Source organism: Lathyrus oleraceus, chromosome 4, assembly GCF_024323335.1.
Source record: "Lathyrus oleraceus cultivar Zhongwan6 chromosome 4, CAAS_Psat_ZW6_1.0, whole genome shotgun sequence".
Classification (NCBI taxonomy): Eukaryota; Viridiplantae; Streptophyta; class Magnoliopsida; order Fabales; family Fabaceae; genus Lathyrus; species Lathyrus oleraceus.
In genome coordinates, this window is record NC_066582.1 from 561,102 (window position 1) to 633,190 (window position 72,089).

The 72,089-nt window shown below is 36.3% G+C and overlaps 4 protein-coding genes and 1 non-coding gene across 5 annotated transcripts; 2 read left to right on the plus strand and 3 right to left on the minus strand.

Moving 5' to 3' along the window:
• Nucleotides 1-13,830: 13,830 nt before the first annotated feature.
• On the plus strand, nt 13,831-17,446 carry LOC127138241 (uncharacterized). Its single transcript, XM_051064646.1, has 7 exons — nt 13,831-14,658; nt 14,742-14,808; nt 15,018-15,068; nt 15,559-15,611; nt 15,719-15,929; nt 16,884-17,054; nt 17,202-17,446. The coding sequence occupies exons 1-7, from the start codon at nt 13,886-13,888 to the stop codon at nt 17,259-17,261; spliced, it is 1,386 nt and encodes a 461-aa protein (XP_050920603.1). The 5' UTR covers nt 13,831-13,885; the 3' UTR covers nt 17,262-17,446.
• Nucleotides 17,447-17,664: 218 nt separating this feature from the next.
• LOC127138242 (NADPH-dependent pterin aldehyde reductase) lies at nt 17,665-18,791 on the minus strand. Its single transcript, XM_051064647.1, has 2 exons — nt 18,021-18,791; nt 17,665-17,931 (listed from the first exon to the last, which is right to left on the minus strand). Exons 1-2 carry the CDS (start codon nt 18,716-18,718, stop codon nt 17,862-17,864), a joined length of 768 nt encoding a protein of 255 aa, XP_050920604.1. The 5' UTR covers nt 18,719-18,791; the 3' UTR covers nt 17,665-17,861.
• A 23,342-nt stretch (nt 18,792-42,133) lies between these two features.
• On the minus strand, nt 42,134-42,207 carry TRNAV-AAC (transfer RNA valine (anticodon AAC)). The gene has a single exon. It is a non-coding gene; the product is annotated as a tRNA-Val (tRNA).
• A 60-nt stretch (nt 42,208-42,267) lies between these two features.
• Nucleotides 42,268-51,426, plus strand: LOC127138243 (mitotic spindle checkpoint protein MAD1). Its single transcript, XM_051064648.1, has 16 exons — nt 42,268-42,527; nt 42,620-42,719; nt 42,787-42,947; nt 43,081-43,278; nt 43,370-43,462; nt 43,687-43,803; nt 44,750-44,997; nt 45,472-45,643; nt 47,215-47,313; nt 47,398-47,601; nt 48,045-48,207; nt 49,223-49,313; nt 49,402-49,471; nt 49,983-50,111; nt 50,357-50,395; nt 51,089-51,426. The coding sequence occupies exons 1-16, from the start codon at nt 42,354-42,356 to the stop codon at nt 51,176-51,178; spliced, it is 2,148 nt and encodes a 715-aa protein (XP_050920605.1). The 5' UTR covers nt 42,268-42,353; the 3' UTR covers nt 51,179-51,426.
• A 1,208-nt stretch (nt 51,427-52,634) lies between these two features.
• On the minus strand, nt 52,635-56,013 carry LOC127138244 (uncharacterized). The gene is made up of 8 exons (XM_051064649.1): nt 55,808-56,013; nt 55,642-55,710; nt 55,023-55,124; nt 54,567-54,649; nt 54,388-54,463; nt 53,383-53,568; nt 53,014-53,142; nt 52,635-52,932 (listed from the first exon to the last, which is right to left on the minus strand). Exons 1-8 carry the CDS (start codon nt 55,880-55,882, stop codon nt 52,771-52,773), a joined length of 882 nt encoding a protein of 293 aa, XP_050920606.1. The 5' UTR covers nt 55,883-56,013; the 3' UTR covers nt 52,635-52,770.
• Nucleotides 56,014-72,089: the final 16,076 nt, after the last annotated feature.

The following is a 72,089-nucleotide window of genomic DNA, read 5'->3' on the forward strand; positions in this document are numbered from 1 at the left end:
GGGAAAAAACCGGTTGAGTTAATGAAACCATTAGAGTTACCACACTTATAAATTGGAACCGTTTCTCCAACCGCTCTTTTCAAATTCAAAAGACACAGTCTCTAAAAAAATGTCTGAAAAACCAACTTTAGAGACAAATCTGAAAGACCTAGAATCAATGTTGGATGATGCAATACTACGTGGTCTCGAAAGTCATTCACATGAAGACATTCAAGAGAAATTTACATGTATAGGAAACCTTGTATCTGCAGATCCAACACAGGCACAAGAACATTTGCATAAGTTGGAATCATTGAGAAAGTCTTTTAATGAAAGGGACACCAGTTTTACAATATTTTCTAATCCATTATTTGAAAAAGATTGTATTTCCAATTCTTGTAGGAATGATAATGAAGGAGGACGAGAAGAGAAGAAGGGTATGGTTAAGGAAAAGGATTCTTGTTTAAAAGTGAAAAGTGGAATTGGGAAGAATTGTTGTGTATTGGGTATAGGGATTGGAATTGGTATGATTTTGATGGGGTTTATTATGGTCAATACTTCTGGTTGCTTTCAATATGTGGAACAAACCAATTTTGCAATTCCAACATAGAAATGGTAAACTTTGAATCCTAATAGTATCTGCTGTAATCTTTTATTTAGTTACGTGATATGATAGGATGATTTGTAGTTTGAATTTAGATATCACTATGGATGTAATATTTTGATACGTTTTTCTTCTTCTCAAACAAATACTAACATGGATTAGATAATGGAAGAATATTTTACTGTACACTATATTTTACTTTTAAACAAGAATCCTTTTCCTTAAAATATTCTTCCATTTAATTGAAAAGGATATGAGATAATACTCAAATTAAAAAATATGCACGAGTGAATTTAAAATGGAAAATTTATCAAATAAAAACCTCAAACTTTTCGAATTTCTTTGTTGAAGGCCTTGTTATATATTTCATTCAAATAAGAAAGATGTGTATTTAATTAGAATTGTTGCATTAGACTCCATAAATGTTAAAATAGTTATTGCATGAGTGGCGAATATGTTATGTTTGTGTGCAACAGTGCAAGTGAGATGAGTATTTTGCTGCTTCTTAACTTGTCTATACATTCAAGGGAGTCGTTTTTCTTTTTGTAATAATATCTTTTTGTTATCATTTCTCTTTAAAAAAATATTAATAAAACACGACACTTAATTTAATTAATAGTTTTGTTGTTGGAAGTAGGATGTTTATTGAAGGGGAACAAGGGAATATATTAAATTATACTATTATTAAATATATATAATATGGAAGACGGACTGTAGTATAGAACCTTGTCATAATTTATGGCCTTATAAAATATTTATTACGGTTAAAAAATGATTAGATAGAGATTCTACTTGTTTTCTCATTATTAAACTCCAACTAATTGACGGCTCTAATCAAGACATGAATACATATGTTGTTCAAGGCAATAAAGGGAAAAAAACGGTTGAGTTAATGAAACCATTAGAGTTACCACACTTATAAATTGGAACCGTTTCTCCAACCACTCTTTTCAAATTCAAAAGACACAGTCTCTAAAAAAATATCTGAAAAACCAACTTTAGAGACAAATCTGAAAGACCTAGAATCAATGTTGGATGATGCAATACTACGTGGTCTCGAAAGTCATTCACATGAAGACATTCAAGAGAAATTTACATGTATAGGAAACCTTGTATCTGCAGATCCAACACAGGCACAAGAACATTTGCATAAGTTGGAATCATTGAGAAAGTCGTTTAATGAAAGGGACACCAGTTTTACAATATATTCTAATCCATTATTTGAAAAAGATTCTATTTCCAATTCTTGTAGGAATGATAATGAAGGAGGACGAGAAGAGAAGAAGGGTATGGTTAAGGAAAATGATTATTGTTTAAAAGTGAAAAGTGGAATTGGGAAGAATTGTTGTGTATTGGGTATAGGGATTGGAATTGGTATGATTTTGATGGGGTTTATTATGGTCAATACTTCTGGTTTCTTTCAATATGTGGAACAAACAAATTTTGCAATTCCAACATAGAAATGGTAAACCTTGAATCCTAATAATATCTATTGTAATCTTCTATTTAGTTGCATGATTTTCTGCATTACTTAATATGATAGGATGATTTGTAATTTGAATTTAGATATCATTATGGATGGAATATTTTGATACGTTTTTCTTCTTCTCAAACAAATACTAAGATGGATTGGATAATGATGATTATTACAAAAAGAAAACGAAACTCCCTTGAATACTCATCTCACTTGCACTGTTGTACACAAACATAACATATTCGCCACTCATGCAATAACTATTTTAACATTTATGGAGTCTAATGCAACAATTATGGGGTTATGCTTTCTCATTAAATACACATCTTTCTTGTTTGAATGAAATATATAACAAGGCCTTCAACAAAGAAATTCAAAAACTTTGAGGTTTTTATTTCATAAATTTTTCATTTAAAATTGCCTTTGACTCAGTACATTTATTCATGATATCTTTTTTAATTAAATGGAAGAATATTTTACTATATACTATATTCAAATTTTAAATTAAAAGATATATTTTTAGATAGATTAATAAATATAAAAAAAAATTATTGATTATGATACTTTGTGAGATTCACCGTGTATTATTTTTATTAATCTTTGTATGAATTCAATTTTATGTTTCATCAGTTTTTTTTATTCAATAAATTAATTTTTTTAAATTTAAAATAATGTTTAAATATATAAGAATGTATAGGAGATATATAATTAATTATGACGTGCCTAAATGTGGTTTCGGTCTTTGTGTATTATATATTTTATTTTGACCATAATTTTATTAAAAGTTTTAAAACGATGAAGACAATTATAAACGGCATAAGTTGAACTTACGTCAATGCAACAAATGAGCTTATCCACTTGTCATCAAGCCAAATCAACTTTAACATTTATTCATGAATGTTATTTGTATTTCACATTTTAAATAAAGAATGAAACTTTCACAAAAAAATTATGTTCTTTTTATCTAGAGATCTAACTTTAAGACTGGAACATGTTAAAATTATATATACAGTGTTATATTTGGATTTTTAGTTATTAGAAAATCAATAAGAATATATAAATTTATACATTAATGAAGTGTTTTTAAGAGAAACATTAACGATGAGTCGTCGACAAGTCAACATCAAAAGCTCGACCGTGCCATTGACACAACGATATACGATTTGAAGGACTCTTAAGAATAAATCTATAAAAATTCATATTTTTGAGAAATATGTCCAAAATCTCAAAAAGGACAGTCGACAAAACCATATCCAGAATCTCGAGAAGGACAATCGATAAGAACCCTCATTCCACCAAAAAGAATCAGTCAACTAAACAACATGGATAAAAGACTTAGTAATTTCATAAGTCTTAGAGCATCGATAGACATCGTCAACAGTATGTTGGAGCAGTTATCGTTAAAAGATCGTGAAGAAGTGGAAAAGTAGTTACCACTCAATGTGGGTTATAAGCAGATATTGTCTTGGAGGACACATAAGCGCACTAGTGGGAACCTGAAGGACTGAATATGAAGCAAATGCAACAAATCCCCTAGTGGTCATAACTGTCATCGACGGTTACCTTGTAAATAGAATAAATAACATACTCATAATAGAATCATGGGTCGCAAAATTTCATACATACTATCCATACCACTGGAGTACCTGAGTCAAAGAGCGAAACAGTTGAGCGAGAAACATGCATGTGTTTGCGTCCACCCTTTTTTCAGTCTTTTTGTCTCCTTAAACATAACATGTACTTTTTCCTTTGCTTTATTTAATGTTATTTACTACATTTTACCTTATCATTTATCACAACTTAATTTCATTTAAAGTCTTTTGTTATAGTGCATCCAATTCACACGCATGTTTATTCACACAAGTTATTTGCACAAATTGTTTTGGAGATTTTTCGAGTTAATATCATAGACTTTCAAACTCATGATTGTTTACCAAAAACACCGGTAAACAAATTGGCACGCCCGGTGAGACCTGTTTATGCGAATACTTTTGTAGAGAAGTAGTGTCTTACGCTTTGTTTTTGTGTCTTCGGTTTTTGTGGTCTTCTGCGGTGTATGCACTTAAGGAGTGGTAAGCGTATTTTCGATATGTCTCGAAAAAACCAAACCTTTCCAAAGTAATACTCTAAATCCAGGAGGACAACTAGTGGTAGCTAGTGTCGACGGTCCAGTGGCTCTAACCTCAGTCAAGGAAATGCCTATAGTCATAAGCCAAGAAGTGGTGTATTCTATAACGCCAGATGTGGGGATTTCATCACCACAGGTGTCAACCATACCAATTGTCGTTAGGGAATTACAAAATCCAGGAGACCAAAGGCCTCCTTATTTAGGCTTCTCGTTGCCTCAAAAGGAACAGTTGTATGGCATGCTGACTGCAATTATGGAAAGCATGCACCCTAATACGTCAATATATTCAGAGAGCGTGATGGCAACATCATCTCCCTTTAACCCATATTTGGCTTCAACGTCCACAACGGACAACTTTGGCCAACTAGTACAACCACCAAGAGGAATAGGGAATTTTCCTCTACGGGGTGCTTTGTCTTTAACTAATAACTCTCTTCAAGTCATGAGATAGTTAATGGATGAAAGCAACCACGATATGGTTCACACTATTGCAAACATATAAGCAACGTGTTTACCCCACTTCGAGAAAACACAATCAGGAGTTATCAACAATTAACCCACCAAATGGGTAGGATTGCTGCTTTTGTGGGGCACCACCAGCTCTCATGCCTAACATTCCCCAGGGGGTCAACCCTCCAGAAAACAGGAATTTCAAAAACGACCAAAGGCCGAAAGGCCTCGACATGATCGCAGTGCAGCGAAACTAAGATGTCGACCAAGTCTTGAGACAAGCCTGAAAGAACAATATAGGGGTACAGGATACCATCAGCAATGTTGTCGAACGTGTTTTGGTCCATAATGGTCTCAACGTAGGCCTCCATAGGCAAAATTATATATCCATGGTGTCAGATCATGTAAGACAAGCCGAATTGCCTAGTGGCTGGAAAGTCCCAAAATTCACCATGTTCGTCGGTGACACTAGTGAGTCCGTCGTCAAACACGTTTTCCGATATCAATCTAAGGCTGGTGATTTAGCCAACAATGAGAATTTGAATATCACGTATTTTCTAAACTCATTGACAAAGAGTGATTTCACATGGTTCACCACCCTTCCCCCAAATTCCATCTTTACTTGGGCCCAACTAGAAAGAGCCTTTCACGAGCAGTTTTACATAGGGCAATGTAAGATTAGCCTCAAAGAATTAGCCAATGTAAAGAGAAAGGTGGTTGAAAGCATTGACGATTACCTCAATAAGTTCAGAACCTTGAAAGCGAGATTTTTTACATAAGTTTCAGAACATGAGTTAGTCGAACTGGCAGCAGAGGGTCTCGACTACTCCATTAGGAAGAAGTTAGACACCCAATACTTGAGAGACATGACCCAGTTGGCCAATAGAGTTCGACAAGTCGAACAATTGAAAGCCGAAAAAGTTAGAACTTCGAAGTTCATTAAAAATAAAGTAGCTTATGTCGAAGTCAACAACATAGGAAACTCATCCGACTCAGAGTACGAGTATGTAAAGGAAAACAAAGTCAATATGGTTAAACTAAATTCGGGGCCTCCCTATACATGCAAGATGCTAAAACCCTCAAAAGGGAATAATCTCGTAGAGCCTAAAATGAAATTTTGGTTGCTAGATCGTATACCCTTGACGTTACTAAGTGTGACAAAATCTTTGACTTGTTGGTTGTTGAGGGACAAATTGTTGTCCCAAAAGGGAATAAAGTCTCTCCATTAGGACAGAGAAAGAAAAAAGGTTTTTATAAATTCCATAATTTTTTGGGTCATAATACTTCTCAATGTATGCTTTTCAGGGACCTGGTACAAAATTCTCTCAAGGATGGCAGACTCAAGATTGCTGACAAGCAGAAACCACGCCCAGAGGAGGAAAATGAAACAAAAACTTGATACTTTCTTTGTCGAATCAGTTTACATCATGGTCATCGATACGGTCATTAGTGTTGGGGTTGAGTATAACAAACCAAACGAAGAAGATCAAACAACACAAGCATATCCTAAAGCTGAAGAAGAGCTGGTCGATTTTCTGAATAGGTGCAAGTTGAAAGATTCAGAGGTAATGTTGTGCCCTAGATGCAACTTTGTGTTTGATATGGAAGTTGTTAAATATCTGGAAAGGACCAATCCCTACCAAGCCACTCTCCCCTATCATCAGCTGTAAGTGCCTCATATGTCTTTCAAAAAAATTATATATATTTTTAATCATCTATTGTATGCTTTGTGTAACAAGTCTATTCGACAGGCAGTTAAACAACAATATTTTCAATTAGAATGAAGGTACATGTGTGGAATACGGAATGCAGGATCCCCCAACCTTAAAGGATGAAGAAAGCATGGTTGTCAAGATCGCGCTTTAACTCCCAAAAGCCTACGATCTTACGCTCCCAAAAGGACCACCGCTTTAATTGGAAAAAAGATCGTGAAAATGGAAGGGGCGCTGAAAGCGTGGGATCGTAAGATCCCAACGATTTATTTTAGGGCCTGTTTTGGAACCTTTTGACCCATTCCGGATCCGTTTTGGCCCGGCCTAAAAACTGACCCATTTTACCCTAACTGCTGCGCTCTTTTTTTAGGGTTTTAGGACTTGGAATATTTTAAATACACTTTTTGAGAACAGAAAAACAATTATCGTGAGAACTGCCTAGCCTCCAAAACCATTGGAACTCCAATACCTCTTCATCTAATTCTTCTATAGCGATTAATCATATGATGATTGGGTTTCTTCTCTTCATCTATTTCCTCTATAAATTCAAATCAACTCATTCTTTTCTTCACATCTTCCTTACAAACAGAGCTTTTCAAAAAACAAATTCACCATTTCTTTATCAATTCTGGTTGTTGGGGTCTCATCATCTGCACCTCCCAGAGTTCAAAGAATTTAAATGACTTACATTCACAAACATTGACTTGTGTATCAGCCAAATGATGTTTCAACCTATAAACTCCTCCAATAAGTAATTTTGCACAGTAATTGCATCTTATTTTTCTTGTTCCTCCATCAATAGAAACTCCATGCTTCCATGTTATATCAGTTAGGGGACATGATTGTCGTTGGCGGTTACCTTGTAAATAGAATAAATAGCATACTCATACATGGGATCAGGGGTCGCAAAATTCCATACATACTCTACATACCACTGGAGTATCCGAGTCAAAGAGTGAAACAATTGAGTGAGAAACGTGTATGCATCTGTGTCTATCCCTTTTTTCATAGTCTTTTTGTCTCTTTAAACATAACATGTACTTTTTTCTTTGCTTTATTTTATGTTATTTACTGCATTTTACCTTATCATTTATCGCAACTTGACTTCATTTAAAGTCTTCTGTTACGCTGCATTCAATTCACACGCATGTGTGTTCACACAAGTTATTTGCACAAATTCCTTTGGAGATTTTTCGAGTTAATCTCGTAGATTTTCAAACTCGTGATTGTTTACCAAAAGCACTGGTAAACAAATTGGTACACTCTGTGGGACCCTTTTGTGCTAATACTTTTGCAGAAAAGTAGTGTCTTACACTTTATTTTTGTATCTTCCATTTTTGTGGTCTTCTACGTTGTATGCACTTGAGGAGTGGTAAGTGTCTTTCCGGTATGTCTAAAAAAAACCAAACCCCTCCCAAAGTAATACTCCAAATATAGAAGGACAACTGATGGTAGCTAGTGTTGGCAGTTTTATGGCTCTAACCTTAGTTGAGGAGATGCTTGCGGTCATAAGCCAAGAAGTCGCGTATTCTATACTGCCAAATATGTGGATTTCATCACCATAGTTGTCAACCACACTAACAGTCATTAGGAAATTACGGAATCCAGAAGACTAAAGGCCTCCTTATTTAGGCTTCTTGTTGTCTCAAAAGGAATAACTATATGGCATGTCGACTACAATGATGGCATGCATGCACCCTTATACGTCAATATATTCAGAGAACGTGATGGCAACATCATCGCCCTTTAACCCGTATTTGGCTTCAGAGTTCACAATGGGAAATTTTGGCCAACTGGTACAACCTCCATGAGGAATAAGGTATTTTCATCGACAAGGTGATTCATCTTTAGCTAATAACTCTCTCCAAGTCATGAGACAGTTAATGGATGAAATCAACCACAATATGGTTCAAACTATTACACAACATATAGGCAACATGTTTACCCCACTTATAGAAAACATAACCAAAAGTTATCAACAATTAACCCACCAAATGTGTAGAATTGCTGGGGTTTTTAGGCACCACTAGCCACCAACTCCAGTGTCTAACATTCCCCAGGGGGTTAACCTCCGGAAAATAGGATTGTCGAAAACGATCAAAGGTCGGAAGGCCTCGACATGGTCCTAGTGCAGCACAATTAAGAAGTTGACCAAGTCCCGAGACAAGCCCGACAAAACAACATAGGGGTACATGATAATATCACCAATTTCGTCAAACGTATTTTGGTCCAGAATGAACTCAACGTAGGCCTCCATAGGTCAAACTATATATCCCCGTTGTCGGAGTATGTAAGGCAAGTCAAACACGAGCATAAAAGACTTGGAGCACTTAAATTAAGGCAGTGTGTTTAGTGAAAACCAAGTAATTCAAGTGTTGTAACCGGATAATTCATGGGTGTAACCGGTTACAGCTGGAAGAGAATCACTTTTGGACAAAAGAAAAAACGGTTTTTGAGTTGTGTTAACCGGTTAACCAAATGAGTTAATCGATTACACCTGATTGTATATATTTTAGTGTTATCAGTTATAACAGGTTAACAATTTGTGTTAACTGGTTACCATCCCGAGTTTTTGCTTTTTCTTGTATTTTATTGATGTGTTTTAGGTCCCAATCATTTGGTAACACTTGTATAAATGTACAATATGCATTATCATCCTAGGAAAAGGCAATAATCACTTCTCACCCTCAATAATCTCTCTCTCTCTCTCTCTCTCTCTCTCTCTCTCTCTCTCTCTCTCTCTCTCTCTCTCTCTCTCTCTCTCTCTCTCTCTCTCTCTCTCAATTTTCCTCTTTCACTCTCCACATTCCAATTCTCTCTACCATTGTTCACCTATCTTATGGTTCAAAGTTCCAACAGAACAATCACTAATAAACTAAGGTTATATATATACAATACTACTTAGACGTAGAAACCTAATAAGGTCTAGAAATCTAAATGATTCTTCTGGTCAAGACTTGTTCACTTGTTTGTGAATTTAGTTAAGCATGAAGAACTATGGAAATGGAGAAACATTGTGGTTTATCGATCTGAGCAGGATGAGAGTGACACCTTCAAACACTTTGTCGCCCAAGTAAATAATTATTGAATGTGAGACGTATGTAGGTCAACAAATTATGTGTACCTTGATTTGATTTATGTGACCCTTTATATAGAGGTTTTTCTATAGTTTTGGGAGGTCTAGAATATTTTAATGAAAAATCAATCGTTGTTCAGATAGATAGATGTCAAAGTATAATTTTGTTTGTCATCTAACGATCTTCTTTAATCATTTTCTCGTATCACATGCTCTCTTAGGACAGCTCATCGCTTGTTCTCGAGTTCCTAGAATATTTCTTTGGTTTACATTTGTATGTACGACCTTTTGTCTCCTGACGTCACTGTGGTAGAACAACAAAGTATTCTATTGTTTTATTGGGCTTTGCACCTTTGATATTTATATGCCTTTCAGTCGTGACAAGGTAGGAACAATCCATCCTTGAGCCTAGTCCAGTGTAGTCGGGGTTAGGATTGCGATCTTGTGTCATATTTACTTACACTATTTCAGCCTTTATATTTTTGACTTTGTCGGGATTTGAGTTCTTAAGACTATTCTTTTATTTCGTCATGTTATGGTGTGTAGACTCTGCCAAAAAAAGTTTTGTTGATTTATGAGTTATTTATTGATCTTGGTTAAGCATTCATTAGCATAAAATCGTGACGGATAGAGCCTTTATGGGAGGCGAGGGTCAATTGGGTTATTCTCTTTTTCCAGTTTTGTTGCTAAGTATAACATAATGTACTTTCATCATTCTCCTAGGGCTCATAAGTAGGGGTGTCTTTTATCCTATATGGTGAGTGTAATCACTGCGACATGGGGAAACAAAGCTACCTAAGCTTGCTTATGACAGGTATTGATGGGTGTTTGTCTCCTAAATTACAATAGCCAAGTTAATATTCATAAAGATCATTAAAATTATAATAATAAATATTTGATTAGTGGGTCAATGGTTTTTTGGATTTGGATCGGGTTGACCCGAAACCCGATTTTTTAATGGATTTTTTAGTTTTTAAACTCATATCCACCAAATTACCTGATCCAACCCATTTTTTTGGATGGATTTGACCGGGTTTTATGGGTTAACTCAACCCATGTACCCCCTATATAACACTCTCTCCACTCGTATGAACCTTTTGCTTTCTTAGCTTTCTTGGAATTTCAACATTCTCAATTGTTCTTGCTACTTCAACTTCCTTACTCCATTTTCTATGGTGAATTTTTTCAATAAGTTTATTTACTTTTTTTTCTAGGATTTCTTTGATTTCTTGGACTTTCCTCATATTTTACCCAATATGTCGATGATTTTTTTCTTGCTTTCTTATTTTGAAAAGTTTTCGCAAGGACTGGAAATTTTATGGCGTATGAGTAATGTTTTGCTAGGTACTACAATCTGTGAGATTTGAACATAGGATTCTGATTTTAGGAAACTCTGAATTTGTAGGGTTTGAACATATGGTTGGCTGGAAGCTCTGGATTTTTTTGTTTGATTCAAATCATTAAGGAAATTTGATTTTAATCAATCTGGAAAGTATCAAAAAGAGATACTTATTAAAGCAAATGATTCAAATCATTTTTTTCACTAGATTCAAATTAAATATGGTTTTGATTCTAATCATGTTCAATTTTTGATCTGAATTAATTGATCTAGAATGTAATTCCATTTTTCAATAGGTGAGTGATTCAAATCAAATATAACACATGATTCGATTCAAATGCCAATGATCAAAATTCAAATATTCTAACTTGTGATTCAAGCTACTCATGTGGAAATGACAAAATAGTAACTTTCATAAACTCAAAAAGAAATAGCTAACAGGGATCAAATGAATATATTTGATGAAATGTAAAAGGTTCTTAGTGGTACAATTAAGTAGTCGAAGTGATTACAATCAAAGGGAAAGAATATTACAATCACACAAATGAATTGAAATAACATACAAATTACAAATACACAATGAAACAATAATCAAATTATAAAATATCAAAACACAATAGATACTTAAAGCATGTAAATGATACCAAATTATAATATGTGCTTTCAGAGCTTCGGTACTCTATTGGGTTACAAATTCATCAATCATATAAAGGGTTCCTTAAACAAACTCACCTAAAGAATGTTAGAAGAAATCTAAAGCTCTATAGCAATAAATATGAAAAACGAATGATTTGCAGTTTTGAAGGATTTTTCTTTTCAAATTCAATGCTTTTGTGTAAAGTATGCGAGTATACAAGATAAATTTATTTCCTAGTGGAATTTGATCATGATAGCCTTGATCGAGTCGAGGGTGTTTTCCAACGACTTTGATAATCTTGATGATCATTGAAACTCTTAGAAGGTTGAGGTGATAAATATGTAATGGAATTATCAACCATGTATTTAGACCAAATATCATATCAAAAGATTCGTAGATAAATAAAATTGGTGGTGGTTTGTCGTTCCCTCGAAGGAGAAGTTTTTCTCAATTTATCTTGAGGTTTTGAGGTAGTACAATTAATAGAGGTTGAAAGATCAAAACTCTTATTGGCTCTCTAGTAAATGGTTTATTAACTACTTAGTCAATTAAATTTAGTTTTACTAATCTTTGGTTGAGTTTTAAGTGTTCTTAGAGCAAAGGGGTGTCAAATGCAGTATGCCTAGAGTCTAATATCAGTCCAGAGCCCAAGAGGCTGAAAAGAGGTTGTCCAAAGATTTTTTGAGGGGAAATGATTATCTCTTGGAGAAAATCTCAACAAGAAAGAAGTAGATTCTAGAATCGTCTCTCGGTTTATAAAATTTCAAAGACATTTGAGTTCCGTTCGAGAAATAATTAAGGGGAATAAGTCATTCAAAGCTTACTTAATGTTTGATCTCAAGGTAGGAAGAATTGATCCCAGAGCCTAGTCTAGTGTAGTCAATGAGGCTTGTGATCTTGTGTCATATTTACTTACACCATCTCGTCCTTATATGTTTTAACTTTGTCGGGATTTAAGTTATTATGATTAGTCTTTTATTTTGTCATGTTATGGTGAGTAGACTCTGCTCAATACAATTTATTTGTTGTGCTTTAGTTTTGGATCATGAGGCAGATATATATATATATGTGTTAATTTACGATTTATTTATTGCTCTTGGTTAAGCATGGTTTAGTATTCATTAGCGGAAAACCGTGACGGATAAAGCCTTTATGGGAGGCGAAGGTCAATTTGGGTTATTTTCTTTTTCTGATTTTATCGCTAAGTCTAACATAATGTACTTTGATCATTCTCCTAGGGTTCGTAAGTAAGGGGTGCCCTTTATCCTATGTGATGAGTGTAATCATTGCGACATGGGGAAATGAAGCTACTTAGGCCAGCTTATGCCAAATGTTGATAGGTGATTGTCTCATATCGCCTTGGGATCTTATATTTTAGCGTCTTGGGATCTTGTATATGTAAAAAAAAAAATCACTCATTCTGAACCTCTAACTTTCTTAACTTTCAAAGCATTTTGTAACATATATAACATTACTTCAAATAATATATTTATGAAATTATTTAATTAATTATTAAAACATTTTATTTAATTTTATTTATTGATTAGTGTGCATTGATGCATGTATGAACTTATCATCATTTTCTATGAATTGGTGGATTGGAGTTCGAATGAGGGTATATAACGAATGATTATAAATTATAGAAACAAACCATTTTGAGAGGTATAACCCAAACCTATAATAATGGTTTTCACATGGTTGAGATTCTATAGTATAAAATGTGTTATTGAATTATATTCTATAATTCATCTGTTTTACTTGTTCCGGCTAGATTATCTCACATTTTACGTGCATGAAATTAGTATAAAATGATGTGTTTGGTTCAATTGAATTCACATAAAAAATAACTTTTCTTAGTCGGACTCCGCTAGAACGATCTCTAATATAATTATAGTTTACTATAACATACAATAAAGGTCGATGTCAATATTAGATCGTTTGATTTGAAGAATCAATTGGACAAAATAAATCGACCTCTAAACTACCGCAACATAAGAATGATACTCACTAGTATTTTCATCCATTATTTGACAATGATTAATAGGTTATTTTCACCAATATATAACTTTAAAATAATAATAATGTGAGAATCGGTTCTCAATATTTAATTAGTATAATACTAAAAAATTGATCGAATTATAAGTTATCTTTCAATTAAATTCATTTTTGTTATTTATTTAAATACGATTTGTCTCAAGATATTTTACGTGACTGTGATGTGTGTCTGTGGTTGATTTTACAGTAGAAGAGTAAGTAATCTGTGTGATTTATGAAGTTATTTCTATTAAACTCTTTAATTAATGTTATTAAAAACTTATTGTTGTTGTTAAGCATGTAAATATGTGGTTGAATTTGATATCATAATTTTGTAGTGTTTTGTTCATTTTTCAAAATTAAAAATATGAAAGTAGGGTGTCCACAACCCAATCCAATCTATAAATAGATTTGCAACGTGGCATAGAAATGAGTGTCCCGGACAATTGGGGATGGCAGCAGCAGCAGCAACGGCAGTTGTAGGAGGAGTAAGGTGCTGCCCACCCAAATTCAAATCATCATCTTCTCACAAAACAACAATCAATGCTTCCTTCTTTTGGGAACCTAACCCCAAACGCAACACCTATTCATCATCATCATCACACCACCAACAATTCACTTTCCCTCTCACCACTCAATCATCATCATCATCCCCTCTCACCACCAACACCATTACTATCTCTTTTGTATCTTCAATCTCACAAATCTCATCCACTCAATGGGACGCTTGTGCCCTCGACGCTACCGGCCACCACAACTACAATCCATTCCTCTCCCACGCTTTCCTATCCACCTTAGAACATTCCCATTCCGCCGTCAAAGAAAAAGGATGGACCCCACACCACATCATTGCTCAAGATCAATCCAATCAAATCCTCGCCGTTGTTCCTCTTTATCTCAAAACTCATTCCTATGGTGAATTCGTTTTCGATCATTCTTGGGCTAATGCTTATTACAATTATGGTTCCTCTTATTACCCTAAGTTACAATCGTGCGTTCCTTTTACTCCAGTCACTGGTCCAAGGATCCTACTTCGTGATACTTCTATTAAGAATCATGTTTTTGATTTTATTCTATCTGCAATCAAGGATCTTACTGCCATGTCTCACCTTTCATCGTTTCATGTTACTTTTCCCTCTGAAAATGAGTGGCACAAGTTCACTCAGAAAGGCTTTCTCCCCAGGATTGGTATGCAGTATCACTGGACCAACCGCAACTACAAAAAGTAAGTCGCAAAACAATTCCTAGTACATTAGATGGTCACTTGCCTAGCAGTTTTTGTTTACTTGGGTTACTTCATGCTGACAGTTTTGATGAATTCTTGATGGACTTGAAGCATAATAAAAGAAAAAAGATACGTCAAGAGCGCAAGAAGGTTAGTAAAATTCATTTAAATTAATTAATATGTATCTATAGGTTTTTTCAGCTGGCAATAGGGTGACTTATAATCATAATGTAATACAAAAAGGCTTCTCATTTTCCAGTATTTTCACCATATGCAAATGATACTGGGTTTTCAGTGCTATGAGTGTAGGCAACTCGATAGTTTTAGACACGCAAATCAAATGATATATTTATCTGCAGGTTGCAGCGCAAAACTTGGTTATGAAACGGCTCCGGGGTTATGAAATTAAGGTATTTTGGATTATGTTTACCTGCGTAGTCTGTGCTTTGTGCAAATTGATATTTGACTATATAAATTGTGCTTTTATGTCTATTAGGCATGAGTAAGCTTCTGTTGAACTGGCTGATGCCAATTTACCATGTCTTCTGGCAGTCTTATTGTAGGATGGGAAATTTGTATGAAACATCAAATAATTAGTGGCAAATTACCAAAGTTTCTCTATATAATAACTATCTTCTTGATTTTTACCCAACTGACAACATTTCTTAGTCCTTTAAAACTCTACTATGAATTATTTTATTGCTAAAACTTTAGGGCATGTTTGGTTTGTGAAAACGACTTTTGATTTCATTTCTTGTTTTTACTTCTAATTATAAAAATACTATATTGTTTTCACTTTGTTTCCTATTTTTAGAGATATGCATAGCAAATGATGAAAAAAAAAACCAAAGAGGCCCTTAGGTTTCGATGTTTTCTAATTACTTACATTTGTATTGAAAGGCAAAGCACTGGGATTCCTTCTACACCTTTTACAGGAACACAACTGATAACAAGTATGTTATGCTAACTGAAAATCACTATATTGTGATATGAAATTTATTTGATGATATGGGAAGGGTCGCGGTATTAATATATAGTATGGTTTCTGGTATATTGACAGATGGGGTACCCCTTTCCTGACAAGGGAATTCTTTCACGAGATGGGATCAAAAATGGGAGATCAGGTACTACTTATTGTTGCTGAAGATGGGGGTGAACTAGTTGGGGGTGCCCTAAACCTTATCGGAGGAGATACTTTGTTTGGGCGTCTATGGGGGTGTCAGCCGGAAACTTACTATCCATTTTTGCATTTTGAAGCCTGCTATTATCAGGTTCACACTTCCTGTTATCTTTCCCCTCATGTATTGTTGTACGATTATTTACATTTTTGCTAGATTTGGGTTTTATGGCTGGAGAATAGTGGTATTCTCATCTAAATTATTTATGAAATGGACTTTTCCTTCCGGCCAGGGACGGAGCTACACTAAGGGTTGTGTAGGCTCAAACCCCCACTTGGTTTTCAAGCAAAAAGATACTATATATACACCATAGTAAATGACTAAAGAGAAAATGAACTTTTGATATATAGAAAAGTCTATTAATTGAGTTTGGTAATTTTTATTTGCAATATATAATACACATAATCTTAATCTATATATATATATATATATATATATATATATATATATATATATATATATATATATATATTGCCCCCACTTATAAAATATTCTGGCTCCGTCCCTGCTTCCGGCTTAGTTGTGGGTGTCAGCTTATAGGAAGTGTTTGGCACATGGACATATCAAAACAAAGCTGATATTTGTTCTATTATCTTTGGTTCCACTAGGAGGAACTAAAATCAACCAAATTTTTACCTTAAGTCCCATTTTGTTCTATTTTTAAGAGGAGATAACAGGAAACCAAAAAAACTTGTTTCTTTCCTTAAAAGTGTTTTACTATAAACCTAAACCCATGATTTCTGTCAAAGGCTTATTTAATCCTGCGTACTGATTTTGTCCAAAACAAATAGCAAAGCTCTTTTTAGTATATGTACCAAATACAAGACAGACCCATATGTTATACTTTATCTTATTTTATTGAACTTTGTCTACCAAACACTAGAACACAACTATAATGTCTAATTTTTAAGGTGGTGGAGGGTGCAACCCTGCAAGGACACACCTTGAATCTGCCTTTCTTTATCTTGTTAATACAATTTTATCCTAATAAAATAATATTAGTGAAACCACTAACTATTTTATTTACGTTTTGTTTTGACATGACAGGCAATTGAAGCAGCAATTGAACTGAATCTTAAAACAGTAGAAGCAGGAGCTCAGGGTGAACATAAGATTGAGCGTGGGTATCTTCCTGTGACAACATATAGCTGCCATTACCTTATTGATCAAGAATTTAGCAAAGCTATACAAGATTTTTTAGTTCGTGAAACTTCTCAGGTATGTAGTATGATGCACCAAAGATTCTACACTTGTTCAGTCTCCAATGATTTATATAATAAGGCATTTTGCTGTATTGTCTTATTATTATTATTATTATATTAATGTGATTATAAAGTAATTAATGGGTTATTGTTGCCTATGCAGGTGAAGATGGTTATGAAACTCTTGCATGATTCTGGTCCTTTCAAGGAAGGTGTCTTTTAGAAAATATTCATCGGCATTGATAACTACATTTGTAAATACACATTTGGTTAATTTTGTTAGAAATGTATGTACAGTTGAATCATTGGCCATTAATTAATATTCGATGTCTTAGGAATGTATGTACAGTTGAATCAGCTGCCATTCATTTATGTTTAAATAATTTGGATATGAATTTCATGCTGTAATGCAGAGGTTGACTTATTGCGTGAGATCAAATTTAATAATTGAACCGTGTGACTTCAAATCAACAGCTGAAATCTTTTATTACCTAAATAATATATAGCAGAGAATCCGAATCTTTATTCTAATAATTTGGTGATAGACGATTGTTTCTATTTTTAATTGAGCAGGGACCAACCAGAAATTGAATTATATTTTTAATTGAGCAGGGACCAACCAGAAATTGAACATAAGTATAAGTAAAAATAGAAAATCGAAACTACGCCGAATCTTACAATGTCAATGATAGATTGATAGTAGTTTGAATTATACAGTCATATCATATGATTCTGAACTTGATGATTGGCCTCATTTGTTCTGTCTCTATGTTACAAAAAAAACAAAATATATTGCAAATGAAGTTGATATACATTCATTCATTCAAACGGAGAGAGAAGCCCCATTGTCCGCAGGAGTAAGATTGAGTATCATGGTGGCTGCCTTCAAAGCCCTGATTCATTCATTCATTTTGAACTCATTATTATTAGTTAACAAGTTGAAGAAAGAAAAAAAAAAAACTAGAATGAATGAATAACTAACCATAACTCTGGAGATTGATACATAGATGCAGAAACACCAAAGCAAGAAGCAAGCATTTCAGTGTTAATCACTCCCGGATTAAGCGCCACGACTGCCATTCCTTGAGACAACTCTTTCGCCACCGACCTCGTCAGTCCTTCGATCGCCCATTTAGATGCACAGTAAGGTGCTACAAGTGCCGCACCTGATCTCCCCCAACCAGAAGACATATTCACTATTATCCCTTCCCCTTCATTCTTCCTCAACATCAAAGGGATAAAATGCCTCAACACATTCGCACTGCCTTTCAGATTCGTATCCATTACAAGATCGAATTCTTCCGCCGGAACCTCCCACATCTTGTTGTTCTTATTGATCGTTCCTGCGCTGTTCACTATGATATCCGGCGGACCGCCCTTTTTCTCCATTACAATTCTTGCCATCTCTGCAACACTGTTGTTGCAACTCACGTCGGTGTTCAGGAAGAGATGATGATTGCTGTTGGTGGTAAGTAGAGATTGAAGAGAATCCAGCTTTTCCTGAGTTCGGGAACAGCCGATAATCGTGTGGCCGCGATTCGCCAATTCGATCGCAAGAGCCCTACCGATGCCTTTGCTAACACCGGTTATCAGCACGGTTCGATTTCCACCGCTCCGCCCAATTCCGATTCCCATACCGATTCCTTTCACGGCGCCTCTTCCACTCCCACTACCACCCATTCTTGTTTTTCAATTACACAGCTCAAAAGCCCCTCTTTCTTATAAACCCTTCGCTTTTCTTCTCCGTTTTTGTTTTACTCTTAGTGTTTTTTAATTTTACTTATAAAAAAATCATACAATCAAATTTTTTAAATTTAAATTTTTTATTTTTAATTAATTTTGGGGTGAACAAAGCTCTACATATATATTACAAATAAAATATACTTTTTAACATGATGTTTTTTTAATATTCATGAATATCTAGAAATGTTTGTGGATGTATCAAAAACTCATTAAGTATTCATTTCTAAATATCTACACGGATATAAGACAAACATAAATATCATTTTTATATAATTGGTGATAATAGATTTTGTCTAGTTTACAATGTGTGCATCTTGTTAAATCTCTCCGGTATCTTATTCCTTTTAATTTTATTTATAAATAAAAGTTTTTAATTATTCTTTTTCTTCTTAAATGTAAATTAATGTCAACAAATCTAATTGCATTTAATATCTTTATCCTAAAATTATTTATGCATTAATTATTTTATGTTATTATGGATGATAATTTAAGTAATGGTATGTTAGTAATTGTGTTAATGTCTTTTATATGAAATCAAAAAAATTAAATGCACTTAACTATCATTTTTAATAATCATAGAAATTAGCTTTGTATTATCCAAAAAGTACATGGTGTGTGTGTTCCCCCAGCAAGGGCAGGGAGACTCTAATGCCGTAGTAGGTATATTACATGAATGGAGTGAAGGATAGCTCACGGTGGCGAGTAGTCTTGAACGACGATTTTTGAGATTGTTTAAGAGATCAACTCATATGAGGTGAGAGACCCTGTTGGTGGCTGACACTTCTAGGTTGCAGGCATGCAGTTAAATTATCGGTGTTAGGGCTACTAGGATTGAAGTCTTCTCTGAGTAGTATTATATGAATATGACTTGATTCCTTTTCCCTTCGAGGGGCAATCTATTTATAGGGATTCTCTAGGGTTAGGGTTTATGGGTTCCTCGACGTGGTATCGTTCGTTTCCCCTTTTTTATGGTGGTTGTTGATCAACTATATCTCCGAAGTCAACAATGACTTTTTCTTACTTAACGTATATGTTGAACGGACCGCGTGGGCGGCTCTACTGGACTGCGTCCAGGCGACTCATTTGTTAGGCGATAAGCACCTTGATATATGACTTTGCCAATAGAACAATATATAGTCCCTCATGCACGAGGGATTCCCCCGTTAAAGGGCAAAGTGTTTTGAAACCAGTATTCTTCTCTAAGGCGCCCCTCGTCCTACTGGCGGTTCTTCTGACACGAGTGTTTTGAACCATTATATATCTCTGAATATCTTTTCTCTCTTCTCTTATATCCTTATTTTTTCAGAATTTATTAATATTTTTATTGCATTAGTGCATTATATCATCGTTTGTATATCATTTAGGTTAAAATGTGCTTATAAAGATTTAATGTGTATGTTTAGGTATGTGATGCATCAATCTTAGTGGATCATCATAAGTTCAATAATGTCTTGAATGAACATCTATGTAAAGTGTTTTTAAATCGCCCTGTTTAAAGCTACGTTGGTTACCTTATATTTGACTTGCATCATAAGTAGTTAAGTCCTTAGTGGTATCTTGTAATAATTAAGTTGATTCAATTTATTGAGATGCTTATAAGCTTTCTTAGTATTGTGTTTTGCTTCCACGCATCTTAAAATCTATGATTTCTTTTATGGGGTTTAAAATGTTTTTGATATTGTCTTTTGGGGGATAAGTTTATTCAATCCCCCTTCTATACCTATTCGTGTCCATATTCTCACCCAATATTATGACCAAGGCAAAGATATTATTCGAAATCCCTCATATCTTCTCGTTGTCGTAGAATCTAAAGATTTGCCTCTCTTGCCCCCTTGGTTGAAGTTGTTTCGTCCTTCTTGCTGATGACCATCAACTTGATAATCTTCCTCTTCATCGTGCCCCTTAATGAGTTTATTGCCCTTTAGGCACCATTAGTGGTGGAAGCGATGTAATGGTATTTCTATTGGTGTAAGCCCTAGAGGTAAATACTTTTAGTACTAGTATCGAATTATATATTAATAATAAAAGATTTTTTCTTTATTATGTTTGTTTAATAAAGTCCCTAGAATAGTTAGCCTGTTTAATGTATCAAGTGTGACTTAATCATGAGATCCCATTAAACATAAGGATATTGTTCTTAAAGTATTGTTAGATGCCCAAAAGTGCTTATTTGAGCTATCATATGTGGGCATCTTTCACTCTTTTTCCTTGCTAAAATTGTCAAAACCACATTTGTTTTACATGGAATGCATTACATTGATAAACAAGCTTGGTGCCTTTGATTTGTGTGTTATTGTGCAGGAAAGACATGAACTAATTGAAAATGAAGACACAAGAAAATTGGCAAAGGAACCAAAGAATACAAGCATTTCATCAGCCTGCTCGCTAGGCGAGGCTGTGGCGAAGCATTGGTTCGCTAGGCGAGTTCCAGGCGAAAAGCTCCAGTAAATTGTCAAATTAATTCGCTAGGCGAGCTGAAGGCGAAGGTGGTAGCGAGTTCGTTCTGTTTTGGTGAAAAACGCAGCCAGCACTCACTCGCTAGGCGAAGCTCTAGCGAGTCCCCAGCGAGCATTCCAGTAGCAAAACCTCTCAACCTCGCTGGGGCGAAGGTTGAAGCGTGTCCTTCGCTAGGCGAAGGTATGTTCGCTAGGCGAACATGACAGTTCAGCAGGCCCTGTTTTCTCTGGGCGCAGGGGCCTTATGTGCCCATTTTAGACCCTCGCTAGGCGAGCCATTCTGCTCGCCTAGCGAACATGACAGCCCAGCAGTGGTCTATAAGTAGCAGGTGCCACTTTTGAGCACCATACCTCATTTTTACCAACTTTTTCCACTTTTGTACTTTGAAGAGATATTTTACAACATTGTTCTAGGGGATCTTTTATGCCCTAATTTTCATTTCTTTTCATCTAGCAACCATCTTCCACAAAAAGAAGGTGGATTCCCATCCAACTTCGATTATCCGACTTGGATGTTGATCAACCTTCTTTCCTTACTTGCCGACCAAGCTACCATGAAAATGAGTAGCTAAGTCATCCATTTGTCAAGGTTAGATGTAGGTGATTACTAGCTTTGTGTGTAAATGTAAGGATCCTCATATGTAAACTCTTTAATGGTAAATATATGATGAAAACTTTGTTTCTATTTAAAAACTCTTTGTGTTGGTTTATGATCGAGAGATGTTTACCGACTCTTGACCTAGGTTTTCATCCAAACTTGTTTGTTAGCTAGAGATAGTAATGAATGATTTTGTTCACCATAAGGTTGAACCAAAAAGTTGTCATTTTGATAGATTGTGTTCGAGAGAAACAATGGATCAAAATGGCAAAACTCACAATGTGTGTTCGAGAGAAACATATTGAGAGGACTTTGTGAAATTATTTATCATCTAAAGGAGTTTATAAGATTGTTGACCGAGCAAATACATGCAAAGTGATCATTGAAACCTAAACCTAACTTTGACAATATTTCTCATTTAATCAAACCATAACTTTTACCGCAATTTATTACTTTTTATGCAAGATAACTTGATTTAAACCAAAACCCTATTATTACATTGAGCTACGATTAATACAACCATCGAACGGCGGTGATATCTTACAATCCCTGTGGATACGATAACAAAAACCCGACACGAAATATACATTTCAACAAAATGGCGCCGTTGCCGGGGATTGTAAATTGATATTGCGAGCATCGCAATGGTTGTTTAAGTTTTAGCTTGTGAATTTTTGACTTGTGCTTGTAATTTGTTTGGTTTAGTGTGCAACTTGTAACACCCCGATAATAATATGATAATTATTTAAATTAAGTTAATAATATATTTATTAATTTAATTAGATAATTGGATTATTATTATTATTATTTTTGGAATTATTGAATTATTATTATTATTGGGATAATAATATAAATTGGAAAATATATAAGTGTGAAATAAGGAAGAAGAATCCCATTTGGTAAAAAGAGTTTTACGTGAAACAGAGAAGCGGCTGAAAAGTGGAAAGTGGAGAAAAGGGCAAAGAGGAAGAGCAAGGGCAAAGGTTGGAGAAGAGAAAAGCTTGGAGCTCAAAGATTTGCCGGATTAATCAGGTAAGGGGGGTTTATCATCGTTTAATGGGTATTATGGGTTAGCATGTAATGGGTAGTGATAAACCGTTGAATTGACCCTAATTGGGATTGTGAATGCTGAAAATTATGTTGGATAAGCTGTGTTAAAACTGAAATTGAACCTGTATTTGAGTGCGTTGTAAATTTCCGAACGTATAGCTTTTTACGGAATTGGAATCGGAGGTCCGGAAGTCCTCCAACGGCGGAAATTGCGGAGAATTCTGCATTCTGCTTTGTGTTAGCGCAGGAACAGCTTTCTGTCTTGCGTTAACCGGTTAACCCAGGGTGTTAACCGGTTAACACTGTTATGTATTTTGAATAATTGCTGTTTTGTCTGCGTTAACCGGTTAACCCAGGGTGTTAACCGGTTAACACTGTTGTGTTTTCTGAGATATTGCTGTTCTGTCTGCGTTAACCGGTTAACCCAGGGCGTTAACCGGTTAACACTGTTAAGTTCTGGGCAGGAAGTGTGTTTGTGCTGCGTTAACCGGTTAACCCAGGGCGTTAACCGGTTAACACTGTTGCAGTGTGGAAAAATTGTTAATTTAAATGTTGTGTGCCTAATTGGTGGTTGCCTATATCAGTGTGTGATATGGTAGGGATTATTTCCCGCTGTTTTGAGCAGTATAGGTATTAGTAGAGTGTGCTAATACTGTGTTCAATTATTTGAGATGATATGATGTTTTGACAAATGTGTTGATGATGTATGATGATATGCATAATGTTGTGAATGTATATATATGCATGTATTTGTGAATGGACTGTTGTATGGCTTAGAGTGTGAGCATATGTCCATTGTGGATTGTTGTTGATGTTGCATTGCTAGATGATTAGCGTGCATAGCATAGCCCTTGGGGTTGTAGCTAATTCCCATAGTGAGGAATTAGTGAGTGAATCATTGTGGATTTGTTGTTGATGTTTGCATGCTAGGTGATTAGTGTGCATAGTATAGCCTTTGGGGCTGTAGCTAATTCCCATAGTGAGGAATTAGTGAGTGAGTCACTAGGTCTCAAATGAGTGGGACTAGTGAGCTTAGTAGCCGTATCTGGATTGATCGGTGAGCTTGAACTATATGTTCAAGAATAGTCGGTACCGCATGTGTGGAGTCTCATTGCATAATGTATGTATGGCGTATAATATGAATGGATGTATTCCAATATTATACGTGTGTTGTGTTGGCATTGAGTATGAGTATGAATTGTGTTGATGTTGAGTATGATTGAGTTGATATTGCCGTTGCTGAATGTGTAATCTGATTTGGGTGATTAATGTGTTATTTACTTAACATTACATGAGATTTTATAATGCTTATTATATCGATTGAGGAACTCACCCTTACAACTCTTTTTCAGGTAACGAGCGATGAGTTGAGTAGAAGCTAATGCTTGGAGTCTAGTGTAGTCTCCTTAGTGGGTCATGCTCTGATAGATGTAACATCGGGATGGGATGTTTTGAATGTTTTATTGATTGGTTGTGAACCATTTTACATGTAATATGTTACATGTTTTGAATGATCGATTTGATCTCTATCCGCTGCGTTTTATGCAAATGTTTATGTTTTGAATTAATAAAAGAGCATGACCGTTATATTGTTGAATGGTGTGGAATATTGTGTGACACCCTTAAATGGCATATTTACTCTGATTTATATATGTTGTTTTATTTAAATATTTGGGGTATTTTAGAAGGGTGTTACATTAGTGGTATCAGAGCATAGTCGGTCGAGTCGAGTCGTAATTATTCTGTTTCCCCTGTACGGGATAGGTGTTGTGTAACCCTATCAGTACTTATTGTTTTAGCTTGTTGGGTTTTCAGAATAGAGATGGCTGGAAGAGGTAGAGATGATGCTGCGATTGTTGAGGCTCTGGGTATGCTAGCTGGAGTACTTGGAGGGAATCCGAATGTTGTGGGAATGGGAGCTGCTCGTCAACTGAGTGAGTTCCAGAAGAACAATCCTCCAATGTTCAAGGGAGCATACGATCCAGATGGTGCTCAGAAGTGGTTGAAGGAGATCGAGAGGATCTTCCGAGTAACTGAGTGTGCCGATAACCAGAAGGTCAGGTTCGGTACGCATATGCTGTCAGAGGAAGCTGATGATTGGTGGGTTGCTACCCGCACGGAGTTGGAAGCTGCTGGGAATGCTGAGATCACTTGGGTTGTGTTCAGAGAGAGATTCCTGAGGAAGTATTTTCCAGAGGATGTCAGAGGAAAGAAAGAGATAGAGTTCTTGGAATTGAAGCAGGGTAACAGGTCTGTTACTGAGTATGCTGCTAAGTTCACAGAGCTGTCGAAGTATTACACTCCCTATGATGAGGCTACTGGGGAATTTTCAAAATGTGTGAAGTTTGAGAACGGGTTACGTCCCGAGATCAAGCAGGCTATTGGGTATCAGCGGATTAGAGTGTTTTCTGATCTGGTTGACTGTTGCAGGATTTTTGAACAGGATTCCAAAGCCAGAGCAGAGAGCTATCAGCAAAGGGTTGATAGGAAAGGCAAGAATCAGAATGATCGTGGAAAACCGTATGCAGCTGGCAAAGGTTTTCAGAAGCAGAGTGGGATGAAGAGGCCTAGTGGGGGAGACTCTAGCGCCCCTGCTAAGTGTTATAGATGTGGTCGGGCTGGACATCGTGTCCATGAGTGTACCAGTGCTGAGATGAAGTGTTTCAAGTGTGGTAAGGGTGGTCATTTGGCTGCAGAGTGCCGGTTGAAGACTCTGACTTGCTTCAACTGTGGAGAGGTGGGTCATATCAGTCCACAGTGTCCTAAGCCGAAGAAAGAGAATCAGTCAGGAGGCAAGGTCTTTGCTTTATCGGGTTCTGAGACTTCTGCAGATGATCGTTTGATCCGAGGTACGTGTTATATTAATGGCTTTCCTCTTGTAGCTATTATTGACACCGGTGCTACTCATTCCTTTATATCTTTGGATTGTGCTGTGAAACTTAAGTTAGAGATATCTGAGATGCAGGGTAGTATGGTGATTGATACTCCTGCAAAGGGTTCAGTGACTACTACTTCAGTTTGTTTGAATTGTCCTTTGAGTATTTTTGGTAGAGACTTTGGGATGGACCTTGTGTGTCTTCCACTAGTGCAGATTGATGTTATTCTGGGTATGAACTGGTTGGTGTTTAACCGAGTCTATATCAATTGTTTTGATAAGACCGTGATTTTTCCTGAGATTGAGGAAGGAAAGAGTTTGTTTCTATCAGCAAGGCAGGTGAATGAGGCAGTAGCAGATGGGGCAGAGTTGTTTATGCTGTTAGCAACTTTGGAGGCTAAAGATAAACTGGTGATTTGCGATCTAGCCGTGGTGTGTGATTTTCCTGATGTGTTTCCGGAAGAGGTGAATGAATTACCGCCAGAGCGTGAAGTTGAGTTCTCGATTGATTTGGTACCTGGTACTAGGCCGATATCGATGGCTCCGTACCGTATGTCTGCTGTTGAGTTAACTGAATTGAAGAGTCAGCTGGAAGATCTGTTGGATAAGAAATTTATTCGTCCGAGTGTGTCACCGTGGGGTGCACCAGTGTTATTGGTTAAGAAGAAAGAGGGTACTATGAGGTTGTGTGTGGACTACAGGCAACTGAATAAAGTGACGATCAAGAATCGGTATCCGTTACCGAGGATTGACGATTTGATGGATCAGTTGGTTGGTGCGAGTGTGTTCAGCAAAATAGATTTGAGATCTGGGTATCATCAGATACGTGTGAAAACTGAGGATATTCAGAAGACTGCTTTCAGAACAAGGTATGGACATTATGAGTATTCCGTAATGCCTTTTGGTGTGACTAATGCGCCTGGAGTATTCATGGAGTATATGAATAGGATTTTCCATCCGTACCTAGATCAGTTTGTTGTGGTGTTTATTGATGACATTTTGGTGTATTCGAAATCTGAAGAAGAGCATGCTGAGCATTTGAGAGTGGTTTTAGAAGTTCTCCGAGAAAAGAAGTTATTTGCTAAACTGTCTAAGTGTGAATTTTGGTTAGAAGAAGTTAGTTTTCTTGGTCATGTGATTTCAAGAGGTGGTGTTGCTGTTGATCCTTCTAAGATAGAAGCGGTGTCTAAGTGGGAAGCTCCGAAGTCTGTTGCTGAGATTCGAAGTTTCCTTGGATTGGCTGGTTATTATAGGAAGTTCATTGAGGGATTTTCTAAGTTGGCGTTACCGTTGACGATGTTGACCAGAAAGGGGCAAGCGTTTGTTTGGGACTCAAAATGTGAAGAAGGTTTCCAAGAGTTAAAGAGAAGGTTAACTACTGCTCCTATTCTGATATTACCGAGTCCGTCGGAACCATTTGAGGTTTACTGTGATGCTTCGTTGTTGGGTTTGGGTGGTGTTTTGATGCAGAATAAGCAGGTTGTAGCTTATGCTTCGAGACAACTGAAGGTTCATGAGAGGAACTATCTGACGCACGATTTAGAGTTGGCAGCTGTGGTATTTGTTTTGAAGTTGTGGAGGCATTATTTGTACGGGTCAAGATTTGAGGTTTTCAGTGACCATAAAAGTTTAAAGTATTTGTTTGATCAGAAAGAGCTGAATATGAGACAGAGGAGATGGTTAGAGTTTCTGAAGGATTATGACTTTGGTTTGAATTACCATCCGGGTAAAGCAAACGTAGTGGCTGATGCATTGAGTCGGAAACCATTGCACATGTCTATGTTAATGGTTAAGGAATTGGATTTAATTGAGCAGTTTATAGACTTGAGTTTGGTGTGTGAGAGTACTCACAATAGTGTTAAATTGGGAATGTTGAAGTTGACGAGTGGTATTCTGGATGAGATTAGAGAGGGTCAGAAATCCGATGTGCTTTTGGTTGATAAGTTGACCCTAGTGAATCAAGGTCAAGGTGGTGAATTCAGAGTTGATGAAAATGGTGTTTTGAAATTTGGTAATCGGGTGTGTATTCCGGATGTTGCCGAACTTAAGAAGAGTATTCTTGAGGAAGGACACCGTAGCGGCCTGAGTATTCATCCTGGAGCTACGAAGATGTATCATGATTTGAAAAAGTTATTTTGGTGGCCGGGAATGAAAAGAGAAATTGCGAGTTTTGTTTATTCCTGCTTGACTTGTCAGAAGTCAAAGATTGAGCATCAGAAGCCGTCTGGGCTAATGCAACCGTTGGCTATTCCAGAGTGGAAGTGGGATAGTATCAGTATGGATTTTGTTTCTGGTTTACCGAGGACGATTAAGAATTTTGAAGCTATTTGGGTAATTGTCGACAGATTGACGAAATCGGCTCATTTCATTCCGATCAGAATGGATTATCCGTTAGAGAGATTAGCCGAGTTGTATATTGAGAAGATTGTAAGTTTGCATGGTATTCCGTCGAGTATTGTTTCGGACAGAGATCCTAGATTTACATCGAAATTCTGGGAAGGTTTGCAGAAGGCTTTGGGAACTAAGCTGAGATTGAGTTCTGCATATCATCCGCAGACTGATGGTCAGACTGAGAGGACGATTCAGTCACTAGAAGATCTTTTGAGGGCTTGTGTTTTGGAAAAGGGAGGTGCTTGGGATAGTTATTTACCTTTGATTGAGTTTACCTACAACAATAGTTTTCATTCGAGCATTGGTATGGCACCGTTTGAAGCTTTGATATGATGCTTTGTATGGCACCCCGATAATAATATGATAATTATTTAAATTAAGTTAATAATATATTTATTAATTTAATTAGATAATTGGATTATTATTATTATTATTTTTGGAATTATTGAATTATTATTATTATTGGGATAATAATATAAATTGGAAAATATATAAGTGTGAAATAAGGAAGAAGAATCCCATTTGGTAAAAAGAGTTTTACGTGAAACAGAGAAGCGGCTGAAAAGTGGAAAGTGGAGAAAAGGGCAAAGAGGAAGAGCAAGGGCAAAGGTTGGAGAAGAGAAAAGCTTGGAGCTCAAAGATTTGCCGGATTAATCAGGTAAGGGGGGTTTATCATCGTTTAATGGGTATTATGGGTTAGCATGTAATGGGTAGTGATAAACCGTTGAATTGACCCTAATTGGGATTGTGAATGCTGAAAATTATGTTGGATAAGCTGTGTTAAAACTGAAATTGAACCTGTATTTGAGTGCGTTGTAAATTTCCGAACGTATAGCTTTTTACGGAATTGGAATCGGAGGTCCGGAAGTCCTCCAACGGCGGAAATTGCGGAGAATTCTGCATTCTGCTTTGTGTTAGCGCAGGAACAGCTTTCTGTCTTGCGTTAACCGGTTAACCCAGGGTGTTAACCGGTTAACACTGTTATGTATTTTGAATAATTGCTGTTTTGTCTGCGTTAACCGTTAACCCAGGGTGTTAACCGGTTAACACTGTTGTGTTTTCTGAGATATTGCTGTTCTGTCTGCGTTAACCGGTTAACCCAGGGCGTTAACCGGTTAACACTGTTAAGTTCTGGGCAGGAAGTGTGTTTGTGTTGCGTTAACCGGTTAACCCAGGGCGTTAACCGGTTAACACTGTTGCAGTGTGGAAAAATTGTTAATTTAAATGTTGTGTGCCTAATTGGTGGTTGCCTATATCAGTGTGTGATATGGTAGGGATTATTTCCCGCTGTTTTGAGCAGTATAGGTATTAGTAGAGTGTGCTAATACTGTGTTCAATTATTTGAGATGATATGATGTTTTGACAAATGTGTTGATGATGTATGATGATATGCATAATGTTGTGAATGTATATATATGCATGTATTTGTGAATGGACTGTTGTATGGCTTAGAGTGTGAGCATATGTCCATTGTGGATTGTTGTTGATGTTGCATTGCTAGATGATTAGCGTGCATAGCATAGCCCTTGGGGTTGTAGCTAATTCCCATAGTGAGGAATTAGTGAGTGAATCATTGTGGATTTGTTGTTGATGTTTGCATGCTAGGTGATTAGTGTGCATAGTATAGCCTTTGGGGCTGTAGCTAATTCCCATAGTGAGGAATTAGTGAGTGAGTCACTAGGTCTCAAATGAGTGGGACTAGTGAGCTTAGTAGCCGTATCTGGATTGATCGGTGAGCTTGAACTATATGTTCAAGAATAGTCGGTACCGCATGTGTGGAGTCTCATTGCATAATGTATGTATGGCGTATAATATGAATGGATGTATTCCAATATTATACGTGTGTTGTGTTGGCATTGAGTATGAGTATGAATTGTGTTGATGTTGAGTATGATTGAGTTGATTTTGCCGTTGCTGAATGTGTAATCTGATTTGGGTGATTAATGTGTTATTTACTTAACATTACATGAGATTTTATAATGCTTATTATATCGATTGAGGAACTCACCCTTACAACTCTTTTTCAGGTAACGAGCGATGAGTTGAGTAGAAGCTAATGCTTGGAGTCTAGTGTAGTCTCCTTAGTGGGTCATGCTCTGATAGATGTAACATCTGATAGTGTAGTCTCCTTACGTTTTATGCGAGGGCAAATCCCTGTGGACGAACTTCTTTTTGATCCTGAGATCGAGAGAACCGCAAGGAGGCTCAATAGCAAGACGAGACGTAGGAGGCAACAGGCTAGACAACGCCAAGAGCAAGGAGAAAGTTCTTCAACCACAAATCCACCACCATTCATACCAAACATGGAGCCACAACCACCACCACCTATTTCTACTCCATGCATCAATAGTCCAAGGAACACCGCTCAGTTTGCCAACCACACCGGAAGGCAAGCTGAGATGAAAACGGGAACTCTGAATTTATTATATGGGAGTCCATTCACCGGAATGGACCATGAAGACCCATTTGCTTTTCTCACAAAATTTTATGAGATAGCATTGGCTGCCGGAGTGGATCAGGCTCAGGAGCTTCCGTTGTTCAGACGATTATTTCCCCACGCTTTGCTCGGTAAAGCAAAGGATTGGTACCTAGATCAAACACCAGCCGTAATGACAGACTGGAACGTGTTAGAAGAGAAATTCATTGAAAGATTTTTCTCCCATAACCGATTCATGGAATCAAAGACGGCCATCTCGGTGTTTTCTCAAGGAACCAGTGAATCTTTAAATGAAGCGTGGGAGAGATTCAAGTCCATGCTTAGGAAATGTAAAGGGCATGGATTTGATGAATTGACTCAAATCCATATCTTCAGAAATGGACTTCAACCAAACTGCAAGACGTTGTTGGATGCCACCTCGGGTGGCTCGTTGATGTCAAAAAGTGCCGAAGAAGCCACAAACATTATCAATCGAATGGCTCTAAATGATCTTCAGAGTCAAAGTCGTGGAAATTCTTTGAAGAAGGCGGGAGTGCTTGAGTTAGGGACGAATGATGCCATCCTTGCCCAAAACAAGCTCATCTCACAACAAGTGGAACTCTTAACGCAACAAATCAAAGAGTTAAGAGAACCGTCAAAAGCTAAACAAATAGCTTGTTGTGAACTTTGTAAAGGTGAACATGACACCGGATTTTGTCCACCTCCCGGTTTTGACAAAGTAAACTACATGGCCAATCAACGGGACTATCAACCGAGACAACAACAACAACCTTATCAACCGCACCCTCAACAACAACAACAACAACAACAATACCAAGGGAACCAAGGGTTCCAACCTAGAAGCAACTATTATCATAACCAAGGTTATGGGGGTGGTTCTTCTAGCCGTCAAAACCCTCCCTAAAATCCGTATCAAACTCAACAACCGCCGGTCGTCAATTCTAAATTGGAAGAGACATTGACGCAATTCATGCAAATGTCAATGGCCAATCAAAAGAGCAATGACGCGGCTATAAAGAATCTCGAGACTCAAGTTGGGCAACTTGCCAAGCAACTCGCTGAACAACAAACCGGTCCTTCTTTTTCGGCTAATACGCAAACAAATCCTAAGGAGCATTGTAAGGCGATTATGACGAGAAGTGGGAGGGAGTTGGGTAGTGAGAATGAAAAAAGATTTGAGAGTGAACAAAGAGAGAAAGAGAAAGAAATTGAGGAGGAAATAGTGGAGGAAAATGTTGATGGTGAAGTAGGAGAGTGGCGTGATGAGGAAGTAGTTGAAAAGAATAAAAATAATGGTGAAGTTGAAAAAGAAAAAGGTGTGGAGATTGAGGAAAATAAAAGTGATGAGGTAATAAGGGAGGTAGTGAAAAAGCCTAGATGGAAGAGTGCTAGAATTGCAAAGGGAAAGGAGGTAGTGAGCGCTACTCCTATCCAAAACCTTCCTTATCCTCATACTCCTTCCAAAAGAGAGAATGAACGGCATTACGCCCGGTTCATGGATATTTTTAAACAGTTGCAAATCAACATTCCGTTTGCCGAAGCCTTGGAACAAATGCCCAAGTATGCCAAATTCATGAAGGACATACTAACCAAAAAGCGGAGGTATACGGAACCGGAGACCATCGTCCTTGATGCGAGCTGTAGTGCCATTATTCAAAGGACGCTTCCTAAGAAAGAGGTTGATCCGGGAAGAGTTACATTGCCGGTTAAAATTGGTGACGTTTATGTCGGGAAGGGACTTATTGACTTGGGGTCGAGCATTAATCTTATACCTTTGTCAATTATCAAGAGGCTTGGCAACATCGAGATTAAGTCCATCCGAATGACGTTGCAATTGGCGGATAAGTCGACGACCCATCCTCATGGCGTAGCCCAAGATGTTTTGGTGAAGGTCGACAAATTCTTTTTCCCGGTGGATTTTATTGTAATTGATATGGAGGAAGATGATGATGCTCCGCTCATCTTGGGCCGACCATTCATGAAGACCGCAAGAATGATGATAGATGTTGATGACGGTTTAATGAAGGTGCGAGTTCAAAATGAGGAAGTCACATTTGATCTATTTGAGGCGATGAAGCATTCCAAGGATAGAAATGATAGCTTTCGCATCGATGTGATCGAAGACGCTATTATGGAGGTTTCAAAGCATATTCATGAGATATCTCCTATGGAGTTAGCTCTTGACGACTCATTGGAGGTTTTCACTGTTGAAGAGGAGCTAGCTCTTGAGGAATGCTTAAAGGAACTTGATAGTTTGGAAGACCTACAACCGTGGGAAGTATAGGAAGAAAATTTGAAGAAGGAGGTAATTGACGAGAAAGCGCCAATTGAATTAAAAGAGTTACCTTCGACTTTGAAATATGTGTTTCTAGATGAGACCGAGGCAAAGCCGGTCATCATAAGCAACCTTTTGACAAAAGAAGAAGAAGCCCGTCTAATCATTGTGCTAAAAACCAATCAAGAAGCTATGGGTTGGACTCTTTCCGATCTAAAAGGAATTAGTCCATCCTATTGTATGCACAAGATTTTGATGGAGGAGGATTTCAAGCCGGTAGCTCAACCACAACGCCGCTTAAATCCTACCATGAAAGAGGTTGTTCGAAAGGAAGTTGTGAAGCTGTTGGATGCGGGGATGATTTACCCGATCTCGGATAGTCCGTGGGTTAGTCCTGTGCACGTTGTTCCGAAGAAGAGTGGAATCACCGTAATCCGAAATGACAAAGACGAATTGATCCCGACTAAAGTTGCCACGGGATGGAGAATGTGTATTGATTATCGGCGGTTGAATACCGCGACTCGAAAGGACCATTTTCCACTCCCATTTATGGATCAAATGCTCGAAAGACTATCGGGCCAACAATACTATTGTTTTTTGGACGGCTACTCCGGGTACAACCAAATTGCGGTTGACCCGGTTGATCATGAGAAGACGGCTTTCACGTGTCCGTTTGGAGTGTTCGCATACAGAAAAATGCCCTTTGGGCTGTGCAATGCACCGGCGACCTTCCAACGATGTGTCCAAGCCATTTTTGCCGATCTGATAGAGAAAACAATGGAAGTCTTCATGGATGACTTCTCGGTATTTGGTGGGACGTTTAGTCTATGCTTGGCAAATTTGAAGACGGTGTTGGAAAGGTGTGTGAAGACCAATTTGGTGCTGAATTGGGAAAAGTGTCACTTCATGGTGACCGAGGGGATCGTGCTAGGCCACAAAGTCTCTAGAAGGGGGCTTGAAGTGGATAGAGCTAAGGTTGAAGTAATTGAAAAATTACCCCCTCCGGTGAATGTGAAGGGCATCCGTAGCTTTTTGGGGCACGCGGGGTTCTACCGGCGCTTTATCAAGGACTTCTCAAAGGTGGCTAAGCCTTTGAGCAATTTACTCGCCAAGGACCAGGTATTTCTCTTCACCGAAGATTGTTTGCAAGCTTTTAAGGTTTTAAAAGAAAAATTGGTTACCGCTCCAATAATAGTCGCTCCCGATTGGAATAAAAATTTTGAACTAATGTGTGACGCGAGTGACTATGTTGTTGGAGCGGTACTTGGCCAAAGAAAAGACAAAACTTTCCATGCGATACATTATGCGAGTAAGGTTCTGAACGAGGCTCAAATAAATTATGCCACAACGGAAAAAGAACTACTTGCAATAGTGTATGCGCTAGAAAAGTTTAGGTCTTATCTTATAGGGTCTAAAGTCGTTGTGTATACCGACCACGCGGCGATTAAATATCTGCTAACCAAACCGGATTCGAAGCAAAGGCTCATCCGTTGGATCCTCTTGTTACAAGAATTCGATGTGGAAATCAAAGACAAGAAGGGGTCGGAAAACTTGGTAGCGGATCATTTATCCCGATTAGTGAACGTGGAGGTTACCGCATCTGAAAAAGAGATCCGGGAAGAATTTCCTGATGAAAAATTGTTTAAGGTTCAAGTTAGGCCGTGGTTTGCAGACTTTGCAAACCACAAGGCTAGTGGTTTTGTGCCTGCCGACCTAACTTCGAACCAAAAGAGGAAGTTCCTTTCGGATGCGAAGTATTATGTTTGGGATGACCCATACTTGTTTAAGTTGGGTAGCGATAACCTGTTAAGGAGATGCGTAACTGGTGATGAAGCCCAGAGCATCCTTTGGCATTGTCACAACTCGCCTTATGGCGGACATTATAATGGGGTTAGAACGGCCACTAAAATTCTTCAATCGGGATTTTATTGGCCAACTATTTTCAAAAACGCACATACCCATGCGCAAAGTTGTGACAGTTGCCAAAGAAGCGGTGGGATAGGTAAGAGAGATGAGATGCCTCTCCAAAATATCCAAGAAGTGGAAGTATTTGATTGTTGGGGCATAGATTTTGTAGAACCTTTCCCACCCTCTTATGGGAATGAGTACATGCTTGTTGCTGTCGATTATGTCTCTAAGTGGGTTGAGGCGATTGCCTCACCTCGGGCGGATGCCAAAACGGTGATAAATTTTTTGAAGAAAAACATATTCTCCCGTTTCGGAACCCCCCGAGTGTTGATAAGTGACGGAGGGTCACACTTTTGTAATGCACCTTTGGAAACTATTTTAAAACATTACGGTGTATCGCATAGGGTGACAACTCCGTATCACCCTCAGGCTAACGGGCAAGCTGAGGTCTCTAATCGAGAGATTAAGAGAATCCTCGAAAAAACCGTGTCTAATTCAAAAAAAGAGTGGTCCCAAAAATTGGACGAAGCATTATGGGCCTACCGTACGGCCTTTAAAGCTCCAATTGGCCTAACTCCCTTTCAATTGGTATTTGGTAAAACTTGCCATTTGCCGGTTGAATTGGAGCACAAGGCCTTGTGGGCCCTAAAGTTTTTAAATTTTGAAAATGAGTCGGCCGGTGAAAAAAGGAAAGTCCAACTACTTGAGTTGGAGGAGATGCGCAATGCCGCATACCACTCAAGTTGGTTGTACAAGGAAAAGGCTAAAAAGTATCATGACAAGAAGCTCCGTAACAAAGAATTTGTGCCCGGACAATTGGTCTTATTGTTTAACTCCCGGTTGAAATTGTTTCCCGGGAAGTTGAAATCAAAATGGTCCGGGCCATTTCGGGTGAAAGAAGTAAAGGAATATGGGGCTATTGTCATTGAAGACATAGAAAAGAAAGACAATTGGACAGTGAATGGCCAACGGTTGAAAATTTATCTCGGCGGTCATGTGGATCGTGAGAGTTGTGCTCTACCGCTCGATGCTCCTCTGTGAGCATCGCACCGTCGAGCTTAGCCGACGTTAAACAAGCGCTAGTTGGGAGGCACCCCAACATTGTAAGTATTTACTGTTTTATGTTTTATGTTGTATTGAGTACACTGTGCTAAACCCATGCTGGATGACTTGCAAGTGCTGCATTTGCCAATGCACTTGCTGTCACGCTCGCTAGCTGCTCGCTAGGCGAGGCAGCAGCGAGCGTTGCAGTACTGTTTACTATTTAAATCTCAGCAGGGCCATTTTGCCCCAAACCTTCAAAAAAATTTCTGAACGGCTCTGCTGAGGAATTTGTGCTAGGCTGCTCAAACTCTCTCATTTGCATCTTTATCACCAACACTTGCTCTTTTCGGGGGCTCGTGTTAATTGTCCCCTGGCTTTCCCGTGTTTGATCATGAGCTTATGCGTTCAGGCAAGGGTGAGACTTCCGTCTCGTGGGCAGGTAAGGATCCCGTCACATATCGATGATCGGTATGTGGCTAAATATTGTAGAGCTAAGACTACCGGTGGCAGTGCAGCCTCAGGAAGTACTCGGGCTTCTGATGGTCCTAGTGCTTCTACTCCTAGAGTGGATCCGTACCTGCGGGCTGTGTGTGACTACAGTTTTGAGTGGATGGCGGCATCCCAGAGAGCTATGATTGATATGCACGACTCGATGCAGCGTTTGCAGCTGCAAGGTAGTGGTGCTCATGCTTTGATGACACGGGAGCAGTTTCTGCTCAACGCCAACTGGCCCGTGGACACGCCAGTGTATAGTGAGGGGGTGGGCGCTGATGCTGATGATGATGATGATGTTGATGATGAGGCTACCGGTTCTGAGGCCGGTAGCGAGGAGGAGTCCTGAGCCCTTAGTGGGTTAAGTTTTTGTGTGTTTTCAGTTTTTATGTTATTTCTATTTGTATTTTCGGATTTTGTATTTTGACCATGGTGTTGTACTATTGGGGTGTTTTGTCCCCCATGAACAAATTTATATTTTCAGTTAATGTTATTTAGTTATGTTTTTAATTTTGTGTGTTTAATAAATTTTTGGTTGATTGAGTGGCAAACCCTTCTAGATTGGTTGCTCCTCAAGAAGTACCCAATGAAGGTGCATCCGAGCTTGGATGGCAATGATAAGAATAAACAAGTGAATGAAGCTAAGGTACATGGTTACCTTCGGCTAGAATTTTAGAATGCATTAGGAACTTTACTCTTTTTGGTAAATTGAATATTGTCTTTTTGCAACATAATTGAATGAATGCTTCATCTAGAACTTAAAACCACAAATTGTGAGGAAACCTCCATTGTTCACTTAAATGCTGGATTCTAATAAGTTTTGTTGATTCATGTGATTCATTCTTTGTCTTTTATTATTGTGAAATTGTGGAAGCAATTAGAAATGATCAAGGCACTTGTTTTCTTTCGAGCACAACTACATCCAAAAACAACTTACCTGTGAGCAGAGAGAGTATTTGTTAACCCCTTTGAGCCTAAACAGTTGAATCTCGGCTTGAAATAAAGCGAGATCTCAAAAATCTTTTTTTTACAACCCGGAAAATCTTGATTATTGTTCTTTTGCCGTAAAAAGTTAAGAGCATTCACTTAGGGTGTGGAAGAAATAAGTTGGGGAGAACGAAAAAGAATTGGTAAGTACCACAACTCTTGAAAAAGAAAAGAAAAACCGAGCAAGCATAGAAAAATATATGTATAGAAAATATAGAAAAGAAACATCTGTTTTGTATATTTGATGTGAAAGAAAAGAACAAAAATAAAAAAAAAATGAAAATGAATGCTTGCTTGAAAGAAAAATAGTGAAAAATAAAAATTGAGTTGTGGAATATGTGTTGTGAAGGTTTCAAATAAGAAACAAATGAAACAAAGTCGAGTAGTGTGAATAATACTGTGAATGTCTCTTTTGCATCGGCACTTTCGTTTCAATGGCCTTAGAAATGACCCTTGTTTGTCAACCTAACCAAGCTTCAACCGAAAAGCCCTTAGTGATCTTTATGCTTCCACAATACCATTTTTAATTGTTAGACATTGTATGAATCTATTTGATTTCTTCATTATTTGTTAGAGAGTGAGATTAGTCCCGCGGTTGCAAACGCGCAAAATCTTCATTCCTTATTCGAAGAGGAGAGATAGGATGATTCATTCAGAATAGTATTGTTGTAGATAGACAAATATTTTGCATTGCTATTTAAGTTTTAGTTCTTATGTATTATTTTATTCGAACCGTTGGGAACTTGTATTTGCTGATTTCGCTTGTGTTTGAGCCGTTTATCCAACTTCGGAGAAACCAGTTTCTTAAAGCAAATCCTCTTGTCCTTCAAGAGGCATACTTTGCTTGAGGACAAGCAAGAATCTAGTTGGGGAGAGTTGTTAGATGCCCAAAAGTGCTTATTTGAGCTATCATATGTGGGCATCTTTCACTCTTTTTCCTTGCTAAAATTGTCAAAACCACATTTGTTTTACATGGAATGCATTACATTGATAAACAAGCTTGGTGCCTTTGATTTGTGTGTTATTGTGCAGGAAAGACATGAACTAATTGAAAATGAAGACACAAGAAAATTGGCAAAGGAACCAAAGAATACAAGCATTTCATCAGCCTGCTCGCTAGGCGAGGCTGTGGCGAAGCATTGGTTCGCTAGGCGAGTTCCAGGCGAAAAGCTCCAGTAAATTGTCAAATTAATTCGCTAGGCGAGCTGAAGGCGAAGGTGGTAGCGAGTTCGTTCTGTTTTGGTGAAAAACGCAGCCAGCACTCACTCGCTAGGCGAAGCTCTAGCGAGTCCCCAGCGAGCATTCCAGTAGCAAAACCTCTCAACCTCGCTGGGGCGAAGGTTGAAGCGTGTCCTTCGCTAGGCGAAGGTATGTTCGCTAGGCGAACATGACAGTTCAGCAGGCCCTGTTTTCTCTGGGCGCAGGGGCCTTATGTGCCCATTTTAGACCCTCGCTAGGCGAGCCATTCTGCTCGCCTAGCGAACATGACAGCCCAGCAGTGGTCTATAAGTAGCAGGTGCCACTTTTGAGCACCATACCTCATTTTTACCAACTTTTTCCACTTTTGTACTTTGAAGAGATATTTTACAACATTGTTCTAGGGGATCTTTTATGCCCTAATTTTCATTTCTTTTCATCTAGCAACCATCTTCCACAAAAAGAAGGTGGATTCCCATCCAACTTCGATTATCCGACTTGGATGTTGATCAACCTTCTTTCCTTACTTGCCGACCAAGCTACCATGAAAATGAGTAGCTAAGTCATCCATTTGTCAAGGTTAGATGTAGGTGATTACTAGCTTTGTGTGTAAATGTAAGGATCCTCATATGTAAACTCTTTAATGGTAAATATATGATGAAAACTTTGTTTCTATTTAAAAACTCTTTGTGTTGGTTTATGATCGAGAGATGTTTACCGACTCTTGACCTAGGTTTTCATCCAAACTTGTTTGTTAGCTAGAGATAGTAATGAATGATTTTGTTCACCATAAGGTTGAACCAAAAAGTTGTCATTTTGATAGATTGTGTTCGAGAGAAACAATGGATCAAAATGGCAAAACTCACAATGTGTGTTCGAGAGAAACATATTGAGAGGACTTTGTGAAATTATTTATCATCTAAAGGAGTTTATAAGATTGTTGACCGAGCAAATACATGCAAAGTGATCATTGAAACCTAAACCTAACTTTGACAATATTTCTCATTTAATCAAACCATAACTTTTACCGCAATTTATTACTTTTTATGCAAGATAACTTGATTTAAACCAAAACCCTATTATTACATTGAGCTACGATTAATACAACCATCGAACGGCGGTGATATCTTACAATCCCTGTGGATACGATAACAAAAACCCGACACGAAATATACATTTCAACAAGTATCTATAGTCGAACTTTCTTGTGAAATGGGATAATATTAAAACATTAAGACTATTATGTATATAAACTGATGATCACACCTCATGGATCATGGATAAGGAGTTATCAAGTCTTAAACATATGTATGCATATTATGAGTAATATTTATACTGGATTGACCCGCTATGAGAATACTACATAGAATGTTATGCAAAGTATCATAAGTTATTCTCATGGTGATAATGATGTATATCATCCTTCGACCTGAAACCATTATGGACCCTAGATGTAGAGTTGAGTGCTTTATTGCTGATTAAACATTGTCCGTAACTGGATGACCATAAAGACAATTGATGGATACTTCACAAAGCATGCTGAGGGACATGAGTGAACTAGATGGAATTTACCCATCCCGCGTAACAGGATAAATGTCTAAGGGTCCAATATTGAGCTGGACAATGATGACACGGTTTATGCCTTGTGTTCAATATAGACATAAGGGTAAAAAGGATAATTATACACACAAGTATTATCACAAAAAGGGATTTGTCATATCACATGACATTTTCGTGTTTTGGCTAGCAGTGATGTGTTGCTAGATACCGCTCACTGTTTATTATGTTAAATACGTGATTAAATAATATTGTCAATGTCGTGAAAACCTACAGGGTCACACACAAAAGAATGGATTGACGAGAGATAGAGTAAATAAGAAACACCGTAAGGTACAATGCACTTAAGTGAATTGTAGAACATCGTAAGGTACGACGCACTTAAGTAGAATACGAAATATGGTATGGTACCATCTGCTTAAGTAATTTTTGGTATATCATAAGATGTGGACCACATACACTTAAAGTGGGCATTTTAGCTTGCACCCCACACAAGTGGTTCTATAAATAAAACTCTTGTGCAGAAGCATTTCATTAGATGAAATTTTGTTTCTCTCTCTCTCTCTCTCTCAATCAAAACCTTCATTGTAGCAGGTAGCACTGAGACTGAAAGAATCTGTTCTTGTGGACTGAGCAGAGGCGTTGTCATCATTCAATGCTCGTGATCACTCCTTAGATCTGCATCAAAGGTTCCAATCGTCACAAGAGGTAACGATTTCTATCACAGATCATGCCCATCCGTAAGGATCACTAAAGAAGAATTTTTTTAATTTCCGATGCGTTTTAGATCGCAATTTTCCTTCAATTTTCCCTCGCGTCCCTCTTATTCTTCACTACTTGTATCCTTGTTATTACCCCCAACAACGACTTCGACAGTTTTCTTGCGGGATTGTTTCTTCTCCAAGGAGTCTTCTCGACCTCTCTTGTTATCCCTAATATACTCGGCTAACCGCCCCTTCTTAATTAGTCCCTCAATTACATCCTTCAGCTCAACGCAATTGTTTGTATTATGGTCGTGACTTTTATGGAAACGACAATACTTGAATTTATCTTTTTGGGAAGACACTTAACTGGATACAAATTTTTTATTATGGTTTCCTTGAACTTATTGTTCACACATTCTTTCCAAATTTTCTTTCGTGAAGTGTTAAGAGGGGTATAAACATCAAACCTGAATTGAGGTATCCCTATTCTTTATGTCGACCGACATTTTTCTCAAGTGGTCGATCGGGCCCGTTGTTTCCCGTCCCTCGGTTAACTCCCATAGACAATAGCTTTTCTTCGTAGTTGACGTATGCTAACACTTTACTAAAAGAATTTTTCACGTTACGAGCTTCTCTGCGTCCCAGTTTATCTCAGAACATACAATTTTGCCACAAGCCCATTTCAAAAGACATATGATGTCACGGACATATATTTGGAAATCTGACAAAAAATAATCATAACGAATAGTAAATGTATGACGGTGACAAAAGTATTGAATAATGAAGAGAACAAAAAATCAATAACTTCAGATAGGATAGTTTCTTCCTCCAACTCGACCATGACAGGCGTGTTCATATTGCACAACAGTAAATATAAAATTTATAATATGATTTTTTTTAAGTTAAAGGAATAACTAAAATAATTTTTTTCAAACAGATCTTTTTAAGAGGGAAAAAGGTAAATCTTAAAACTGTTATGAATCCTTTTTCAACATTGTTATGACCAAACTAAATCTAATGACAAAATGTAAACCTCAAAACTGGTTTGAACATTTGCCTTTTCATCATTTTAAATGCTTGTTTATTAACCCTAAAATTGTTATAACCTTAAAACTTTATTTTAGGAAAACATCATTGGACACTAACCTAAAAATTAGCACGACATTCGTTAAAAGCAGATGTGAAAAACAAGAAGAAAACATATAAGCATGAATGAATCGAAATGAGCATATTTGAAACAAATATATTTAACATGGTAATAAACATACTCATTAAAGATGTTTTAAACAAACGCTAAAACCATTAACGGTGCATTGAATTCGTTCCACTCCACTCATTATTGTTGTTAAACTCAAAAGAGGAGAATACCAAAAAATATACATGGCTTCGCCCGGGCTCGAACCGGAGACCTTCAGTGTGTTAGACTGACGTGATAACCAACTACACCACGAAACCAACTGTTGATACTGTTGAATCTGCATAAATATATTAGGGAGTAGTGCTGTGCTGTGCGTTTTAATTCCTAGAATAAAGTTGCGCCTTCTGTGCGAGGGTTTCATTTCAAATTCCGCATTGTATTGTGGGAAACTCAACGAAGAAGAATGATACTCAGAACTCCTCCACCCAAGAGGCCACGTGCCAACGCTGATGCAGATGCAGATGCCGACGCCGCCGAAGTTGACCGCCAGCTCGTCATCTACGAGGATCCACCGGAGTCATCTCAGGAACCTTCCGTTTCCGAGCACATGCTCTGCACCTATCAGTGTCGCCAAATGGTTTCTTTTCCTTCCTCCTTCTGCATCAATGTTAATACTCTAAGTCTAATTTAATAGTCAATATTTCAAGCTCCTAATTCCTTATTGCACAGGTGAAATCGGATTTTCTTGATGCCTTAAGTAAAGCTGAAAATCAAGTTCGTGATTATCAATCTCAATTGGAGTCACTCAATGATAATTTCCAAAAAGTTGGTAGGTATATGCTTCTTTCTCCAATTACTTTTCATTCACAGCTTGTTTTGACTGTCAAATTTCACAGACACTGAGAGGAAGAAATTTGTGGATCAATTCTTATACACTGAACAAGAACTCGCTGCCGCAAAAGGGCGTGAAAAGGCACTACAGGATCAACTTTTGAAAGAGGTTACTGATTCTCAAGAACGATTGAGAAAACATATACAGTTGAACAGTGAACTCCAGGTGCTGCTAATTTTGAACTGATGCAATTTTTTAGACTTCTCGATCTTACTGCTTGTGTCATGTTAGTAACATGCTATTATCTTCGTTGAATTATATTGTTGAAGCTTGTTTTATTCTTGTGTTTGAAATTTAGGTTAAGCTCCAAAATGAGACAAACCTTCGCATGAAAGTCGAATCTGATGCTGCTTCAGCTGAAGAGAAAGCAACGTCTTTAGAAGGGAGATTGGGGCGTCTTTCAGAGAGCATAGAGAGAGATAAAAAGAGAGTTCAGGATGATCATTCACAACTGGAAAGTGACTCAAAGTTTTCTATTTCTAGAATAAATGCAAATGTAAGTTGCCATATTTGTTGTTCATTGTTCTGACTAATGGTCATTTACATCCATCAGTCAATCTTTAAGTTATTTAATTTTTTGGCTGTAGCTTGAAAAAATGGAATGCAGAGCTAATAATGCAGAGAGAGAAGCAAAGCTACTAAAAGAACAACTAGACCATCTTAAGGACCAATTCAATGAGGTTTGCATATCTAATTAATTGCTTATTTGGTTTTAATTAAAACTGAGCTTCAAACAAAGATATGTTTACTCTGCAATGTTAAATTTGATTTGGTGTTAAGCATGTTATCGTCTGGAGAGTTTCCTGGTTGATTTTATTTATAGTGTACTTGCTTCATGTCACTGTCATATTCCCTTTTCCAGTGGTTTTATGAACTTATGTTTGCTTTACACCATGATTCCTAGTGTTTGCACCAGAAGATTGAAGTTGAAAAGAAACTAGCAACTTTTTCATCTCAAGAAGGTTCTTCTACAGAGAGTAATGTTTTGGTTAAGCAATTGCAACAGGAGCTTCAACACTATGTGAGTCTCTGTCTTTAATTTTGAGTCTCAGTGCCAATTTCTATTTTGGTTGTTGTTGTGTGAGGTTGCATCAGAGTAGTCAATAGCGGCACTATCCCGCTATAGTAGAGCGGAGCAGAGGTCGACCGCTATGGGAAGAGCCTTAGTAGTGCATAACACTATAGCGGCCACTATAGAGTAAATAGAGGGATAGCGGAGCAAAGCAGTTCCCGGCTTGGAATGGTTTCTGGCCCGCTATCATTTTCCCCTCTAAAAAACCGAAATTACCCCTTAAATATACAATGTTTTAACGGTAATTTTGGGGTTTTCAATCAAATTTGAGTTGAGACTCAACCTTAACCTTCCTTCATAGTCGTTTATGCACTTCAAGATTCATGTGTGATTTGATTTATGAATATTTTATGAATTGAGTTATTTGTTTAAATTTACGTTATGTTTATAATAGTTATATGTAATTTTTCCAAAAAATGATCAAATAGAGCGGTCATCCCGCTATAAGCTATCCCACTTTTAGGGTAGCCGCTATCCGGGAATGACTATGGGTTGCATACATTGGTGATTTGATGTGTAGACCAATTTCAGATGTAACTCGCGTGGCATGATCATGAATAGAGACGAATAGCATTTTTTATTGAATGATCCAGATGTATAAGAAGAGGGCTGGGCAGGCTTGCCTGAATTATGTCTTTTTACTTTCTTAAATCTATTGGGATTTGTATGGATTGGTGCCAAAAATTACGACTGCTTTTCTTCACATTTTATTGTCTCTTTTTTATTTTAGTCTCATTCCCCATGGCCTTCTTTTTAACATCGAATCGTAAATACCGTATTGGTTCATTTCTCATATCTCCTGTGCACTTGGAAATTACTGTTTGTATTCTCACCATAAACTTGTACGTACCTGTGGTAATCTGAGGAATGTATCCAATTAACTTTGAAATTTTAGGAATCTGAAGTAAGGGAAGCAAAAAAACTAAGATCAAATCATGAGGGCATTGAGCTTTTAAAGGAGAAACTGCTGGAGGAAAAGAGCCGCTGTGAAAGGGCACAATCAGAGTTATCTAAATTACAGGATGTCCAATCAAATATGAAGAAGTTAGAGGATCAAATATCATCGTGGAGATCAATGATTAAAGACATACCTGGCATCTCATGTTTTGAGGACATGCCTGCTAAATTTGCAGCTTTACAGAAGTACGTGAGTAGCTTGTTGAAGTTCTGTTTGCTTTGCTATTTTAATATCTTTGTGTGGTTGAAGGCACTGTCTGGATTAATAACTCTGGAATATTCTTTTTCGGCTGACCATTTTGTTTATGAGCACCATGAGTTCATATATTTGAGAAAATGTCCTACTGGTCTCGTAGTTATATTTTTTGCTCGCCAATGTTCCCTGTGATGTGACACTGCTTTTTTCCTTTTATGGGTTTAGAAACGACACTACTTAAACATGTCAATAGAGAAAAACTAACTTTTGCATTTTGCATCCGTTCATGTGCATGATATCATCCATTTCTGTTGTTATATGTCTCTATGGCCTACGGTCCTATCATATTGAGATCGGTTTTCTGTTGGGTTTTTTAGTGTAGCAAGAACAGAGATAGCGATGCTGCTTTACATGGTCAGTAGTAGGCACATGTTCTTAAATCTTGATATCTTCTATATATGCAGAGAGGCACTTTATAGCACACAGAAGGAGGGTGAAGGCACTAGTCGCTTAAAACAACTGGAGGTGGCTTTGGATGCTGCTGAGATTGGTAAACAAAATGCCGAAACTGAGGCTGTGTTGGCCAAAGAGAAAGCGGAAGTATTAAAATCAGAGATTAAACAGATTGAATTAACGGTAAGTGTTTGTTTAGAAGTTAGTTGTGCAATAATAATAACTGAACACTGGTTTATAATTATATTATGCATTATTCCATTGCCATTTTGAAATCTTGGATTTATTATCTGTTATACTAGATACCAAGGCTAGTGTACGACTTGCATTTAGAGGACTGGTGAAGCGATACTCATAAAGACATATTGGTATTAATTAATGGACAAGCCTCCTGCTACAAGTTAATGGTGTTCAGTGATCTGGAGCCTCCAAAGAAAGTAGAAGTCATAAGGAATATAGTTAGGCTTAAGGCAGGAAGGAGTTTGAGAGTTGCTGAATTTAAGATATATCACGAAAAGGGTTTAGATGCTAGGAGGAGGAGATAGCTTAAATTTCACGTCTAGAGTGGACTTACGTCCTATGAAGCACTAGCACCGACACAACACTGACAAATCAGCACTAGTAGTAATTAAAAAAAAAGAACAAAATGAGCGTAATCACATGTGTTGGTGTCAGAAACTAACACGTGTTGGAGACTGGACACACCTTTGTTAGGAGGTGTTGGGGCTACAGGGCTTGCATCGGCACGTAATTCCAAGGAAAGACCTTGTGACATTTGAAATGTCTTCTCTATTGGTCTTTGTCAACTCAGAATGTGACAAGATGCATGAATATTTTCATTGCAACTCACACCCGCAAATATATGAATTACTAAAGCAAACATGTTGAGTGATACACTAATATGAGGTTTCCTTCAGCCTTGGTCTCTTAGCTTCTTCTTTAAGTACAGGCAGCATAAATTGATTGTTTACAAAGACTTATTCGTTCTATCAGAGCACTTGATGTTGCGGAAAGTATCTTCTATTTAGGGATACTATAATCTATTCAAGAGCTATATATCTATTCTGATTTAGTATCTCCTACATAATGAGATGGGACTCTTATTAGTAATTTTCTAATATTACTATTTTAGCATTTGTAAACCTTGTAATATAATTGATTTTTGCCAAGGTTATTCCTAAACAATTTTCCCATCTCAAGTGATGCAAACACAGTTTTTGGAGATTTGTAAACAAACTTTGCTTATGAAAATGAAGCACTTAGATATCAGTTACTTTTGTATAAAACTTAAATGTGTAAACTTGTCTTGATGAGCATCAGAATCTCCTATTTCCTAATTATTATATTATATATGCTTGTTGTTTTAGCAATCTAAAAAAGGGTTTCCCTGTTAACGATTGTACAAGACAGCCGTACTCGACACATAAGTGTGAAAATATCACTTTGATTTAATTGAAAGTTTTTTTACTTCATTTAAACTTCTTTCCAGTTTCTCAAAATCTCAGATTATTTTGTGCAAGTGAAAGTATCACTTTGGTTATGTTGTCATGCTTCTGGTGTATTTTTCTGAAGCTGCTTGTTATTGGGACAGTAATGGCCTAAAATTTTGGGAAATCTATTTGAAATAATGTTAAACTGTTGCTGCATGACTGTGATAGTAGTGATTGTGTAGTAGTTATTTTCTGAAATATGTAGTCATTTGTTTGCTGTTAATTTCAGTATGTGCTTTAAATCACATGTTTATTGTCTTGCAGCTTGCAGTTGTTACAGAGGAAAGAAACAAGTTACGAATTCTTGCCAAATTGAAGAATGGTGAAGCTGGAGATGAATCAAGTAGTGCTAATCCCATTCAGGTTGTATTTCCATCTGTTTGTCACATTTAACTTATCATGTGATTTCTAAATGTTTCTCTCTTGTTTTTTGGTTGATCCATTTAGGAACTTGAATCATCTCTTACGAAGAAAGATGAGTATATTAAAGAGCTAGAAAGCACCTTAAATGAGCTGAGAGTGGTTAATAATCGCCAACATGAGGAAATAAAGATACTCAATGATAAATTGCACAATGAAGCAAGAAGAATAAAGTCACTAGAGAGGGAGAGTGATCGGCTCCGCTCAGAGATATCATTATTAGAGGCAAAGGTGGGTGATGGGTAAATTTTTGCAAAAACTTAAGGATATTATGCTGCTCTTTGTTTTTAGTGCATCTCATTTCACAAACTAAAGTCCCTTCTATTTCTTCGTATGTGCGTCTTCATTACGAGCATTGAAGTAGTTTGAGAAATGATATTGAGACACCTTTTTATCGCATTATTTACGTTTGGTTCACTTTTAAAAAAACTCAGTTTAGTTGCCTCATAAATTGACCACTTTCTATAAATGTTACTTTTTAAGGACTAACAACGACAAAAAATGTGTTTCTAGGATTCCCCCTACGGTTTTCCATGATACATTAATAAATAATGATGTAAATATTAAGTTGCCTATATTTCTAATGTCTGTATTTTCTGTCCGTTCACCCAAGCTGCCCAGTTTTTGGTTTTCATTTCAGTTTGATTGTTGACACATTGTTTTCCCTTGTACAGTTGGGTCATGGAGATTTTTCTTCCGCTAGTACGAAAGTTCTGCGGATGGTAAATACACTTACTGTAGATAACGAAGCCAAACAAACCATAGAAGCTCTGCAAAATGAACTGCAGAAAACAAAAGAGAAATTAAAAGCTGTCGAAGAATTGAAGAGTCAATCAGGTAAGAAACCTTGTTGTTAAAGTTGATTTTAGGGTCTAAATGCTATGATTCAGAAAGAGTCTATAATAGAAGCATCATTAGTTGGCAAAAAAAGAGTAGTCTGAAGCTTTTGAAAATTTGTAGTATTAGTATAAGTGCTGAATGGAAGAGAATCCTTATCAGTAGCAATTTTGATTTTTATCAATTAAGATCTCTTTCTTATCTATAGCCTTTTAAAAAGGAAGACCTGGATTGACGGAAATAAACAAAATTATTTTCACAATTTAGAAAAATCTGTGTTAGTCTTGGAGGTGTTCTGTCAAGGCCTGTTGGACGAGTCTGCTTCTCACATTCACTATAGGTAGTAAGGAGTCTTTCCTAAGGATTCTTCTGCATTTAGGCTATAGAATAGGTTACACGAAGGTTCATAACAAAATGTCATAGGAAGCATTTTCTTAAAAATAGGAAAGAAAAATCTGTGTTAGTCTTGGAGGTGTTCTGTCAAGGTCTGTTGGACGAGTCTGCTTCTCACATTCACTATAAGTCGTAAGGAGTCCTTACTAAGGATTCTTCTGCATTTAGGCTACAGAATTGGTTACACGAGGGTTCATAACAAAATGTCATAGGAAGCATTTTCTCTAAAAATAGGACATCAAACTTCTGGCTTACTGATTACTATGGTTTGAGAGATCGGTTTGAACAACCAGCTTAGTTTTAAACCAGCAACTTTATAATGGTAATAAGACCAAATGAATTTCACTGGTTGTAATCTATATATAAAGTTTAGTGTCCTACCCGGGCTTGCTGAGCCCTGGGTTTAGAGAAATAATATGCTATCCAAAGGATTGAGCCTAAATCTATGAGCCTATGAGTGAATCTTTTGTTTAGTATCAGCGGATCATATTTGGATTGCTTGATTTATATTAAAGCTATGATAAGCCTCGAGGGCGGTCACGGCTTCCTGTTTTGTCTTATTATCTACTGAATGATAATGTTCTAAAATGTACTTGTTTCCGGATCACTTGAAACTGTTTAGGAGAAACTGGAAAGCTGGTAGATAGCTACATATCAGATAAGATATTAAAACTGAAAGAACAAATTGCAACACTAGAGAAACGAGAAGAGCGGTGAGTATATAAGTTGCTACTTTTGGTATATTATGTGTTTGTTGTTATCAAGATGATTTGACTAACAGAGATGCTGAAACATAAACAGATACAAGACAGTGTTTGCAGACAGAATTTCAGTTTTCCGGAGGGCATGCTGTGAGATTTTTGGTTACAAGGTTGGCATTTTCGGATGTTTTTTTACCGCAATCTTTTTATTACTATCTTTCAGTATAAGTTGGAAGTGTTATGCACCTAATAGTGTTCTATTTCATTTTTGGAAGACCACACACTTTGCTTTGAAAATACTATAGCATCCTGGTAATGATGTAATTTGGAATGGGTAAAACCACTATGCTGGGTTTAATTCGCTGACTACCTTTTCAAATAATATTGAAGCATGCTTCTGTTGGAAGGTGGTTTTTATAACACATAGGTCATTGTTGAGTTTGGAAACTCTACTGCTAGAAGTTAGAGAAATAAAATTCACACCAAACTTTTATGTGTAATTAGATATGTATAACCAAATGGATTTGTATATCGGGTTTGTCATTTTCTGAGAAATTTTCTCTTGAGCATTTTCTAGTTAAGTTCTTTCCAAACTGGAATAGCTGACAACTGATTGTACAATAGTGTCTTTTTGCTCCCACTTGGAATACTTATTTGGTTGTCAAAAACAATATTTGGCAGATTGTGATGGATGAACACCAGCGACCAAATGGAATCCCAGTGACACGATTTACGTTGCAATCAATTTATGCACAAAGTGATGATGAAAAACTTGAATTTGAATATGAATCAGGGAATACCAACATTTTGGTAAGATGTTAAATTTTTTACCGATCATATTAAAGGGTCAAATATGTTGAATTTTGTAGGGACTAAAAACACCCTTTTTTTATCAAAGGTTAGGACTAAAAATGGTGAAAAAATTAATACGGACAAAAGATCAAGAACCTGGAAAAGAAAAATCAGCAATTACGATCTTTGCTTGTTTTTTGCTTTTCAAAAAGATGGCACGAAGCGTTGTTGAATTTTTTGTTTTCATTTTGTTTTCATAACAGGTGAATCATTACACATCCCAGCCTGATGTATCTCGTCAGGTAAGGATGCCATGATATTTATAATAAATACTCGACATCTTAAACTCTTGTCTTTCTCATATTTTTCTGATCCTCTGCACAAATATTAACTTTTGTGCACTTGAGAGAGAAGAGGCCTTAGCAGCAAAACCTTCCTTGTAGTGCATCATAGAAAGGAGAATATAGTTTTAATCATTTATTATTTATTAATCATATTAATTCTCATAATAAAATAAAAAAAGCTTATAGAATATATTTATCAATATAATTGTTTTGCACTGAATTATTTATTTAATATTTTGTATTAATTCTAGAAATTATTATTTAGGTTTAATGCTCAAAACATATACTATAGAGAAGTTTTAGAAGTCGATTTTTATAGAATACTATCTTGTATGTATTATTTACACCTCTTATGAATTCTGATATTTCTTCTATTATGGAAAAGATTTGATTAGATATTTAGATAAATTTGTAGTGTGTACGAGAGTTTGAGTCACAATCTTTGGAGGACTTCGTTACTAATGTTTTATTTGTATAAATGGTTCAATTATATGTAATATTTGTTATCATCTCTAGAAATACAGATAGACTTCTATACACCAAAAACAGAATACGTGTGTGGAAATCGAAATGCTATCATGCGTGTAATTGTTACATTGTCAGATATTCATGTTTCTTTTACTGAGTCGTACCTGTTATTGTCATTCCCAGGTTGATATATTCATTCGGAAAATGAATTCGATTCCTGCTTTTACTGCCAACATAACAGTGGAGTCTTTCAACAGAAGAACCTTGTCTTAAATTCAACCAACTCATCTAGGCAGTTTAAGGATTAATGTTTCTTGAGGCAACTATCAGTTATACAGTACTGGATACACTTTTGCATTCCAACATTGGTGCCTCATTGATGGGTTGGACTTGAACACTATCTCATATTTACTTTTAAACAGAGTTCGAGAGTGTGGAATTTTGAGCATACTGAATTTTGTATAAATCGTTGTGACACCTATAACATCTTGAGTAAAAGAAACCTTTAACATATTGTTACATCTCTTGCTTGGTTGCTGATAATATTTGGTTTTTAAATTTAGGTGCTTGTTATCCCTTTTTAGCTCAAAATTACACAAACATCTAAATAAATTTTACACAGGTATTCAATCATATTGTACTTTTTTATTATATTTTATATTACTTTTAAAATATGTTTACAAAAATTCGATTGGATGTTCGTATACAATATATTTGCACTATTGGTGTATAATGTTGGGATAACTTGTTTCACGTGGTTATTGGCTTAAAGAAGAATAAAATTAGAGTAGAGAGAGTTTATTCAAATAATCTTAATGAATAGAGTAGTATATAATCAGAAAATCAAGTAACTAAAATTCAAAATTGTCAATTTGCTCGTGTTACAAGTCACTTACAGCATAATTACATTGTCAATGTTCCTTCCAATCCAAATCAACTAATCTTATTGAGTCCAGTAGATGTCATCATGGAACGGCTGCACACCATCATTCCCCACGTGCTAATCCTCGCTATAGTATAGCACATGATCAAACCCGTATACATTTATTTTTATAAAATGTGGGATGCTCACCCTCGCTATAGTTTACCACACGATCAAACCCACATACATTTATTTTTATAAAATGTGGATGCTCACCCTTTTACATTTATTTTGTAGAAAAACGAAGCGTCGTATTTCCAAAAACTAAAGAAAGAAAATAATTTTTCGCCAAGAGTTAGAAAGAAATTCCCGATCTTTAATTCAAAGGGGTCAGGATAAGGGTCATATGAATGAATAATCTCCAAAACTTCTATTGCAATTTCATAACCGAGTCATAGTTGAATGACCTCCTCATCTAAAAACACTTAATATTATTCTAAAAAAACATATTAAAAAATATAATATTTTAATTCTAATTTTTTAAAACATAATCTTATATAATATTATAAATATTACTTACCACCATATTAAATAAGAGCAACACATGTGTAAAAGTGAAGAGAGACAAAAAATAAATAAATTAAAAACCCTTATTTTAAAGAGAGTTTTAATTAGCGGGATCAAAAAGTTAAACACACTTAAAATAAGAAAAGAAAAATACATTTAAACTTATTTTTACTCAAAGAAACACAAAGAACGAATTTACTAAAAACATGTGAGGGATGCATTTAGCCTTAAATATAGGAAGATTTATTGATTGGTCACATTAAATTGAGACGATATCCCTCTAAGTATTGCACACAATAATAATCTGAAACCAGCCTCAATATTTCACTTGAAAACATGCATCGTTTTGTTTGGTCTCAAACAGCCACTGCAGTGATTGGTTTGAGCATGTTACAGAGATACACAATGGAAATGCTAATTGGCTTCTTAACCTATTCTATTCATCATTCTCAATTGTGCCGTCCTTGAGATGAAAATGCTTTTCTCTTTTCTGGAACTCTGTCAAACCTTTCCCACTTCCAGTCACACCAACCTTTCCTTGAGGATCATCAGGAGATTTAAATATACTCTCCCGCTTCCTTCCCGAGAAGAAACCAATCTGGGACCAAAACCACCTTCATTTGTATGAAAACAACAAAACAAATGAGAAAATAAATATTAGACAAGTTGAGAAAGGTACCTTCTTTGCTTTTCCTTTGGTTGTCTGGAATTGCTGCCAAGCATTTTGCCGCTTATTTTGTGTGACTTCAAGTTGTTCCATCCGCATCTTAGACTTAAAGGCATGTATTTTCTTCCGTTTCGTAATTTTCTGTAATCATTCAGTTAGCAAACATGTCATTTATGGCATCCTAGAAAACTGGCAGATCAATTTGGATTGAACAAAAACAGTTTCAGAACCCCGATCCCAACAAAAATGTTTGCAGAAAACAAATATACTTCACCAAAAGTAGGCAACAGAACAAGAAATCAAACCAAGGAAATCTAGTTTGCAAAGGCAGAAACTTTATGCACTTAATTAATATATAAAATCAAGGAAAGCAACACTCACCACATCCTCAGGGTCATCGGGCTCTATACGAAGCTTTGCAGGTAGACTTCGTGATTGAAAATCAACAGACCCAGCTTGCGCAATTTTTCTTTTGATAGCCTGCTTTGTAGCTTCGGCTACACGCTCCGCTTCTACCAAAGCATCCACAGTACCTTCTTGAATTGGCCTTATATTAGCAGGATCTACCTAAAATAAACCAACATATGCAATTTACCTTTAAATTTTAGAAACTAGAAAAACTATTAAAGAATTTTTTGATAGGGTTAAATACGTTTTTAGTCCCGATAAAATATCCATTTTTTATGTCCCTGCCTTTTATAGACAATAGACTTAAAAATGGTTAAAAAAGGAACTAAACTTGAAAGGTTCTTAATTTAATACTAGGAACTACAACCATATTTAACCCTTTTCAACAACAAAAAGTAATGTTTTAGCTTGTAACGATAAGTTAGTGGCTCATTTGTATCGCCTATATTCTGATGATGCAATTTATGAGTGGGGTGTTAAGAATACATTTCTCAGTAAAATACTGTCATTCACTTTCAAATTCAACATAGTGCTATAAAACAATTTAATGCACCAGCATAGCACAGGATACAGGCACTAGTTTAGAAAATACTTCAATAAACATGATGGCGTGCTGACTACTTGATTTAAAACCTTGTTACATGATTTTATTTTTATTACCTACATATAGAAAATTTTGTCATAGGTTTGTGTCGTTTGCAAACCAACAAAATCATGTGCTCATGGTTCATGTCATTGGGTATAATATTGAAAAAGATGGATTTCTTTCTTAATACCATCGTTGTTAAATTTAGATCGACTGAAAAAGAAAAAACTTTCTTTAGAACGCAATCCCTCCCCTGCTTCTCTAACATCAAAACAATGCACGTTACCACTACATGCAATAATAAATAATTTGGAGTTAAAGTATGCAGATGCCTTATAATGTAATATGCCTAGGATTGCAGAATAAATATGCATCTAGTTTTGAAACTATACCTCTTCTTTATTACCCCAACTGTCATAGCTAACATAATAACCATTTGGCGTGTATGCCTCAACTGTTGCATCATACCTGGACATTCACAATACAACGAAATGAACATGAAGAAAACATAGGGAAATAAAACGGAAAACAAAAAACACTGCTACAAAAGAAGGGAAAAAAAGTAACATACCACTCCCCATCTTCGCTATAAACTGCCTGAACTCTGGTGCCAATGGGAAATTTCTCTTGATGATCAAAGTGGCTATCAAGCTCCTAAACGATGAAATAATATAAAGAGTTACTAAAGATCAGTAGTCAACTACTGCATTCAAATCATCAAAGATTATTTCAATTGCATCCTTCACAATTTCTGCCAGATTGCAATTTCATCAATTATTAAAGGCAAAGAAGTAAGCCAATTACGAACAGGCACCATTTAAGCCAATTAGGAAATGCCCAAAGAAAACAAACAAACAACAACTAAGTCTTATCCCACTAAGTGGCGTCGGCTACACACTAGGCATTATATTATGTAATCACTGCTTGATTAACTAAAATAACCCAGCAGTGGGACAAGTCTCTCGAAGTACACGTGAAGAAAACATCAATGTAAAATAAAATAGAGAAATTGTCAAAAAGTATGTACCGCTTTATTCTCCTTGGATCTTGATAAACTTGGAGATTCAGTGGCAACAGAAATTTCATTTTGCTTGGCAGTTGCGAGGAGTTCTTCCGTCAGAGCAATCACCTGTGTTGCACAATTTTAGGCCACATTCGAATTCAGTAAAAGAAATACATTTGACATAAACGTTTACATTATAAACCAAATTAATTTCGAAATTCTAACTTATAGAATCTCTGTGAACATCTCATTATCAGGTGAGAGGAAGAAAGCATGGCAGACATCACGAGACAGACCACACCTGCACAGAACCAACATAGATAGAAGTGATGTGCATTTTGAAAAGTTTCTCTTTTTATTTTCTTGTTGCATATTTATCTACTTTTCAAACAAAATCTCAGGGTTTCAATCATAAAAGTGCTTCTTAAATTAATCCAAACAAAGAAACTTAATTTGATTCCATCCTATCCTATATCACTTCATTCCATTCCATTCCATCAATCCAAACAAAGCCTAATGGTCAAGCTCTTACCTTGGTGGTAAGTAAGATCTTGAAAGCGAAAGAGTTATATACTCAGAATTTAGAATAATAAAAAGAGAGGAAAATGAGTTGAATGAATAGAAGAAGAAGAAGAAAGCAAACCTCGCAGAGCTCCCTTTCCATGTCGACATACTCAGTATTAGAGGGTTCATCGTTTAAAAGTTGTCTAACCTAATTATTGAGGATTCAAATCAGATAAAGTGAAATCATAAACTATAAATTATTAGGATTAAGATAAACCCTAGAAAGAAAGAAAGAAAATTGAAACCTGGTTGAGTTGATCTTTGTAAATGGTGAGGTTGGAGGCCAACTCTTGAATGTTAACTTCATCACCGTCTTGCATCTCCGATTAACACAACAAACAAACTCAGAGAAATAGATTGATTGAATTGAAAAAACAGCAACAACAAAAAGTACACGCGATCTCTTCTATTATACTTGTTTCATCTCATCACGTGTTAACCTCGCTGGGCCCATCTTACTCTTATAACTAGGCCCTTATACCACCCATTCATATATTTTCACATTCCTTTTTGCACCACACCTTTTACATCTACACCTGTCTTTCTTTTCTAAATTATGGGTTCGGAAGTAGATGACCTAAGAGGTGAGAGTCCACCCTTTAGAAATAAAATGATATTTTTATTTTATTTTAGTTGAGAAAAATAGAGTTTGGGATAGAAATTAGAAATTAGTGAAAATTTAGGGTGTGAGAGTAATTAGCAAGAGATAAGGGTATAATGAGAAATATTGGAAACAAATAGGTTTTATTTATTTCGTTTAAATAAAATAAAAACTGGAAGAAATAGGTTTAGTTTACAGTACGTGAAATAAGAGTAATTTGAGAGAAGAGGCAAGCAAGGGTTAGGAAGAGGGGGAGCTATGAGGAGACGCCATTGACAAAGCTTAGAGATTCTGCAATTTTAAGGTAATGGAGAAGAGTTGTTCATGTGTGGGTGCTTAGGGAAAGAGGATATAGAGGATTCATTACCCCTATCCCTTGGGGTTTCTCCCTTTTCACCATTGTTAAATGGTTTAGAGGTTGAGATAAGTTTTCGTAGAACTCTTCATGTCAATTTCGTATGAATCTATTTGATATTAAATTTTATGTACTGACTTCATGTCAATTTCGTATGAATCTATTTGATATTAAATTTTATGTACTAACTTCATGTCAATTTCGTATGAATTTATCTGATTGAATTTTGAAATTTAGTGTTCTTATGAGTTGTGTTGCAATTGTTGAAGGTGATGATGATTTTGAATCAAATCGATGTAATATATGTCCATTTGTGCCTATTTGAGTGTTTTAATACGGTATTAACATGTATGATTTAATTTCGTGCATTTGGGATCGATTAGGGTCGAAATCGAAGATTTGATAAGACTCCAATGGTGGAAAATCGTGTTTTCTAGGTTCTGGTCTGAGCGATCTCGCCCAACGATATATGCAGAGTGAGGAATTTTGGTTTCTAAGATGCGCACCCAACGAGACAAGAGTTTTCCTAGCGAGAGCTTGCCCGGCGAGTTATAGGTCGCTCGACGAGGGTGACAACGCATAATTAAGTTGTTTTCAAGTTAATTTTGTAACAGTGTGTTGTTTTTACGATTAATTAGTATTGTCATATACTATTTGAGATTATGTGTTTTTGTTTGATGTGAATCGGTACATTTTATTGAATTGATAATGATTATGCATGAAATGGTTGTATTTATGTTAAGTTGTGATCAATTGATTGATAATGAGAATTATTGAGTTTCATGGTGAGTGGGCATGAAAGAGTAATGGTTGAGGTGTGATGAGTCCGGTTCAGATATGGGATTATGACTAACATTGATAAAGTTGAGTTGCATTACATGCATTCAAGAGTTATACAATTGCCCGGTTCATAAATGGGACCTTGGGGCGGCTCAATTTAGAGAGTGGATCGTGGCGGGATATAAATCAGTAACAAACATCTGATAATCAAATAATCTTGGTACCACATGTATATATAGTTGAGTTGCAAGCTAGGTTCAAAGAGGGGATCACGATGAACATTGACAGAGGTGAGGAGTCGAACATTGCATACATTTTTGCATTGAGTTTGGGTTAACTGCTTAAATGAGTTGATGCAAATGAGTAATTGATTGTGTGAGTTGTTTTAGGTGTTTTGTATGAGTTTATGCTATCGATGTTGTTTTGGTATTTGATATAAGTTAGGAGATTAATAATATATGGCTTACTTATCCTTGTTGTTTATGAACACTATCTATATATAAACGTATTCTCACCCCTTTATGATTGTCGCCACGTCTGTGTTCCTATGGGGTACAGACGATCATGTACAATAATAGATGCTTAATGCTAGAGGATGGTGATGTGTATCTTTAGTTATTTATCGTTTGCGTCTTAGTGGAGTCGCTCTGATATGTAACACTGGGGGATGAGTTGTTCTATGTTTTCTTTTGAACCACTTTCTCGTTCATTGTTGTTGAGATTCATGTGTTAAACTTTTGATTTTTTCGCTGCTTATTTCTGAAAGTGTTAATTATGGTTCTTTTATGCTATGGTGAAACATATGTGACACTTAATTTTTTGAGTTATATTGACTTATTTTATTAAATGTTGAGTCAGGGAAATAGGGTTTTACACCCATCTCATCCACACCAGAAGCTTAAGTCTACCATAGTGAAACACTACCTCCTTGTTTCACCAGTCATTTATAGTTCTGAATAGAATAGTGGCACCATAGTGATGATTGACATCTGATTCCCGTAAATTTTCACGTCCATATTTCTTCCAGTCCAGAAGTTCAGATCTTTTTTTCTTGATCTTCCTAAGTGAGGTTTCAACCTCTTCCTTCGAAAAATTCATCCTCGAATTTATCAAGCGTGGTGGCATCCAAAGCCACTCGATATGTCATTCAATAGCAAGTTTCCACTACAACTGCTACACCTCCACCTCCTCCTCCTTAAGTAAAAGATGATTAAATTTCGGTGGGGACTCCCTCTAACCCTATGCGACAATATCATGCTCCACCAAGAGTTAGTCAATAAGCATTTCATGATCTTTCATTCTTTAGCTCAACAAATTCCCCAAGGCGAACCTTTGCAACAACTTCTTCCGCCGTTTGTTATACTTTAACATGAAATGTGACACGCCGCAAGTGCACAACAGTATCGAAGTAGTAAAAAAGGTGCTTGTACCACAGAGACTGAGTATTTGATTGCCGAATTCTACCATATTGTTGTTTAGCTCAAGCGATCGAAATTGAGTTTGAGTTTGAAATAGAAAAACTTTTAAAAAATAAAGATTATAACTTAAAAATCCCGACTTAGGGTGCATGGTTCTCATCTACACAAACTCACGTGAACCTCTTATTCTATTACGATTAATAAGTTGAATTATAGAAAAATAGAGAAAATTGGACAACACACCTACTTTCGTCAGCGTGTTGTCCTATCTTAGACAAATAATCTACCCACTTTTGTTAGCCCAGATTATTTGTTAAGATTAATTCTACGCAACTATAAAACAGGACTTTCTCAATTGCGTTCAATACACTTCGTTGTCTCTTACTTAGTTATCTAAAGTTCTACCTTCAGGTACCGAAACACACCTTTTCAACTGATGATTGGTACCTAAGTCATCTTTACTTTTGTAAATGACATTGCGTTAAATAATAAGAATTCTAAAATAAATTTTAACTTTGTTTCTAGTAATAAAATGACCAAGGATTCACTTGAGGTTTGTCATGAGATAATCCTCATGACTCTTAGTTCCTAGAAAACTACTCACACATATTTAACAGTAAAATAAATAAGACATTAGAATACACGATCAAAGAAAATAGTAATATGGGTGCTAAGTAAAAAAAAACTAGATTGGATGCAAGAAATACTTGAATCGATTATCTCTAAAGGAGTCTTGAGTATAACCCTTGACAAAAGAAAAATTGCAAGCAGCAACGTTGTTCATAATTGAAGAGAGCCAACAATATGTGATACCAATGAATAATTCATTACTCAATTTACAACCTGAAAATGGCAATCCATGACCTAGGTCATCCTTAGTGGGATTGTTTAGAGAAAGAAGGAAACTCTACGTGATTACACCAACTACTTCACTAAAGTCACAGTAGAGATGGGGGGCATCAATGATGGGTTAAAGTGTTGGATGTTCGATAAGGGGTTATCATCGCACGTCATGTTCCAAGAAAAGTTGGGCCTTGAAGGAGCCTGTAACCTAAGTGATTTGCTGAACAGGGAACATCCCTATATCAACTATGAATAAAATCTTATGGCATAGGAATGGGAAATAGACTGAGGAATGGGGAATTTATGTCACAACTAGGCACTAGAAAGAGACAATGGTCGTTGTAGAGAAAAAAGGGAATGCAAACACCAATCCAAGTTTAACGCCTACAGTCTCCTGAACCCTTCAATGGAGAAAATCTCGAAGGAATAAGCAAACACTAAGTTCAAAGAAGTTGGGATTAAGAATTCATTCCCAATCAAAGAATCTTCTTAGACGGACAAGTCCAAAAATTGTAGTCTCCACAAGTCACGACCACTGTATAAATGATTGCATTTATCTGAAGGATGTGATAAAAAAAATTAAGAATGGACGTATTGTTGAGTACATCCAGGATGGAAGCTGACATAATAAGAGAGAGCGTATGAGATGAGAAGTGTCAACAATGGTGAAACAGTTGCAACAGAAAAATGTAGAAAGCAGAGAATAACAGAAAAGCTTCATTGATGAAGAAGAAAGCTAACAGAATCTGTTACAATGAATATATTCAACCAATAGCCTGATACTCTATATATGTACACTATCTATTAATAAGGAAAATGGAAAAATAATCTATATATGTACATGTATGTTGATACGCCCCCTCAAGTAGGACTGTGTAGACTACAAAGTCCTAACTTGGACATGATAGAAGAGAAAGCTGGTGAGTGAAGAGGTTTTGTAAAACCGTCTGCAAGTTGATCTGCTGCGGAGACAGGGAGTAAATGGATTAATTTGGAAAGAATTTTCTCACGAACCACATGGAAATCCAATTCAATGTGCTTGCTTCTTTCATGAAAGGCTGGGTTGTGTGCAAGGTAGATAGCTGACTTACTGTCGCAATAGACTGAAGCTGGTTGAGCTAAATGAACCTGAAGATCCTGCAGGAGGTATTGCAGCCATTGAATTTCACATGTGAGGGAAGCTAGAGCCCTGTACTCAGCTTCAGTGGAGGATCTTGAAACTGTATTTTGCTTCTTAGATTTCCAGCTGATAAGGGATGAACCAAGTATGACACAGAAGCCAGTAATGGATCTTCTTGTAGTGGGGCATCGAGCCCAATCGGAATCAGCAAAGGCAAATAATTTGAGATGGCTGGAAGCAAAGAATAGAATGCCTATAGCAGGACATGATTTCAGGTACCTGAGCACTCTTGTGGCAACCTGAAAGTGAGAGACCAAGGGCTTGGAGACGAATTGACTAAGATGTTGCACAGCAAATGAGATATCTGGCCTAGTATTAGTCAAATAGATGAGTCTACCAATGAGACGCCTATAACGTGTGGGATCCTCCAACAAGGTACCATCTGTGGGAGACAACTTTAGATTGGGATCATAGGGAATGGGAGATGGCTTAGCTCCAAGGAAGCCTGTATCCTCTAAGAGTTCTAGAGTATATTTTCTTTGATTCATGAATATCCCTTTTGTTGATCTTGCTATCTCAAAACCCAGGAAAAATCGAAGAGAACCAAGATCTTTGATTCGAAATTTTTGATCCAGAAGCTGCTTGACATTCTGAATTTCAAGCATAGAATTTCCTGCAACTACTATGTCATCTACATAAACAAGTATAGCAGTGAAGAATTCTTTATGGGATTTGACATATAATGAGTGATCAGCTTGGGATTGTGCATAGCCCAATGAAATTAAGAAAGATGATAATTTTGAATACCATTGCCTACTAGCTTGCTTAAGGCCATATAAAGATTTTAGTAATTTGCAAACCTGAGAAGGTTTAGAAACAGAGATGCCAGAGGGAAGAGTCATATAGACCTCTTCATGCAAATCACCATGGAGGAAGGCATTGTTGACATCAAGTTGTTCAACATACCAACCTTGTATGGTAGCAATGATTAGAAGCACCCTCACAGTAGTTATTTTGGCCACAGGAGAAAAAGTATCAAAGTAATCAATGCCTTCCATTTGTGTGTATCCCTTGGCTACAAGTCTAGCCTTGTATCTTTCAATGGAACCATCAGCCTTGTATTTTATCTTATAAACCCACCTGCAGCCAATAGGAATTTTTCCAGGTGGAAGATCAACAACACTCCAAGTCTGGTTTTCTTCCAGAGCAGATATTTCAGGATTCATAGCAAGTTTCCAACAATCTAGTTTGATGGCTTGGTTAAATGTTTTTGGTTCAGTATTGGAAGAGATAGCACAACAAAAATGTTTATAAGAAGGAGAACAATGATCATAAGTCAAGACAGATGACAAAGGATAAAGCACATTAGAATGATGTTGGGAAGTGGTGGAGTAGCAGTGTTAGTCCTGTAAATATTGAGGTGGATTAGAAGTTCTAGATGAATGCCTAGTGGGTAAAGCAGTGTTATCTGCTGCTGAAGGTACAGTAGGTACAGAGGAGTCTAAAGTATGATTAAGGGTAGGAGAAGTATTAGTGGTATTAAAAGGAGAGTTGTCATTAAGATGAGGAGTGGGAATAACCATATCAGGTGTAGTACCTGAAGTAGTGACAGAACTGGGACTAGGACTGGGTGAATTGATAGGCTGTGGGGTGGTGTCAACATTACTGTCCTGAGGTGACACATGTATGGTAGGGGAGTGGTCCATTGTGGGACTTAGATGTTCAGTAGGATTAGGAGGAGGGTTTTCATTGGGAATATCATCAAGAAGGGAAAAAGTCTGATTGGTATTATCTAGAGGAGGTTGAACATCCTTAAAGGGAAACACAGTTTCATAAAAAATGACATTCCTAGATATGAAAATGTCATGGGTTTGAATGTCATACAATATATACCCTTTGGTACCATCTTTATGACCAATGAAAATGGCTTTCCTAGCTCTAGGGTCGAATTTGGTTCTGTGGGCTTGGAGGGAGGTGGCATAGGAAAGGCATCCAAACACTTTTAAATGGATCATGGAGGGGGGCTGCTTGAATAAGAGTTCATGAGGGCACTTAGAGTTAAGGAGAGGGGTAAGGAGCCTATTTATGATATGAACTGCATGTTGAATGCAAAAGTTCCACATAGACAAAGGAATGTTGGAATGAAAACGGAGGGACCTAGCAACATTTAGTATGTGTTGGTGTTTTCTCTCCACCACACCATTTTGTTGAGGTGTCTCAACACAAGTTATGTGGTGGAGAATTCCTTTGGCCAGAAGGAAATCAGACAAGGTTAAAAATTCTGTGCCATTATCTGTCCGTAAGCATTTTAAGGTGGTTTGAAATTGATTCTCTATGTATGCTACAAAATTTATGAGGCTAGGTCTGGTTTGATCTTTGGTTTTAAGAAAGATGACACATGTATGTCTAGTATAGTCATCAACAAGAGTCAAAAAATACTTGTGGCCTAAAATAGAAATAGTAGAGAAGGGACCCCATAAATCAGCATGTAAAACAGTGAAAGGAGCATTAGATTGAGACACACTATTAGGAAAAGGAAGTTTCTTTTGCTTAGCAAATTGACAAGAATCGCAAGGAGCATTGTTATTATTACAAGTAATGAAAGGAAAAAAATTTGAAATGGTATGTAAACCTATATCAGAGATGTGTCCTAGTCTCATGTGCCACAAATTACATGAAGTGTGAGCAGCAGAATTATTAACAAAAGAATGACCAGCTGTGGAGTCCAGAACATAGAGTCCCCTGTGCAGTCTAGCTATACCAATCATTTCCTTGGAATGATTCTGCACAATATGGCAAGCATTGGAGTTAAATTGGACAGAACAATCACTACTATCAACAAGTTTGGCAACAGAGATAAGGTTAGCATGAAAACTAGGAGCATAGAGTACATTGTTCAAAACAAGGGAAGGGGAAGTAACAACTGTACCACAAATAGAGGCAACAGTCTGTGATCCATCGGGTAAACTAACAGGAATAGGGATGATAGACTTATGATCAATGAAAGAAGATAAACTAAAAGTAAAATGGTCTGTAGCCCCAGTATCAAGGATCCAAAGGTTAGGATTCTTACCATTCACTTGGGAGGAGTGAGAATTCAGGACAAAAGGAGAAGTGGAGACTGAATTAACAGTGGGATTGGGTTTAGATTGTTGGAGAAGTGCCAAGATGTTGTCATATTGTTCCTTAGTAAAACCAAAGGAGGAGGATGATGAACTTTGAGAAGCTGATTCTGTGGTGTTGTTGACACTAGCAGCAGTCGGGGCAGAAGAGGAGGAATGACCTGGAGCTTTACCCTTCACTTTGTTAAAACCAGGTGGGTATCCATGCTTGAGAAAGCATGTCTCAACAGTGTGATTAACCCTGCCACAATGTGTACAAACCCTATTTGTGCCTCTTGGAGCATTGGAACTTGGGGACTTCCCTCGATAACCATATGAACCTTGCTTAGTAGTGTAATTTGCCTCATGTGTCTGAGTCTGGAGAGCAGAAGTTTCTTCCGTGGCTCCAGTAGATGGAACAGTATTGGAAGCAAAACTGTCCATTTCTCTTTCTTGCTGAATAACAAGGGAGAAAGCCTTGTCAATGTCAGGGAGAGGATTCATCATCATAATTTGAGATTTTGAGTGTGCAAACATTTCTGTCAAACCCTTTAGGAAGCGTATCACATAATCTTGCTCTTTATACTTCCTCACAGATGTAATAGCACCACAAGAACATTGGATAACACATGTACAAGTAGGAATAGGTCTGTAATTCTCTAATTCATCCCACATAACCTTTAATTGAGTAAAATAGTTTGATACATCAAGAGTACCTTGTTTGAATCTGTAGAGGTCTTCTTGGATGTCAGAAATGCGGAAAACGTCACCCTGAGAAAACCTAATTTGCATATTCTTCCATACGGCAGAAGCATTCTCAATCCACAACACGGATTTCGCAATGGATTCTGAAATTGATCGTTGGATCCAAGCAAGAACCATAGTGTTGCAACGGATCCACGGAGCATACAAAGGATCTGACACCGGCGGTTTAGTTAGGGTTTCGTCGATGAACTTCTCCTTGTTCTTGGAAATAAGAGCTATTTGCATTGAACGAGCCCATGTGTGATAGTTCTTATCAGTGAGTAATGGCGTAACAAGAACAAGCACAGGATTTTCGTTAGGATGAAGATAGTAAGGGTTCGCAGAGTTAGTTGCGTAATCACCATAGCTCTGGTTTGCCATTCAGAAAGAAAAGAAAGAAGAAGAAAACGAAACAAACGAGGAAGACGAAGGCGCGAGAACGGAAAACGAATCGCGTGAGAAAGAAAGGAATGGCTACCAGAGCTTATTGCTCTGATACCATGTCAACAATGGTGAAACAGTTGCAACAGAAAAATGTAGAAAGCAGAGAATAACAGAAAAACTTCATTGATGAAGAAGAAAGCTAACAGAATCTGTTACAATGAATATATTCAACCAATAGCCTGATACTCTATATATGTACACTATCTATTAATAAGGAAAATGGAAAAATAATCTATATATGTACATGTATGTTGATAAGAAGAGTCACAAAAGAAGAAACAACCCCTGTAGAAAATAATTCCCCAATAAGGATAATGAAGTTATTGTTGGATCTAAAGGAAGGATAAATAACACCAATTAAGATGAGGAAGACCGAAAAATAGAAGCGTTAATACATCGCCTTCATTACGGTTGGTCTTCCAAGAGAAATGAGTCCCTTCAAAGGGACGATGAAGATAAAAATTGTTGAGCCGATGGTTATATACAAAAAAGAGTGAGACACTTCAATAAGGGAGATATAAATACTATCATCGAATTTTGCAATAGTCAAAAGGTAGGAGGAAACCCACACGAGATATTTCCTTTGATGATAATGGATACCATAGCCAATTTTGACTCTCTCAAATCCACATTGATGGAGGAAGCTCCTACGATATCATGTAATCATACCTCTTTGAGAATATGAGACTAGAGAGGAGAAGTTATGGCCTTATGAAGGACCCAACTGATATAACACCCCAATTTTTAATTATTCCTTTTAATTAAATTTATAATAATTATTTGAGTGCTTTATTTAATTAAATAAAATTATTGAGGAGGGGTAGATATTTAACTAGTATTAATGTTAATTTAATTAGAAAATAAAAGATATTTTAGAGTCGAGAGAATATAGAGTTTTATTTAAAATTAGAGGAAAAGATGTATATTGAGTAAAGAATTAGGGTGTGGTGAGAATTATTGAAAATATTATAACTATTATTTTAAGTGAATATTTGAATTATTGAAATAATCAATTAATTATTATTTTATTGATTTTTGTATTATTTGAAATAAAAATAAATAATAGAAATAAATATTTAGTGAGGGTGTGAGGAGAATTGAGAGGTGAAAAGAGTAAGTGAAATATTATATTAGAATAAATAGTAAAGTGAGGGGAGTTTTTGGAGAGTATTTGGAAAAGTTAAATAGGAATCAAAAAGAGAGAGGGATCTAAGAGGATTCATAGAGGAAAAATCTCAAAGACAAGAAAGCTAAAGGATCTTTAAATCTTTGAGATAAGGGGGGAGAATCATTCATACATGGATGGTTAAACATAGAGATAGTGTTTGTGGCAAAACAGGTTTTGGCAAAATCTTTGAGGCAATTGATTGATTGTGTTTTTATTCTTGATGTATTATTTAACCTTGTTGGTTACCTTGTTGATATTATTGTCTTGTTTGTGTATGGTGGTTGTCTATGAGTTGTAGATGTATTCATTAGGGCGAGAGTTATAATGTTTAATTTTCAATAGCTACGGGATTGATCGCCTTATTTTATGCATAACTTGAGTTTCATAAGCCGGATTGAGATGTCGTCAATTGTGTTGTGGGCGCTAGAACCGTAACAGTCTGCTAGTTTTTATACAAGAGACATAGTCAATTTCAATCATGCGTTGGTCATTATATTTCTTGAATAACTTGAGTTTCATATGTGCTTTTAGGGTGCAATCAGTTGCGTTAGAAATATAATTGAATAATCTTTCATACAGGAAAGTTTGGTAATTTTATTATGAGTATATAATTTTTCATGTTGTTTTGAAGTCAGACATTTTGTTTTAGAGTTTATGCAGAAATTATTGTGATAAGATTGAACTGAAACAAATAGAAATGTAGTTTCATAACTCCTTTTGAGGTACGCTTAAGTGCGTTAGAAAGAGAGTTTAAATAGATTTTAGACAAGAGAGTTTCATAATTTTATCATAAGTCTATAATATTTGGCGCTATTTTGAAGTTAGACAATTTTAGAGTTATGTATAAAGTTTTGAGCAATTTTGAGTGTGGTGACATTTCGTAACGTTTTTGAAGAGTTTAAGAGTACTGTTTTATTTGGTTAGAGTTATTATAGAATTGTCAGAGTTGCTTTTGAGTTGTTTATAGTTGGAGTCATAACATAGGATACAGTTGAATTGAATTTGTAGCATTGTTGACATTCTACGGTTACCTTTTGAGTAATATTTTTATGTGTTTAAGGTTGTTAAGGCAAAGGAGTTAAAATTGAGTTGTTGAGTAATTAATAATGATATTATTGAGTTGAGTTGGGATATGAGTAATTTGACTCTTTAGAGTTGTTATACCGCCAACCAATATTTGAGTTATTATCAATCATGCAAGAGTTATCAATTGAGTACTTTAGAGTATTTTAAATTGCTTTAGAGTCGTCCTTTTATTTATTTTGAGTAACTCTGACATGTTCAAAGTTGCAGAGTTGTTTTCGAATTATTTAGAGTTAATTCTAATGAGCTTTATTTTATAATAATAATAATAATAATAATTTAATATTATTAATTAGTATAATATTTTAGAATTGAGTTGAAGATATTTATCATTTAGAGTCATTTTGAGAGTTGAGCATTGTTATTGAGCTGATTTTGAGCATTTTGAGAACTCTAACGAATTATAAAAGAATATATAAAATTTTGAGACTTTCTGATTAATTTGGTTGATCTTAGAGTTGTTGAGTAATAACATATCTTTATTCTATTTGAGGTGTAAAATATTTGTCTTTAAATTATACTTTTGAGATTAGTAATTTAGTGGGATTACAATGAGACCTATTTATTCGCAAAATTATATATTTTTAAATTAGTAATCCGATGGGATTATAGTGAGACATGTTTATTGGTAAAATTATATTTTGAGATTAATAATCCGATTGGATTACAGTGAGGCTTGTGATTGACAACCTTATGGTTCAAGAGTGGAACCACATTTTGATGAGGATTTTTTATGATTATTTTTGAGGTAATTTTTAATGATGATTTGTGATGATTGTTTGAGTTGCATGGTTGTTGTTGCCATGTTCATGCATACATGTATATTGGAGTTAGTTAAGACTTATGTCCAACGAGGTCAGGTTTAGAGAGGAACCATGACAGTCTCATGTCAAGAGAGGAACACGGTTCAGAGAGGAGAAGTATAGTTCATTATGCATTGCATTATAATTATTGTTATTGTTTGTGAACTGTACGTTGGAATAATATTAGATATTTGTGATAACTATTCTGCTGTTTAATTTAACTGTTAACATTATGAATGTATTTCTCACCCCTTTTGTTTGCTTATGTGACTTGTTGGGTCGATGGTACATATATTCAAGTAGATGAGCCTCAGTTGTTGTTGAGTTAGAGGATGGCGTAGTAGTTTTCTTCGTGGTTTACCGATTTGAATTTATTTTAAATTATGTGCGTTGCTCTGATAATGTAACACTGAGACGAGTTACCTTTTTGTTTTGTGTTTTGAGAGTTTGAACTATTTATTTTTAGGTTTAATACCATTTTTAGTCCTGTATCTTAACCTCAAGGTTCATTTTGGTCTCTTAACTTTAAAAAGTTTCATATTGGTCCTATAACTCTTCAAAAAGTACCATGTTAGTCATTTTCGTCTAATTAACGATGAATTTAGCGACTGATTTTTGAATTCTTCCGTCGCTAATAAGACGAAAATGGCTAATATGGAACATTTTGAAGAGTTAAGGGACCAATATAGACCTTTTTAAAGTTAAGTGACAAAAATAAATCCCAAGGTTAAGATACATGACTAAAAAAGGTATTAAGTCTTGTTTTTATTTAAATGAAGTCGTTTTGAATTATGAGATAATTAAGTTGAAACATATTTTTGAATCCCGTTGCTTTATTCTAAAATTTTGAGAATAATGATTTTATGAGAGGGATGTGAGACCCTTTGCTGAGTAAAAAGTATTTCGTTTATATGATTTTATTTAAATAAGAGTTTTGGGGGTTATGGTGTTACAACTTGCGAGTCTTGGATGGCACGATAACCAATCCTTGTGGGTACATCAAGTTGATCGTTATTAAGGGGGAATGAAGAGACACTAGGACGATTGACTCATAATTTTTGGTGGTTCACTGCAAAAGTGTCTATAATTGTATCCTGGGGATACCCTTCACAGCTACCTTAGACGTAGTGGCCTCCTTGGTTAACCTCAAGTTGAAATACCATAATTTCTACGATAAATCGGTGACGATAAACTCCAATTTATCTAAGGAGAGAATGATATATAGGGATATATAGAGCAACAACAAATGAAGGACAAAAGCAAAGTTATGGAGATCAATGTAGCCTCCCTCGTTCGTAATTTAAGAGACATGGAAATCAAACTTGTGATAGGTAAAGTGGATTATCTTGGTCAAACATTTGCAGGTGAATGATCCAGATAAGATCCTAAACCAGCTACCAAGTCCCTTACCATTGCCGCCTTGTTAAGTTTAACTTTTTGCATATGTCAAGTACAAATATTATTGCGATGTATGATGATTATTTCATCATAAAATGAATAAATTTTTGCTTAAATTTTTTTCCTGTGGTCATAAAATGTAGCAACGAGTCAGGGGCGTTGACACAAACGCCACCAGTACACAACCAAAAGCAATCAAAGTCTCATCACAAATTACTCATGGGTGTTATCATAAACGCAACTGGCATACGACTAAAGCAGTCAACACCCTATGGTATAGATGCATTGATAAAGACAATGAACTACAACTACACCTGATACAAGCACACCATGTATATAAAAAAAGCTCGGCTAATCCACCAAGGAAACCAGTTTCCCGTCTTCCATCGCCTAATCAAGACGGGTTTTCTCTCGTGAGATAAGCCTTGTAGAATAAAAATAATCAACGTGTTATAGTGCATTTTCAAAAAAGTCGTGTGCAATATAGTAACTCTTTAGATATATCAAGTTTTCAAGATGAATCTCACGGAGGTCATACTCAACCTTCTCACGACCTTCTTGAGACTCCTTCAAAGATGCCTTTGAGTTCTTTTATCCTCCTTCGAGAAGGATCTACTGCTTGGTCTGTATCAACAAGAGCGACCTATATCATTGATAGCGATGCTTAGGCAAAGTTTAAGGCTTTATTATTTTTTGTTATATTCTGCATAAGCAACGGCACATTCTCAACCAACGTATTGGATACCCAAAAGGCACCACATCAACCTCCATGAAAACAGGGTAGACGCTCATTGAAGCTCTTCCTACTAACGGTCCCGCTTAATTTCAAGGCGATTAACTCATTCTTAGAGCACTTATTTCTCCCTTTGAAGACTGTAAAGCAAGAAGACTTTCCCCCGTCAGACAACATCGAAGGCCAAGACGAATGATGCCAAAGAATGTAATAAGCCAAGTACGAAAACTCCTTATAATGTGTTTTTCTTCATATTTGTTTGAGAAGTAAGAATAATCTCCTTTAGAGATGGAAGATCAGAACTCCCTTAATATTCTCGAATTAGGGCGAGCCAATAGTGTAAGAAGCAATCAAATCGAAACCGACACATAATCCTTCGTGAAGGGTGGTGCCATTGCTTGTTTTTGAGATAACTGATATGTAGCAGGAGTTGTTGGAGGAGTCGATTGTGGAGTTGGGAGTAGAGCACCGATAGATTATATATTCTTCTTCTTTGTATATATTATTAAACCATTTTAATGGTCTTATATGAATATATATGTATGTGCTATAAATTTACTTTTATTGTTACGAAATAAATTTTCTTTTAAAGAAATTAAGTTTTAGTTAATATATCGTAATGAAATTATATTTGAAGTATTAAAATAAATATTTTGTATTTTCTAAATAAAATTTTGTAAAGTATACTCTCTCTATTGAGTGAGACTCGAGTGGGGGTTCCAACTAAATCAATTTTCTTAGACCTCAATTTTTTTAATTAGTTAAATATTAATTGTATTAATATTGAACTTTTTAAAATCTATATTTTACCGTTTAACTTTTATTCATTAATTTTGTTACTAATTGCTTAAAACAATTAATTAATTATTAGTCGTTATGCCGGTTATGTGTTTAATTTGACTTTTGACCCGACTTAAAAAATGATGGTTAGTTTCATTGAATATTAGTTGTCTTAATAAGTAATAATCCGAGAAACCTAAAATCTCATTTACCATCTATTTAACAATATATCGTAAAATTTATTTGTTACTAACACACTTAAGAAATTTGATTTTGTTTTTGTTCAAAAAAAAGTTTCTCTACAAATAAGAAGAATTTATTCACCATTGAAGTCAGTTTTATTCTACAACCAACAATATATCAAAATCTTATATAGAGTAGTAATGAAAACATAATCATACAATCAACTGTATAACACAAGTATAGTGTGCCTAAATCAATCGTTTCAGGCTTTAGAAAGAATATTTCATGCTTTTTTGGATTTATCATTGTTAGAGATGACTACAAAGACAACAAATAATTATATATGTATTAAATTCAACTTTATATCTACTTTATGAAATAGTTGAATATAACAAAAAGAAAAAAAAAAGGATATTAGTAAATAAATAAAAGATAGTAGCATTGGCTAGGAAGAGTCTTTAAAGGAAATATGTTGTATTAATTAAATAAAAGATTGTAAACAAGAGTTTTTAAATGTAGGATTTTCATTAATTTGACGAGAACAAATTCAATCCTCTCATTTCCTAACTTTTCTTAGTTTATATTTATTATAGCATCGACTATGGTCAGGAAAGGTTTAGCTAAAATAATAGGGATTTGAAAATCTTTCTCCTTTTCCGTGATCATAAAATTGGTGGATAAAAACAATTGCATGATCCTTATGGGCATATCCTCTAGTATTCTGAATGAGTACTTAACTAACTATCTTCCAACTACAGAGAAATATTGGTGGACTTCATCTCACCAAGGTCGAGTTTTTGACAAACAGACAGGGGCATCAGGATAACACTGGCCCATAAATCACTTAATGCATTCTAGAAACTCATTGTTTCAATAACGCATGGAACTGAAAAAACTCCCTGGAACTTTAAGCTCGGGGGCTTCTGTTTTGAATTAAAGCGCTTCTTGTAACACCCTTCTAAAATACCCCAAC

Coding starts and splice junctions, on each gene's coding strand:
- LOC127138241 (XM_051064646.1), top strand. CDS start 13,886: ATGGCAGCAGCAGCAGCAACGGCAGTTGTAGGAGGAGTAAGGTGCTGC. Junction 15,069..15,558: donor TCCGGGGTTATGAAATTAAG/GTATTTTGGATT, acceptor TTGTATTGAAAG/GCAAAGCACTGGGATTCCTT. Junction 15,612..15,718: donor AGGAACACAACTGATAACAA/GTATGTTATGCT, acceptor GTATATTGACAG/ATGGGGTACCCCTTTCCTGA.
- LOC127138244 (XM_051064649.1), bottom strand. CDS start 55,882: ATGCAAGACGGTGATGAAGTTAACATTCAAGAGTTGGCCTCCAACCTC. Junction 54,464..54,566: donor TATAGCGAAGATGGGGAGTG/GTATGTTACTTT, acceptor GTGAATGTCCAG/GTATGATGCAACAGTTGAGG. Junction 53,569..54,387: donor GTTGGGGTAATAAAGAAGAG/GTATAGTTTCAA, acceptor GGTTTATTTTAG/GTAGATCCTGCTAATATAAG.
- LOC127138242 (XM_051064647.1), bottom strand. CDS start 18,718: ATGGGTGGTAGTGGGAGTGGAAGAGGCGCCGTGAAAGGAATCGGTATG. Junction 17,932..18,020: donor TATCAATCTCCAGAGTTATG/GTTAGTTATTCA, acceptor TGAATGAATCAG/GGCTTTGAAGGCAGCCACCA.
- LOC127138243 (XM_051064648.1), top strand. CDS start 42,354: ATGATACTCAGAACTCCTCCACCCAAGAGGCCACGTGCCAACGCTGAT. Junction 48,208..49,222: donor AGAATTGAAGAGTCAATCAG/GTAAGAAACCTT, acceptor GAAACTGTTTAG/GAGAAACTGGAAAGCTGGTA. Junction 50,396..51,088: donor AGCCTGATGTATCTCGTCAG/GTAAGGATGCCA, acceptor TGTCATTCCCAG/GTTGATATATTCATTCGGAA.